Source organism: Diospyros lotus, chromosome 2 (assembly GCF_014633365.1).
Source record: "Diospyros lotus cultivar Yz01 chromosome 2, ASM1463336v1, whole genome shotgun sequence".
Classification (NCBI taxonomy): domain Eukaryota; kingdom Viridiplantae; phylum Streptophyta; class Magnoliopsida; order Ericales; family Ebenaceae; genus Diospyros; species Diospyros lotus.
Window position 1 is genome coordinate 25684639 of NC_068339.1, and position 71607 is coordinate 25756245.

Below are 71607 nucleotides of genomic sequence, written 5' to 3' on the forward strand. Positions count from 1 at the left end.
TCTTCTTAATTATTTCTCTCTCCACAAATCCTAATTTCCGACAGTTGTTAAAGTTTTCCTTAACAGCATGTTTCTTTCCTTAACTCTCATTAAATCACTTTGCAAATAACTAATTAATTCCCAATTTCTATCAATGTGAAAAGTTTTGTACATATATATATATATATATATATACATATACACGTCTGCATCTCCAACAAAGACAAATAGAGGCATCGAAAGAGGGCACTGTTTTGACATTCCTTTCAGTGCAATGCCTCGCTTCTTCCTTCCCTCGGCTGTGTTGATGATACATTGTTTCATTGGCACAATGTCGTTTGACCAACGAGCTGATGCCCCAAATAGCTTCTGGGCGGTCCATGTCACTAACAACATCCCCGCTGACCAAGTGAAAGTTCGCTGCAAAACCAAAGATGATGATTTTGGCCTCAAGGGCAACCAAACACTACTGCCCGGATATGAACTATGGTGGAGATTCAGTAACAACGGGTTATCACAGAACACTGTTTTCTTCTGCAACTTTTATTGGGGGTCCAAGGATCAAGTCTTCAATGTCTTCGACAGTGACATATCCCGCCACTGCACAAGTAAACATGCAGTAGATGATAGTTGTTACTGGTCTATCAGACGGGATGGTTTCTATTTTAGTGGTACCAATGAGACTGGTAGTTACGAGAAGTGGCATGATTGGAAGTATAATCATTGATTCTTACACTACAAAGTATATCGGACGTCTATGTATATGTTTGGGAATTAATGAAGTTCATCGACAATAAGTTTACCTGGAATATATGTTGGTCCCAGTAGAATTTTCTCATTTATTTTTGTTCAGAGAAGGGAAGGGGTATGAACAAGAATGACGGATAATAAACAGCAACTTTCTTCCTTTCCTAAATCGTTGGTTTGTTTGTTTGTTATATGTTAAAAAATATAGGATATATATTTGTTGACATTATGGGTAAATTTTTTAAAGAAAAATAAAAATGAATATTTTGAATATGTTGTTGTCGAAATACAAAGATAATTTTGTAATCACGGGAGAGTGTTCATTTTGAATCTCTGATCTCCAAGAAATGTGTAAAAGAGAAAATAGTCAAAGAGGTGGTTATTTGCCAAATAGGTCATCTAATGCTTAACTTAGTATTCACAAAAAAGCATGTAAGAGTAAAAAAAAAAATATAGTTTCAATAAAGATTTGATCATATTTCGATCAAAAAAATCACTCATTTTATCTATAGAGGCTTACATGTCAAAGAATATTTATATCTTTTACAATCATCTATTCTAAATTTTCAAGCAAAAATCTCGAATTAAAATGAATTGACATATTCTTAGACTCAAGAGTAGTATTTGAGAGGGTCTACCAGGGATTATTCTTTTAGGAAGGTTTCCCACTCTTTCCTCCTTAGGCTTATTCCTCTTAGACTTATTTTCATTTTAGGTCTACTTTCTTAGATAGAGCAGAATAAAATATAAATTCTAAATTCATTTTCTTCTACTTACCAATATGATTTATTTATACTTGAAAAGGCAAAGTAATTAATGTTAAAAATCCTTAAAGATTCTTACAATTATTCAGAATATATTCTTGTATATATATATATATAGTACGTTTGGAATTAATTCCAATGAATTTCATAGTTCTAATGATTCCTACAAAATTGAATTTTTAATCATTTGGTTTGGAACGAAAAACTAATTAAAAATTAGAATTGAATTAATTACAACCCTTTGAGTTTTTTTTACATATATATATATTAAGTGATGTTGTCGTGAAATAGCGTATTATTATTCGTGTTAGTTCCACGTATCCAATCTATTACTTTCCAAGCTCATAGAATTGGACATGTTCAGGTATGTTGCATCAGTAATAAAATCTTAAATTATTTTTGCTGAATTAGTCCAAATACATATTTTTGCTCATGTATTTGTACGGTTTTTCCATTTAGATACTCGAATTTTTCATCATTTTAATTACATCCCTGAATTATGTAATTTCGAGTCAATTTAACTCTTGTATTTCGACATTTTTTCATATAGACACTCGAATTTTTTGTTATTTCAATTATACTCTAAAATTATACATTTTCAAGTCCATTTAACTCATTCTCAAGAATAATATTCTATGTAATTAGTGTATCTAACACTTATACTAATTAATACACAACAAAATACACAAATACAAAAGTGTTGCTTTAAAGTGTTAAAGTAACACAAAAAAATTGCCATCAGGATTACCTGCAATATTTAAATTAGTATAGTTTCATAAAAAATTATATAATTAGGTGCAAATAAACAGTAAGTTCTTAAATCCTATAAAAGAAAAACAAATCGATCTTTGAGTGGTGTCGAACCTCAAGAATTGTCCTTGGGGTTATCCTATAAGGCACTCTAATGCTTAAGTTACTATAGTTTAATGAGAGAATAATAAATTTAATTGAAAACAAATAAATAATTGACTATTAAATTCAGTGAGACTTGATGTCATCTTAAAACCTTCGTTTCAAAATCTTATGTTGTCTTGAGACCTTCATCCCAAGACTACAAGAGATAAAATAATCAAAGGGTACAAGAAAGTATCCACACAAACACTTTGATACTTGAATCAAATACTGAAAATGCTAAAAATTATAAAGCGAAATTCACACCAGTATCAGAGACATACTTTTTGTGAAATGAAACCCTACTTATTTACAGAAGAGAAAGGCATAATCTAAATTCCCTTAGTTTGGTTTTTTTTATAGATGATGTTTATCCTAATATTCTAATATCTTATCAAAATTAGGATTTTTAATAGATAATATTTATCTTTTTTATACCAAGATTTTATTAGGATTCCTAAAGAATAATATCTATCTTTTTTTATGAGATTCTCAAGGGAATTTGCAGATATTGAACTTATCCAGTTTGAGCATTGCGTAGGACCCCTCTCCTCCCAATTAAAAGGAAATTTACACATTTTTAATCCAAAATATTATTTTGGACTTTTAAGATTTGTTGGTCTTTTAATAGATTTTTGCCTATGACACAATGTTTAGCTTTTCTTTATATTCTAGATAGAATCTCATTACTTCATTTTTTATTGTGTTTCTTAAAAATCTTTTAGTTGTGGGGGTGTAGTGCATGTGAACAATACCATTTGAGCATTTCATTTTCGCAAATAAAACCAAGCATTCTATCTTAATTATCAACTTTGATAAACTAGATTTTGTTTCAAGTTTATGTTTCTTAACATGTTTGAGCATGTGTCTGATCCCTACTCTTAATTGACATGCATAGTCATTTTTACAAAATTTGCATAATACATGTTAGGCTTTTTATCAGTTATATATTAATAATCTCGAATTTGCTCTAGACATTATTGGTTCTCCCGTGCTTGGACTTACATTTCAAGGTAGATGGCTCCTCAGTTGATGGGGGGTTGGAGAAGTTGTAGTTGCTCATTTGGCAAGGGTGAAGACTATCAAACATTAGTTGGTTTTATCTTTATGGGGCGTTGTGTTTCATGGGATTAGGCCCTTTCATGGGCGGCCCACACACCCAATCCCCAACGGAGAGTGCTGAGGTAAATCACGAAATCCAACAGTACTCAGTTTCGATCCCGAGATAATGACTAAACCATAACAGAGCAGGCCCCTACGTGAATTGCTAGAACCGTTAGACTGTGCCCTTTGGGGGGGAGGGGGGGTTGTGTTTCTAATACTATAAAATTCAGTTATGCATTTGTCCACCTCTACTCAATGCCAGGTTGAGGGGGTTAGGGAATTGGATTTGATATATTGGCATGAGGATTATCTACTCGATTACAAGAAGTATTTTTGCGAGTAGTCTAAGGATCAACGAAGATTAAACATGATGACAAATAAATATTTTGTTAATGAAAATATATTAATTAAATAATTAAGATTTTTGAACTTGAGAATAAGAAAAAAATATAAAATATAGAGCACTTAAAGATAATCAAAAGTAACAAGACACTAACTAGATTGCAGAATTAGAAAGAAAGCAAGATTGCAAAATAATGATATCAAAAGAGATATAGTAATATATTGAATAAAATGAATAGAGACCCTCTGTATGCTTACAATTATCCGTGCAAAATTGAATAGTGAAAGGGAATGATTGTGTTGCATATAATTTAACTATTCAATTTATTGCGAATTAATTGAGGAAGAAAATGAAAATGATCGTGTTGTATATAATTTAAATTGGTGGTTGGTAAGTTTGTAGGGGGAATCCCGACAATTGAACTGTTGTGCCCTATTCAATTTATTTTGTATTTGAAAGAATTGAAGAAATTAAGAAATGAAAATGATTGTATTTTTGTATATAATTTGAATTTGTTATAGGTTTGGGAGGATTTGTTATGGGGAATTCTTGCAATTCAATAGTGAATTGAAGAAAAGAAATAGAAGTTGACAAGAATTAATTTTTTGTTATTCTTCCTCAACAAAAAAAAAAAAAATACAAATTGATGTATATAGAAATATATTATTTATTTATTAGATAAATGATAGTAATAAGTTAATTAAAGATCATCTTGAATTTAAAGAATTAGTTAAAACATATTGTGTTTGGCATATTTGATATATGAGTTAGTCTTATCACTTACTTGAACTTCTTTTCATTAAATTTATAAATTAGATTCATAATTGAGTTTACATAACTTTAATTGTTTTTAAGCCCTTAAATTAGATCCATTATTGAGCTAAACCCACATAAATTTATATATATATATATACACACACACGTGTGTATGAATCTCACTCATATTTTGTTTTATGACAAATGATGTACACATACCTCCCAAATTAATTTCAGATATTAGATAAAGTTATATCCAATGAAATCAATTGGGATATAATTGTCAAAATAAAAATATTTAGATAAATTTATAAATTCGTAAAAAAGTTTAAACTTTTATTTTGCTATTTGCCCTTAATTGTAATACTACTAGTGAAATTAGTGCATGATACATAATGACTAAATAATTAAATATTGAATATAATATTAACATGAGAACATAAATTATTGTAAAGATTCTTTGATTTATATATTTTTTTTAAATTTTATATTTTTTAAAAAAATTATCTTCAAACAAGCCAAATGAGTTTATGCTAGGTTGTGCCACAGGCTGGCTGGCCTGTGGACGAGCTATGCCAAAATTATATGAGTCATGTCCGCCAGGTTGCAGGTCACATGCCCCTGGCTAATACAACCCTATATCCTTGGGTTAGGTTAGCATGACCTCTTTCCTTTAATAATGAGTTGTGTCACGCTGAGCTAAAAAGTAGGCAAGGCAAGCCAACTCACAAGCGATCCAACTTATTTGACACACGCCTCTGCGCCGTTATGTTTGCGTGAACACACTCGAGATTGAAATCGAGGGCTGTTCGATTTCTTAATTTACACTTCTCAATTGGGTGTAGGTGAAATTCTTCACCTTAAAGGTCTCTCACATATTGTCTCATGTACGTGAGATAAATTAATTACAATACACGATAGCACATCAGATAGGAAACACATTATATGGTGCCCACAAATAATCACCCTCACAGAAGTATGAAACTCTGACACTGCAGTTACTATGATTCAAATCTATATTTTTTAGTGCAATTTGCTACCTAAAAACTAATCATAGTGAATCCGTGGGCTACATCATTTCTTCACTTGTTGAGCTTGGGGGGGGGGGGGGGGGAGAGGTTGATTGGAAAGTATCCCATTCCAACTCATCTGTCACCTCGACTTCAACCCCAAATTGCAATAGATGATAGATTGGGGTTGACAAAATAAAAAATATCTTATTTGACAGATAATGAAAGTTGACCAATATCATCTGGGTGTTGAAAAAGGAGGAAGGGCGAGGATAGAGAGAAAAGAAAAAAAGAAGAGTATTTTAAATAATTTACAAAGTTTAATGCGTTCATTAGCAGGAAGGGTAAACTCTTACAACATTTTAAACCTTAGAAGAACCCAATGTTATTTTTGAAAAAAAGAAGATGGTCCTATAATTAGTCCTTGCCAAATGGGTTAGAAAAAAAAATATAGGAATAATTTACTTAAAAATTCTAAATTATAGGTAATTATTCAAAATATTATATAATTAGTATGTATTATATTATAATATAAATATAATATCTACCTAAAAAATATTGTAGCAAAAAAATTAATGACAAAATTTTTAGCCTTTTGTAAAATGTGTATAAAATAAACTATATAAATTATAATTATTCAAACATTTGACTTCTGGGTTGACTTTTTTTATATATATATATATATAAACCTTAAAGCATTATGAATATATTATTATTACCACTCGTTATGTGTTTCCGGATATTCAGGATTTTGAATTGATAAGTTGTGATATATTATATAAGATTATGTGATATATTATATGAGATTTTGAATTAGACTACCATTATTTCATATTAAATTATAAGATTATGAATTTAAATTTTACTACACCCTTTAATATATTAATATAATAGTCAACTATTCCATTTTGTTACACAGACATTATAAGAGTTGTTATGTTACCTGACGCAAATAAAATGAGAGACAAAGGCATGGGGCTCATTGGGAGGTGTGTGGGCACAAGTAAAATGAGAGGCAAAGGGCATGGGCCTCATTGAGAGGTGTGTGGGACCCACACACCCACATCTGTATTTTACATCAGGCAACATAAGAGTTGCGACAAAACTCAAGGCTAGCTCTAGGCATGGGTTGTCTATAGAGCCACCTAGGGCTCTCCATTCATCTAACTACTTTTAATTTTTTTTTTATAATTTTAGGAAAGTACATGAATTAATATTTAAATTATTTTATCAATTATCATAATCTTAAATTATTTTATTTAATAGTAAAATGTTTCAACAAAGAAAAAATCAAAAATAGTGGTGGGAAATGCCCACCTCTTTCCCTTGGCTAAATCTCCAAAGTTTAAAGTCTAAATCCCTATTGCCTTTATCTCCCTCTCGCATACTCCATTTTTCGTCGTCTCCAATCAACCGATCATCGCTACTCGCCAGTTGCCATTAGCGAAAAACCACTATTTTGTTTAAATGTGCATTGTTCTCCAATTTACTATTCAGACTTGAAAATTTTGTTTGGCTTTTCTTTCTTCTATTTTTCACAGTTGTATTCTTCTGTTAATTTGTTTTGCCTATTTTAATTCAAATATCAAATTTAACCAGATTATATTGTTCCTTAATTATATTTGAATTTGATATTGTATTGATTTTTGTATTTGAATTAATTTACTATATCTATTAGAAAATATTTTTTATTTTTTATTTTAAAATATTATAAGAGTAAATTTAAAGTAAAATATTATGAATTTTAAATTATTATTGCAGTGATTATAAATGTTTTTATATAATAATAAAAAATTTTATTTATATTTGTAATTTTATTTTTAAATATAAAGAGTCCCGCATTTCACTTAGGACCCCCTGACACAACCGTAATAGTCAATTAGTTATGGATCATGCTAGATGTACAACAAATTTGTACATCTTGGGCTACATCAAGGGGTATAAAGATTAAAATATCCTGCGCCTCACATGCGTCTCATGAGGGACTTTTTTATCATTAATACATCTTTGTGTAGCTCAAAATGTACACAAAGGTGTACCAATAGCATTATCCATTCATTATAGTGAGCCGTCAGTGGAGTTGGTAGTAATATGGTTTCAATATGAGAACTGAAATTGAATTTTGTTAATCTTCTGCATGAAAACCAAGTGATAGTGATCGCCGTTGTTATCTAGAATCACTGAGCCTAACGAATTAGAATCCCAAATTTGATCACAATTGGGAATCCTTCAAACAAAGCTAGCTGTTTGCTTGCTAGGGTTTCCATTATATTAATGTTTCCAAGTCGCAGTCGTAGGTTGTCGATGTCAGCTGTCACCAAAGCCCACAACGTTCAAACCCAAAGTTTTTCGTTCATCGACCGCCACGCTCTCCTCCTTCGATTACAGCTTCTTCCTGCATTGAATTGCATCGCCGGCGACTATCCTTCTTATTCTTCTGATTCCTCATCGGTGAATCCGCCTCCGCTTCAAAACAAACGCCGCGCATTCTGAGATTTCGAAGCCCAAACACTCTCTTTTTCTATTTTAGGTTTTTGCTCTTCGGTGCGTTGGTCGCAGCAACCGGAAAACGAGAAGAAAGAAGTAACGAAAGATGCTTTGCTCTGTGAAGCAACCGAGGAGCACGTTTACGTGCTCCGATTTGATGCCTAGGAATCGGCTAGGATTAAAGCCTCAAATCTCGTCGTTACCGGCAATTGCGAACAGAAAGCGAGTTTTTCCGAGCAATGTCTTTGTTCGGAGGCCTTTGTTTTTGTCATTGAAAGACCAAAGTCTTCCGGTTGAGTGCCGAGCGTACGAAGCCGACGTTTCCCAGCCGGTTAACGTCGATTTTCCTGCGGAGAAGGCGCCGTCTGAGGCTGCTCAGAGGCTCAAAATCAGTGTTTATTTTGCAACCTGGTGGGCTTTGAATGTCGTGTTCAATATATATAACAAGAAGGTTCTCAATGCCTTTCCTTATCCTTGGCTCACATCCACGCTCTCTCTTGCTGCTGGATCATTGATTATGCTGATTTCATGGGCTACGAGGATGGCCGAGGCTCCGAAGACCGATTTCGAGTTCTGGAAGACTTTGTTTCCGGTCTGGATTTTGAGGGTTTTTGGTTTCTGGTTTGGGGTTTTGGAGTCTTGATTGATTTGAATCTGAATGTTGTGTTTTTGTGGTGTAGGTTGCGGTGGCACACACAATTGGGCATGTGGCTGCAACCGTTAGCATGTCAAAGGTTGCTGTCTCATTCACACACATCATCAAGAGTGGTGAACCTGCTTTCAGTGTGTTGGTGTCGAGGTTTTTGTTGGGGGAATCGTTCCCGATCCCTGTTTACTTGTCACTTGTGCCGATCATCGGTGGTTGCTCGCTTGCAGCCGTCACAGAGCTCAACTTCAACATGATAGGTGAGAAAGAAGTATGAATTTAGATAATGACATGGTTATCTAAGAAGTCTTTGTTCTGTCCATGCTCGGTTTGGCCAAAAGAATCCTATGTTAGAGAAAGTTCCAATTTCACATAACTTGGTTTTTGATTTATGTGTTTGTGGTGTGATTACGATGAATTGATTTCATAGGATAAAGGCTTGATATATTGTTGTTGTTCTTGCTTCAGGATTTATGGGGGCTATGATATCAAATTTGGCTTTTGTGTTTCGTAACATATTCTCGAAGAGAGGAATGAAGGGGAAGTCTATTAGTGGGATGAACTACTACGCATGTTTGTCTATCATGTCTCTCTTGATCCTTGCGCCATTTACATTCGCTGTGGAGGGCCCTCAACTCTGGGCAGCTGGCTGGAAACAAGCTCTAACTCAGATTGGACCAAATTTTATATGGTAACCACCATGCATTGCAGCTCTGTTTATTCTCCTAATGTCATGCACATCTTGTCCTTTATTTCCCTTATTGAATTGTACTTCTCCATTGTTTATTTGTTGCTTTTGATTTCCTGAAAAGTCCTGCAGACGGTCCCATCAGCCCAAAACTGGGTTATCTTCGATATGATTTGTGTTTCTTTCCCAAACTCTGGTTCTTTTAGATGTGTGTTTCTTTTTCGGTCAGAACAAATATCACCCAAATCAGGGGAGAAACTTTCTGAATTAAGTGAAGTTAATAGTAGTTTATCTGAGAAGGAATCTTAGCCAAAGCAAAAGGTTCTGATCACTTTTGACCAACGTATGTTAGCCTAAAATTTGAGGATGTTCTTTGTTGTTTTTATTGCTCGCTTTTATTGCACTTTTGTCGATGCTGATGAGATGATTTTCATCATATGGCAGCATAGATGTGTTGTTTATACTCAAGTTCATGTTCTATTTGATTGCATATGCTTATGAGATGGTTGTGTGGCTGTGATTCGTGTAGGTGGGTGGTGGCCCAGAGTGTCTTCTACCACTTGTATAATCAAGTGTCCTACATGTCTTTGGATCAGATCTCTCCCTTGACATTTAGCGTAGGAAACACAATGAAGCGGATATCTGTCATTGTCTCCTCCATCATCATCTTCCACACGCCTGTCCAACCCGTCAATGCGCTTGGAGCTGCCATCGCCATCCTTGGAACCTTCCTATATTCACAGGTAAGTTCAACTCTCTCTAAACATTGGCTTTTTATTAGTTCACAGTTTCCTTTGGATTCCTATGGGGATGGAATTACTATTTTACATTGCTATTTAAGCCCCTTGTTCTATGGTGAAAAAGCAACAGCAAAATAAGGAAATCTTATCTTTGGGCCATTGTGTTAGAGAAAATGTCACTCTTCGTGTGCCCACGGGCAAAGGAAATCCAAGCTCTATTGTCATCTAAATTTTGTGCGACCTAAAATGAAGTGGTAAATTAATGAAACAACACCATACATTAACAAAATAAATTTAGCCCTCATATGAAGCTCTAGGTTCTTTTTTGGCCTTTTACTATTTTCCTTCTGATAGACATCTCATGATTTATCTTCTAATTCATCAACATCTGGCTCCTTCACATGCACCATATCAAAAGTGCACGAAACCCAGCATTTTAGATTTGCAGGGCTGTTCTTATGCCTTGTAGCATTCTCCTTCCTCCAATATGGACAATGATTCTTGATCTGAAGCCTGAAACTTTAGCAGCACAAGAATTTGACATTTCATACAAAACAAAATAAGTTCTTGTTTTGTATAAACTAGGGTGTAAAAAGAAAGGCAAGAGTAAGGCTGCAATACAAATGACCTTTTCCTGATCCCCATGAAACGGGAAACCTTGTACTGAGGATCCCATTTTAACATATTTCCAGTGAATTTTACGATGAATTATGTCCTGATATTTGGCTTCATTGTGGAGCAGGCAAAGCAGTGAGACTCTGACAGCAAAAGTACCCAGATTGTGCAAGACAAGGAGAGAGTGATGCACACAGTATTAGCTGCTTTGGCAGAGGAGTTTTTTAACACGTTAATGAGGAAGGCCTGGAGGGAGGAGGGGTCACAATAATAATAAATGTTTTATAGTAATATAGTTGCAGAGGATCCGCATCCTCTGGTTTTCAATTTTTTTTTCCCTTTTTTAGAAAATGAATTCTAGGAAATAAAACACAAAATTGAGGCAAGTTAATGATAGCATTCTCAGCTTGCGATTCATGAATGTTTCTGCTGCACGGATAGATTTATGTTAAATCAGCACTCACTCCTGCACATGGAATTCTATTAACTTTCAGACTTTAAAAGGGGCAATTTAGTAATATACATATATATATATATATACTCAATTTGGTTAACATTCAAAACTGTAGTATTTGTATATGGTTTTTATACAAATACTACATTTTTTCAGTTTGTATATTTCACTGTGCTACCACCCTTACAATTATACCTTTGTGGCTTTTGTATTTGTCCTTTTTATCTTTTTAAGATTAAAACGTTAAAAGACTCCCTTTGGTTTAAAGTAAAAAGGTTTTCATGTAAAAACTCGCCTTATAGAAATAATCAAATTGATCTTTTATACTAAAATAATTGATTTTAATTGTAAAAGCGAACACTTTATATATGAAATAAGAGATAAATTACATACAAATAAAACCCTCTCCCGAATTTATATTGAAGGTGCCCTTTTTTCTATAACATTCCAAATATTGGAAAATAATTGTATAAAAAATTTTATATAGAAATTATTTTTATAATGTAGAATATTTTAGATTGAAACAAATGCAGCCTTAAAAAAAATAAAAAAAAATGAAAAAAGGGTAGTAGAAAAGAAAAGCACATACTCCCAATCAAAGCTGACTTAAATACTGCAAATGAGAGTAGAGGGAAATAAGAAGAGTAGTTCTTGCAATGCTGATATTCCTACAGAACAATATTTGCTATGCCCTTAAAATGTATGTGGTGATTCCATAACCTAACCAATCTTGCTACATTACTTTCTAATACTAGAAATGAGAAAAAATCATCTCCCCCAACGTAACAAGAAATCCAAAAGGCAAAGTAACTGGAAAAGCTTGCTCCTTTACCCATGGTGTTCCTGAGCCATCTGAACCGGGATCAGTTTCTATGGCTGCATCCCATTACCCGGCAAGTTCAGGTTAGAGTCAAACCAGACTTTCTTCTGCTAAATCAAATGAATGTGCAGCCTGCAGGTCTGGATCCGTCTGTTCTCGAGTTCTGATGATGACGCACTTACTCGGCGTGGTTCATGGTGAAGAGAAACAACTGGTCTAGGGAGAGCCCTGTATATCCAAGGTAGAGAGCCGGCCGGCCAGCCAGCCCGCCCTATCTCCACCAGGGAGATCCAGCCTCATAGAAATGCTCTCCATCGGTATCATCCCATGAAATTTGGCATGCTTGAAGGCCAATGGCAACACTAGGTTCCTTCCCGTGATGAGCAATCCATTCCTGTGTGGCCATTTCTTTGCCATTCTCACTTTCGTATTCTATCTTGTACTTGCCAAAAGGATTAAGCCCGGGATGGCTTGCCTCAGCAATGGCGGCAGGCATGTACATCGAGTCACCCACTAGCGGTGCGCCACAGGCAGCCAATTGTGCTCGAATCTGCATTGCATGACAAAATGTTGTCATAGTGATGCTAGTCCATGCAGTCATAATAAATCGTAGTTATAAAAGGAAGGATAGTTGTGAAAAGTGAGTAAATGCCTCAGTGGGTGAAACAATGTACCGGGCACTTGGCATGCCTTTTACACCCTAGGCGCTTGAGGCATACGCCCAATAAACTATCCAAAGTTTAATGGATTTTTTTTATTCTTTTATAATTGTTAAGACACTTTGACCTTGATTAGAAAACTTATGGTAAGAAAAAGAAAAGAAAAGAACAAATCAACGTAGAACCCTAAGAGATTCAAATGAATTGATTAAACTTATTTTATTTGACTAATATGATTTATTAGTACCACGAGTTACTAATCATTAAATTATTAACTTTTTATATGATCACATTGATAGTGAATCACTCTTATTCGCTATTTTGTTGTAGGTAACAACATTAGGTTACAAAGGGGCTTCACATATTAGTACTTATGCATTCATTTTATGCATCTCTAGTGTTTCTTTTTTCTATTTATTGTGTCCAAGAAAGTGAGCCCAAGCCAAAGATAGGCCCAAGAGGAAGAAGACTAAGGAGGGAAGCTCGGGAGACCTTCCCAACAAAATAGTTCAAAGACTCTCTCGGAGGCCACTCTCAAAGGCCTCCAGGAAGGGGACTCTCCCAAGTACCTCTAGGAGACTCTCCTAGGGGCCTCTCTAGAGTTCAAGAATACGTCAACTCACCTTCAATATCTCTACTTGAAAATCCGGAACAAATGATTCTGAGAGATATGAATACTCTTCCACCTGTCAACTTCAGCCTCTATAAGTAAGGAGCAATTCCTTCGATCGAGGTATGACTAGAACATTACTCAAACTATACTTCTCTTGATCTAATATACTCTTTCGAGGAGACTAACTTAACCATCAAAGAGCCCCACGCAAGAGACACCTTGTGCCCTTGATCGCCTTCTGTTTTATAGGTCTCTCGGAGATTAAGGGCTAGAGACGAACACTCTCACAATTACAAATTTATTGTTATATTTTGGCAACAACACTATCTTTGTGTTTTAGTCTTCTAGTGATTTTTCTATATTTTGTACTATAATATATATTTTTATTTTCTTAAATATTAAAAATCCAAATTTTCTGGGGCTTATGCCTAGTGCCTTAGGGCATACTCTTTTTAAAACACTAGTAAGTCTTGCAATTTCCTATTTTCCTTGGCAGGAAAGCCGTCTTCAGCATGATCCTTTAGAGCTCCACAATAATTTTTTTTTTCTCCCCTCAATTTCAATGAAAGCTCGTTCATTTTCTAAGTTGATTTCTGCAACCAATTTTCTAATTTCACCACCCCAAAAACTGAAGACAAAAAATGACATCACAAACACATGCTGAAACTCTATGATATTGCAAAAGATGAAGAGAACAGTAACAAATAAACCAAAGGAAGCAAATAAAATACCTGATGCGTCCGACCTGTCAAAAGGTTTACTTTACACTCGTATGCAAAATCTTTTGAAGACCACCCACAGTCCTCAACGTAATACTTATCTTCAGTTTCAGAGCTTGGCCATGGAATCTTCTTGCATTCCAAAACTTCAAGTTGGCACAAGTACCATCCTTTTGTGAAATCTGCATCACATGATAATTTCAAGTTCAACTGAGTCAGAAAAAGGATGCAGATACTAGATAGGTGGGTTTTGGCACTATCATGTATTTCTATCACTGGAATGTCACATTTCTCATCAAATCATAATGAAACATGAGAAACTTTAAAGCTTCCCTTCTTTGTCTTGGGGATAATTGAGGAAGAATACAACTCAAGAACATTTACATAAGGCATTAGTTTCTTTCTCAATCTCCTATTAGGTCACTAACAACTGGAGGGTAAGTCCAAAATGAAGCTCCTAAATGAATCCATAGGGAACAAAATATGGTTGATCAAAGCTGACTAAAACACGGCCCCCTGTTTTGCCATGAACAGGGGAAAGTCATAAATCTATATGCAACATTTATCTCACTTTTCTACAAAGAAGCTGTTTCCACTACTCAAACCCATGACCTTCAATTCACAAAGGAGCAACCATACTATTGCTACGAAAACTAATTAAGATGTAATGGCCAGTGTTTAAAAAAGCTTGCTTTAAGCGCAAAGCGCTTGGGGCTTTTTCTGTGTGAAGCTCAGCAACTTTAGCTAAGCATGATTAAAGCGCACTTAAGTTGCACTTTTACTTGAGCTCCAAAGCAATAAAGCATGCTTTAGAATTATACTTTTTTTTATCAAACAATATAAATGGTGTAAATTAGGGGTTGCTAATTTATTCCTAATTGCTGTAAATTGGGAATTGATGATTGATTCTAGATTGCTGTAAATTAGAGATTGATGATTGATAAATTAGTGGCTGTTGATTGATTGCAAATTAGGGATTGATTGTTGAGGATTGCTAGATATTAAGGGTTGATTAATTGAGAATTGTTGTAAATTAGGGATTTTTTTTTTTTTTTTGACTTATTCTTCTATCCAATCATCTATAAAAACGGTGTGAATGAAATAGAATGGGTTTTTCGGTCAAACTTTTACAAAAAAACGAAAGAAGACTCAACAAAATAAAAAAAAAAAATCAAAAATAAAAAAAGAAGCCTTAGAATATTCAAATCCTGTTATATGCCCTCTATTTGTTTTTGCTATGGTTGCATGAACTTGTAAACTAGTACAAAATCTAAATGAAAAATGGTATCTCATATTTTGTTAAATTTGCGGCCTTCATTCTTATTTAGTTTTTAGTTTTTTTTTTTAACGATTGTTTTTTTAATAATTTGTATTTTTTATACTTATAAAAGTTTCCACTTTTTATTTTATTTACATGCAATTCACTTTGCTTAAGCATGCACCTTGCTTCGCACTTAAGCTCCATAGGCCCTCTACGCGTAAGCACGCGTAGCACTTTTCAAAACACTGGTAAGGGCATAAACACCTGTATATCTATTTTAATATGAACAAATAACTGGAACTGTTCACTGAAAGTTTTAAGCTCTTTCAATCGCAACAACCACAGCAAAGTCTCTAATGAGAAAGCAATTATATGATATTAAGGTTCTGTGGCCTATCCCATGGAAACATTTGATGCCTCACAACTACACAAGTAAATAATGATATTTCTTATATATGTCAAAACTTAGCCAAGACTACAGTCCCATACTTGATACTTCCCCTCAGGTCAATAAAAAACTAGAAAATTTGAACTGTCCATTTATTTGAAAAGATCACGTGGTTAGTTAAAAGTTGAGGACAAATATATGGAACAGGACTACCCACTGTGCTTTACAGAGTTGGTTACCTTCAGAAATAAGTCTTGGAGCCATATTGATTGGCCTCATGTAGTGGGTGATTACTCCAACTGGCACAGGAGCCGCAGCAAGAGCAAGATAAAGCTTCCTCACCTTTTTCTCCTAAACGTAGAAAGATACATAGCTTCAAAACCAAAGGCATAAAGTAGACAAGCTTTGAAAAGGACAGGAAACCTCGTAAATAACATAATTAAAATAAATTAAGTTTTACATACTCACAAAGGACATGCCACCTAAGACACTATACTGTATCGTAAAAATAAAAGAGGGGGAGGGGGAATTAAGGAACTTACTCTGATTTTTCCGTGAAAAACTGAACAATACTCCTTCGATCTAGCTAATACAACACTGCATAAACCAGAAGCAATTTATTTATAACTAAAAATCAATAGCCAAACCACACAACCCTAAACCCAGTTCATACACCATACCAGCCTTCTGTGCAATTATCAATCTGATGGGTGGTCTTCAGTGGCTCCGAAAATCCCAAGGCACGAGTTGCAAATGTAGCACAGCTTTCTTCAATATTGTCTGTAGTACCTCCAACCTAAACACAATTCAAGTACATAGAAAACCAAGTGTAAACATATTGTGGTAAAGTGGCAGTAAATAAAAGCATAAATCCTTGAAATGATAATGGTTACCAACTGAGAAATTTATGCATCCTGGTCATTAAAGCAGTGTTTACACTCTTCGGGAATAGATGTAAAGGGAAATTTATTGAGCTTCTCTCTACTAGAATAGATCAAAACATCAACTACCATTATTGTGTGAGTTTTGATTAATTGGTTGATACATATATACATACATATATGCATGTACATTTACATACAAAGCTAAGTGACAAGCTGAAACAAAGGCAGTTAACAGACAATCAAGATTCAAGGATAAAATGTAGTTTGCTTCCATTCCAGGGGCATATCATGTGAAAAATTTCAAGACAGAAAGTTACTAGAATCCAGTTCTTCAAATGAAATACTAAAAAACAACTTTAATAGATTCAAGTTCAGACCAATCAAAGGTTTATTCTTGTTGTGTTGTTACGAACCCAAGAATTAAAAAGGGGAAATGGAAAGAGAACTCCAGAAAGGGGAAAAGAATCGGGTCAGCTGAGGACAAAAGACCTGATGTCAGGTCAAGGAAGGTGAAAATAAAATAAAATTGAACAAAGTGTTTTTCACAATATATCATAAGTTATACTGTTATAACCTTCACCAAAACAGGAAACCTACCCAGCACAAAGTATTTACTATTTACAACTAGAAGTGTTTCCTCATAAGGTCACTACATACAGAACTCCCAATTTTGCTAACAAACATTAAAAACATTAATTGACATGGGAATTTTACATACAGATGTACCAGCTGGTTTATCTAGAACCACGTAGGATTCAGATACAGCAATAATCCTTGATCTCCAGTCAATTTCATAGCACCTGAGTACGATACAAATGTCAAGAGACACCATAGTGGGCAATAACATAGCAAGTAATGGTAAAGAATTCAGAAAATCTACTACCTAGGAAAGCGTTTCGGGTGTACATGTACCCTCAAGTAAGTCCCAGCTTCAACATACTCATTGACATGAGTTATGCGGTAAGTTTTTTGAGCTTCTCGTACAGTTTTTCCTTTAATGGAAGGTCTCTTTCTCAAAATTGATGGATCTGTAGCTTCCTTATATGTCCTAATTTCCTCTGGTGTTGCAGTTGGAGGCGGCACCGGACATACAAGGGCATAATATACAGCTCCAAAATGGATGAGATCTGCAACATATCTTGAATAGAAAAATTTACATATAGAAAAATTTACATTCAGTGAATAGAGCAGGTGAATGGCATGCCAGAATCAACCAAATAACCAGTCTTAATCCCACTAAATGGCCTGCCAGAATCAATTGAACATAATTAGAAAAAAAAAAAGGTAGCACTTACAGAGGTGGAAGATCCAAAACTTTGCTAATATATTCAAGTACAGGCCCTCCTGTTGAAACAACTAAGTGCTCAACTCTTGGTGGACAATTTTCTGAGGGGCATGGAAGCAAGCGATGATATTCTGGGTAACTGAATCACATGAAGTCTAATGTCAGCAAATTAAAAGAAAAAGCTCTATGTAGTAAAATAAACAGTTTATGAATTCCTTATCAAAACTCAGATAAAGCAGGGAATGTATAAATGAACATTGGTAGTTGTACATCCACTTCACATGTGAACTGATCCCAAATGGCATATAGTAACTTTCACATCAGCAAACTGGAAGACTATTTTTAGTTTTCAAAATTAGGAATTTTTATGATAAATCCAAAAGACTCCAAGACACTGAATAAGTGGCACATGAAAGAACTACTGTTTGTTTTACCTAACCAAAAAAAAAAAAAAGTTATAGTCCCATCAAGGATGCTTCTATATACATGTACTGTCTTGTTCAATCAGCAGCTTACAAGATGGACTTAGAAAAACCTACATTATTCTAAGGCAAAAATGGCGAGCAAAACATTTCATACAAATGTTTCTATTCTTTCATGGTTACATTAGGGAAACACAAGCCAATTGGAAGAGAACAACTCGGAGAATAATTTGTATCTAAAAAAATGAAGTCAAGATGGGTGAGTGGCAAGACAAGAAATGAATGAAACAGTCTTTTTAGGGTTTTTTTTCTGAATAGACCAAGAGAAATCTAGGGAAGGCATGGTAGACTCTAAGCTGACATGATGCCCATGGAGTAGCGCTCTTCACCAAATTTACAATGTGGAGAACATTGGCATTGAGCTGATTGAGTAAAGCTTCTCCAGCATATGGTAGAAGTCAAGCACACAATTGTGGAGGTAGTGATGGTAGTGGCACCACGTCTTCAAATGTGTGAGACAGGGTGTTGTACAACACAAACCACATTATAATTGAATGATCTTCTTGTAAATGGTCAAGACCAAATTCACTCAAGGTAAGAAAGCCATTGACAAACCCATAGCATTAGTCTCTAACACGTGAGCACCTAGAAGTCTTGTGTGGAGGGAAACTTGAACCCTACTTCAGCCTATGTTGTCAAAGTTGGAGATCAATGGATAAATCCAAATCACAAAGGCAATATAATTGGAGATGTCAACTCCACATGTTGGGGAATGCATGATTATCGGATCACTCAAGCTAGTGAGTTCCATTGGTGAGCCATGGAGGCACGGCAGTCACGCTCAATGGAGATCACCCTCAGGAGAAACGCAAGCTGATGTAGATTTTGCTGGGCAGGTCCACCAGCCAAACCAATGATGTAGATTTTGCAGTCGTGCTCAATGAAGTCTATTGAACCTAATGCTACTGCTAGCCAAGACCTACCATCCGTGAACGAAGATTTGGAAGAAGTTCTGGAGCCTCGGGCCATTATAGATAAGAGAGTTATCTACCAAGGCATAGTTCCCTTGACTCAAGTGTTGGTAAGATGGTCACACATGCATCCTGACCACACAACTTGGGAATACCTACCCGAGTTGCTCAAACAATTCCCCCAAGCTACTAGCCTGCTCTAAATTCTTGATAACAAGAATAATTTCAAGGGGTGGGGAATGTCACGACCTAAGGGCAATTTTGAAATTTTATTGTAAAGGCAGTAGCCACTTGTATTAGTTAGTTGTTGCTTTGTTGATTGACTTCCCCACGGTTATGCTGTTAAGCCAGTGGGAAGAGCCTATATAAGGCTAAGATGTTAGAGGATGGGGATTCATGTTGTGAATAACAGAATTCTTTCCCCCCTATTTCCCTTCCCTCTCAATTCTCTCTTTCAAATTCTCCCTCCAAAACTCTCTTTTCTCTCTCGATCTTCCCCTAATCTCTGTTCTGCTCGAGTCTCATCTCAGAGACTTGGCAAGTCCACCAGCCAAACCAATGATGCCTTCAAGTGTCCTTCCAAACAAGAATGTAATTAGAGCACTGGGTAGAGAGTTCCGTTACAACAATTGACTACAGGCAGGGAACCATGTGTGCTACCTCTCCTAGTCGAGTCTCGATTTCGAATGGAGACATTTCTACAAGCATCTCCATCTTCTGGTTAAACTTAACTCAAAAGAGCTAGACCATCATGAAGTTTAGAAATCCCTTCGAAGAAACTACAATCCGGTTCTTCTTCCATCTTGATAAAATCAAGACCCGTTACGCCCACCACCAAATTCCAGAAGTCAGTAACACACCTTTGCAAGTTTTCACACAGAATTAGCAGGACTCTTACATATGGAACCCAAAAAAAGAGGGAAAACCCATCAAAATTCTTGGTAAAAAAAGGGGGAAATCATGCAATAATCAAGCCATGAACAGAAAAGGAATAGACGGAGTAATGTGAACATAAACATACGAGCTGCGGTAAGAAGTGGGGGTCGAAGGGGCAACATCTGATACGGCAGAGGACGATCCACAAGCGAAACCGAAGGTTGTCCTTTTGGGGAGAGATTTTCGGTTCCGGGAAACCCAAAAAGTCTCGGAAATTCGGTGAGTCTTGACGGAGGTGAAAGAGGATAACGTGCGCACCAGAGACAACCTCAGGTTGACGACGACTGAAGTGAAGCTGGCGGGAGCTGCCGCCGCTGCTCCAATCGCCATTTGCGCGTTGGGTTATCGGGTTTGCGCAGACAAGAGGGGCGATACTGGCGATACTATATTCATACCCGACTTGGATCCATTTACCCCCGCCCTGTTAGGGATGAGCAGAAGTGCGGTGAGACCGAAATTTCTCAATGGAATCAACAAGTTCAATTAGTTCAATTCAATTTTTTATAGAAAATGGTTCGGTTCAATTATATTTTCTCTTCAAAATCAGTTTTGTTATATAAATAAGTTTTTTTATCAATTATATTTGTGATTTTTAAAACCCATTTATTTTTAATACTCTTACTACGATCTTTTGGAAGGTCAACCAATATCTAAATTTGATTTGATTTCATTGAGTTAATTTTTTCTTTCATTGTTTTTTGCCATTTGTTTTTAACAAATCCAAAATGAGTCTCTTGGACAAAATTAAGCTCATGCTCATCTTGTGAGACAATTAAAAAATCTTCACCTCTAATATCAAAATGATGCCGAGGTATATGTCCACGTCTATTTTTTCTAATTTGAGGTTCACATGAAATAAATTCAAGAATTCTCGTCTCGCTCCTATTTGGATCAAATTTCCTAGATACATTTTTCGATAAATGTATTAAACGATTTTGAACAATGGAATTGTCTTGATCCTCAATTTTATAAAGAGACAAATTTTGATTTATTTCTCTCCTGTTAAGAAATTCATTTTCCAAGAAAAATGCATCACGAGATTCAAACTCAATAACACTCCAACTTGCTTGATCACCAATAAAGACATATCCCTTTGAGTGTATTGAGTATCTTACAAATATACTGCTTTTGCCTCTCAAACCCAACTTTCCATGTTTGTAAGAATGATCATGAACATAAGCTGCATATCCCTAGGGTTCAAATGACTTAGATCAAGTTTTCTTTTAGTTCATAACTCATATGGGATAGAAGGTACAAATTTGGAGGGTATTAAATTGAGTAGATAGGCAGTTGTCAACAATGCATCACCCCAATAGGTGATTAACAACTTTGCCCCGTCATCATTAACTTAACCATTTCTAAAAGAGTTATATTTCTTCTTTCTACAACACCATTTTGTTGTGGAGTATGTGAAATGGTCAATTGTCTCTTAATTCCCTTTTCATCACACAACAATTTAAATTGTTCAGACAAATACTCGCGACCTCTATCGATTCTTAATACTTTAACTTTTCTATCTAATTAATTTTCAACCAAGTTCAAATATCTTTTGAAGCACTTTAAAGCTTCTGACTTATGAGAAATCAAATAGAAAAAGCCAAATCAAGTATAGTCATTAATGAAAGTGATGAAATAAATACCTCCATGCCTAGCCTTAACATTCATTTGACCACATATGTTGAAGTGAATTAATTGCAATGGATTTTCAACTCTAATCGCTTTGCCAAATGGTTTTCTTGCCATTTTTCCTACTAGATAACTTTCACAAATTGGTAGATTCACTTTTGCAACTTGGCTCAATAAACCTTCTTTTGCTAATCTATTAAATCTATGTTATCCTATATGGTCTAATCTCACATGCCATATATTCTCTTCTTCATGCAAATTTCTAGAAGAAGTAATGAGGGAAGAACTGGTACTTTATAATTTACTACATAAAGCATAATCTATATCACGTACTATTAAACCATTTTGCAAATTATTACATTCATAACAAATCCACAACTAAGAAGAACAGGAACAGAGACAAGATTTCGTCGAATTTCTAAAGCAAATAATACATTAAGTAAAAATAAGGTTTGACCACCATGCATGTAATACCCCGTTTCGGCATAAGATTGCCAGGCAAGTTAGATGAGTTTAAAATACCGAAAAGTGGGTTGATAGTAAAATAAGTTGCTGAATCAATTGAAGGGAATGCCCTAGAACTTAGATTCAAAGGAAAATGATACAGTATCAAATTGCGTCTCGAGACATGATTTTTAGCATCGAAAGAAATTGGATCGGAAATTGTTTCCGGAACAGCTAAAATACAATTTCGATTCAGGCTGAAAAACCAAATCGTCGTAGAAGACTCCCAAAAAATAAATGAAACCTTGAGAGGGCTCTGATTTTTCGTAAAGATCAACCCTAGCGTGATTTCAGGACGAATCAAATGTTCGAGGATGGCGCAAGAATGAAATTGTCCTTATCAAGTAAATTTGAAATTATTAATTTTGGATTTTTGACATCGTAACGCAAATTTATTAGATGTTTTAGGGTGTATTTGCAAATTAAGAAATTCCCAAAGATAACAAGGATGAAATATGAGGATTAAATATGTATTTTCTTATAAGTATATTAGTGTAATATATATAAGTATATAATGGATGGCAGACACTGAGAATGACATTCACGTGTGAAATTTGCTATAATTGAGAGACAACCAATTAGGGCATTGGGATGAGATATTGGATATAAGGATAAGGATTAAAGATTGGCTATAATTATTTGATTATGTAATGTAAATATATATATATATAGATATACATGTATTTGCTGGGTGTACGTGTGTGTGTGCATGGAATTGAACAGAGGCCATTTTCTGAAATCAGAGAAGCAAGGGAGAGACCAAGAGCTGTGTGAGAGAGAGCATGATCGAGGGAGAGAGGGTAGGATCGAGGGAGAAAGGGCAGGATCGAGAGAGAGAGATTGGGGCCATGGAGATGGTCGAGGGAAGCAGCTGCGACCAACGGCTATGGTAGCAACAACCGCAACCTGAAGCAACCGCGATGGTGGCTGTGGTGGACCAACAGGTGTAGCTGGCAGTCGCGATAGTGGCAGAGCAGCTGGAGGCCGATCATGGTCAGCTGGAGGCGGCCATGGTAGCACGCGGGAGCTGCGAGCAGCAAGTAGGGGCGGCCGAAAGTGGCGCTCGGCAACGCGCAGAAGCTGGGCAGCAGCGAGCGCGCGATGAGGAGGCAACGCGGGGGCGACCGGCGATGGCGGCATGCGGCAGCTAGGCATGGTGGGCAGCTCGGTTGCAAGTAGTTCGCACAGAAGAAAAAGAAGAAGAAGAAAGAAAGAAAGAACAGAAAATAAAAAAATAAGAGAAAAATAATAGGAAACTCACAAAAATTCTAGGAAAATAGGAAATAGTATGGTATTAATATTCCGGAGATTTTGGCCAAAAAAATTGACCGGGAACCCATTTCGAGGTCAAAACACGCATATCAAGAAAGTCTGAGAGGCTAAGTTAAGGTGAGTAAAATTTATTAAAAAATTTTAAAAATTTAAAAATATTATTTTATGAATTTTTATAGTGAAATATTTTGGAAAATATTTTAGAAATATTTAGTTTGGATTTATTGAGGAAATATAAGAAGAAATAGAGAAAAAAATAAAGAAAATGTAAGAAATTATGGAAAAATAGGTGTTAATTTTTATTTAAATAAATATGATGATTAGGGTGCTTTAAGGGTTAAGTTGAAGTGGCTTGTGCAAATTTTAAGGTTGACATGCAAATCGAGGCAATGCACGTATTTCGAGGCAATCGTGTGAGTATCGAGCTAGTCCGATAAACTTGAGAAGGTAAGTGGTACTCCCAACTGGATTTAATTTTATGAAAATACTTGGTTTGTAAATGGTTCGATCCAAAACCTGATTTTACGTAAATAATTTTATCATATTGTCATGCCTTAATGTGAGTATGTCATGTAGATTGTATTTACATGTTTGATTTATGAAATATGCATATGAGCATGATAAGATTCACGGTTATACGTTGCATGGGTTTGGGATTAGGTACTGACTCCGTTACTTTGCCAAGGGTGCACCCATACACCCCCGTCTGGTAGGGAGACTAAAAAAATAGCGGGTAATCTTAAGGTGCAGTTGACCCAAATGTGAGAGTTATGATGTTATGTGCATTGCATACATACATGAGCATTGAATGTTTTGTTCCCTTACTTAGATGATTCATTATCTAACTTGGGCTTTGCCCCTGGAATATTCAAACGTTCCAGATGGAGATTGTAGTAGAAACGAGGATGAATGAGGTATGAAATGGCACTTAGCAAAGTGTATGATGAGTTGTATGATCAGTTAAATGTATGTTATGTAGTTCATGTATTTAAGTTCTGCTACTTCGAATTCTAAATGTTTTGAGGAATGATGATGTAAAACCTTATTTAGGGTTAATGTTAGTTGAGAACTTATGTTATGTATTAAGTCATGATGAGAAATTTATGTTCCCATGATGTAAGAGCTGATTTATGATTAATGTTATGATATTGGGTTCGATTCTAGCATCCGCATTTAATGTTTATGATAATTCTCCTTGGAGATAAATGAATGAAAATTTTGGGATAGATAAGAGCAATGATATGGTATAGTCTTAGTTTTAGTAGTATAAAAAAAAAATTATCCCAGAATTGTCCTGAGTTTTAACGCACTCGAAAAACAGGGCGTTACAATGCATGCACAACTTGCAGGTGTCAATGCCTTTAACTTCAACTCTTGTATTGTTTCCCACATAGATCCACTTAGTTTCACATGGTATTCGACGATATTCCATGAAGGAACTTCTGTCTCTTACATGGCTTATGGCTCTTGAATCAACAATCCACGAAGAATTAGATTTCATTAAGAGTACTGAACTCAAAACATAAATTGCATTTGAAAATACATTTAGGGTCCTCTTGCTACATGGTTTGTACATTTCTTGGTTCATTACAGTTACATGCAAAGTGCCCTTTATTGCCACAATTATAACATTTCACATTCGTTGCGTTCTTCTTTTTCAAGGGATTACGAGCTGGTCCCTTACCCTTGCCATGATGATTCTCAGATTTTTCAAAATGAGTACTTTTACCTTTCTTTGGGATATAATTCTCTTTCTTTCATTTGTGAGAAAATTTACGTTTAAACTTAGGAGCGTCTTTGGAGCTAGATGCCATCATATAAATGTCACCATTAGGTTTAGAGACCTCAATACGATCCTCCTCTAACTCCAAATGGTGTGAAGTATCGATCATTGTCTTTATGTTCACATTATGAGTAAGATAAATTTTTATATGCTCCCAGTTATGGGGTAGAGATCTGATGGCAGCTTGTACTTGTTGTTCAGTAGTAAGGTTTACACTAGCATCATTAAGTTCATTGACCATATTGGTTATCTCTCGAAGATGTTGCCTCGTGTTGTGGTTTGGGCACTTTTTATATGTATCAAACTTAACAGTTAGTTGCTTTACCTTTGCAACTGACGTCGCCCCAAATTGCTCTTTAAGAGCATTCCACATTTCATGAGTCAACTCATACTTCTTGAATTCTCGCATAATGTCATTCTCCATACTGTTGAGTAACGTAATGCGAGTAATGGAGTTCTTTTTCTTCCAAACATTGTAAACCTTTCTATCCCTCCTATGTTGTGCAGTGGTTCCTTCAGCAGATTTCACCATTGTTTGATTTAGAGATTCTATTGACTCTTGTTCCTCAAGAACATACTAGATTTTCATACTCCAAATTTCATAATTATCCCCATTTAATTTTTTGCCTCTTATCAAATCAGCAATTATGTTCTTTAAAGAAGCCATTCTCATGAATAATCTACTCAAGATTTATTTCATTAATGTCATACATTTCACACATTTATCAAATAAAATTAACAATAAATATTCAACTTGATACAGGGTCAAAAGTTCACTATGTTTCCAATCATTTCTTATATTCCAATTGTCTAAATATTATAAATTATATTTTTCCTTACCTCGAAAACAAATTTTGAGAACATCTTAATCCCATTTAATAAACAATTAATCACAAAGATTAAATAACAAATAATAAATATGCATATTTAATCACAAAGATTAAATAATTAATCATAATTCATTTCATAATATGAAATAATAAACACATAGATTAGAAATTTGCTACAAAAGTAAAATAGACTAGATACATGAATTGAGCAATACATTACTCAATAAGTCTAGTCATACGAGGAATTGCATGAATGACATCATGGAAAATGACTCTAGGAGTCCTATGAGCAATATAACTAACAATATCTATTGGCAAGCTACTTAGATATAAGGTCATTACAATTTTTCTTCTTCTGTATGCATTTAAGAAGAAACATAATATCCAACAAAAATTTGGATGACCAAATTCCCAGACACTAGCCATTAACACTTTATCATGTGGCAACAACGTGGTAAACAAAAATTGATATTGTGTTTTATCAGTCCATAATCCTCTATAATCTGCAAATATAAGTTCTCGTATCATATTACACACAGTAATGATGTGCTTATGTATATTTTGTCATTCCATCATCCGACAATCATTTAGCTGCATTTTCATTTCCATAACTTGGGTTCTATGGGCAGCAGTTCGGATGATTCTTGAGATTCGCACTCATGTCATTTTCTTAAAAATAAATTAAAGAAAAAATGACAGAGTAAAAATTTGACAAACAAATTCTTTAGACAATTTTGTACAAAATAAAAATGTATGTTATGGACACATCCACTTATGGTTAACTAATAATCTCAAAATATGCTACAGTAAAATATTTATTATTAACTAATAATAATAGTTATTTTATTTTATTGTTAACTAATCACAATATTTATTTTTTGAATTAAATTATCATAAAAAAATAATTCATAATTTTTTATTTAATAGATAGGCCAAACAAACCTTAGGCCAAAAATATTTTTTAAATTTAAAGATAGCCAAACAAGGCCTTAAATCACAAACCCACTCTTGAAATTGAAATTGAATCCAAACCACAGGGCACTTCAATTGGATTTCAATTTTGAATTAATAAGCTGACAAACATGGCCTTAAATTGAAAAGATGAGTTTGATAAAATGGAGAAACCCTAAGCCATTTCAATTTCAATTTGCTTTTAACTTCTTACGTTTCAACTTACATTTTCTCTTTTACATCTGCAGACAAATATGGGCAGAGAAAATACTTTATAAACATTCAAGAACACTTTTTCTTATGTATTTATGAACGGTAGAAAACTCAAAACAAAAAAACCATTTTCTATGCAAGCTTAATTTCTTGCTCATTGCACTACCACTACCAGCAACACATCTGATCATCTTCATCATTGTCTTTACCATTTGCAGACACGAAGTCGCATAGAGAAGACGAAAAAAGCCAAGCTATTGGCAGTCGTTGCAGTCGCCAGAAAAGATAGACGTTGCGACGATCATCCTTACAAAGAGAATGGTCGACAAACTCTCTTCACCAGATATCTGGTATTTCTTCTCTCTGATTTGGTTTACACATTTTGTGTGTATACATAAAAACAACATTGTGTGTATGCATATATTATATATATGCTTTATTCAACAAGAAATATACACCAATTTCTTAACCAGAAAACAACCTTAGATACTCTGATGCTAATGTTGGAAAAATAAACCAAATAAGACATTAAATCAAACCAAACTTACCTGGTTATATAGCGGAGATATGATCAAATGGTTGAGTTACTGGTGTAAACGAAATCATAGTGGATGTCATTTGTACTCACAACGTAAGAGTCACACACATACAGAGTTAATTTGTAATTCTTGAGAGTATCTCTTAAAAAAATGGGTATACGAGAGGCTTCTAGAAGAAGAAAACCATCTACCCATTTCCTTCATGAAATGGAGGAAGTGGCTTTCAACTGCCATTAGCAGTTGTTTCTTCTGCAACCACACACAAGGGTTGTAGATCCAGATTCGGGTCTGGATCTAGATCTGGCACTAGATTCGAAACCTGTTAGGGGCAGATCTACCTAGGTATACAACCCGAATTTACTTCAATAGTATCGCTCTCCCCATCGATCTCTCTATTTCTTGCTTCATTATCTGTATCGCTCCCAACAGTAACAGTAGCATCGCTCTCCAGCCTCTCACTCCTCGTTGTCGTTTTATTCACAACCATCGCCTCCACTAGTCGTCGCCACTATTGGTGGTTCTTCTTCGCCCGATTCAGCATTTTCCATGTCTGGCAACTATCGAATTTGGTTGTTGTTGATGGCTTTGGGGGGGGAGATATGGTGATAAGGGCTGTTGTGATTCTCGTTCAATAAGTGTAGTGAGCATTTTGAAGTTGAACAAATTTTTGGCGAGCAACAAGACATTTAAGGAGCACTGTTGGAGTAAAAACCTGACATTTGGTCCCGAATGTCCAAATCTAAGTATGTATAGATTATGACCATATCTAAATTTAACCAGATGGTGCATTAGAAGGGAAATGTCACCCATCTCTAGGAATTAGTTGGACAAAGTTTAAATACTCCATGTGAATTAAAAAAAAAAATAGTGCTTAAGAGTAAAAAACAAAAAGTGAACCTTAGGCATGAACCCACATGGCTTAAGGTTCCCCAATAAGTCAAATATGGGCTCGACATGGAATCTTTGTTGGGCTTTAGTTGAGCTTTACACTAGGCCTAAGTTAGGCTAAAATCTTTCAATTGTATCAAATTCGTGTATATGTATTTGAACATATTTTTAGAGGAAAAAAAAAAGGAACAAAGCACAAACAATTCATTTGGTATTTGATTAAATAGTAATGGGATAAAAAATAATAGAATTAAATAATGTTGTCTCGTGTTTGGTAAAAAACATATAACTTGGAGTAATATCAATCCCATGTTTGGTATGTCAAATTGTGAATAACATATTTTGTGAATTAATTGTCAAAAGACCAATTGGTCCTTTTATCCAAATAGATTATAATTATAAAATTTTATTGCGAATCAAATTATTTTTAAGTTACATAAAATATATTTTAATTACAACTATATGTAAATAATATATGAGAATCTAAAAATTAAAAAAAAAATGAATTTGAGAAGATAAAGAATGTTTATACAATTAGGGAAAAAATATCCATACAATCCAAATATTTAATCTAAACATGTCAAAACAGGTCAGATTAGCCCTACTTAGCCCAATCTTGACTCGTCCATTAGCTCTAAACAGAAGAGCCAATCTATCAACAAAACACCCCAGCTTGACCCATGAGCTTGTCTAGGGCAAGTCGAGCTCTCTTGTTAGCAATTTATCAAATTATTCGGGTATTATACGCGAATTATTTTATTTTTTTATCAAAAGTATTATACTTGCATATTTTTAAAATATTTGGATTAATTTGCGCATTTTAAATTTAAGAAGTATAAAACACCTATCTCCATAAGATTTGTTGCCTACTGACAGGGCATGTGCAACAAACTGACAATAAGATTTTTTATTATTATTATAACTAATGGCTCATGATAGTTTTATTATTTAATATATTTATAATCACCACTAAAGAAACATGTCTCATTCTTTTTAATTTCTCACTTTCTAATTCCACCCACATCTCCATTAATTATTTTTAAATATTAATAAATATTATTATTCATTTCTCGCATACATGTCTCTCATGTCTCTATCGTATCTTAACAATTCTTATTTTGTAATATTGGTAAAAATATAAAATTATATTTTTATGTTTAATGAGTTGTTCTTTTATTTATTAGGAATATGTTTGTATATATATATATATAAATATGTCGAATTTTTATTATCGAATTTATTTAGTTAAAACGCATTAAACAAGAATTAAGTTTTTACCGAATATTTTTTGAATGATGAATTTTTGACCGTATTTAAAATATATCAAGTCGAATAATATTCGTACTTTTACCGTTATGAATATTTCTCGTTTGTCGAATTGCTAGCAAAGGTCGAGCTTAGGCTCACAAGCCTGAATAGGCCTAGTTCAAAAGAAGGTTGACAAGCTAGTTTGTTTTTTATACAGTTTTTAAATTACTTTCAAAAAATTATTTTTATTTATTTAATGAATAAGATATATAAATATTTTTAAAAATACAAATTCTACTTAATAAAAACTTAGAATTTAAATGTTAGTAATTAAAAGTTAAAAGTTTGAAAATTAAAATTTTTACCTTTTAATAATTTCTATTTTCTAGTTTTCTAATGATTCAATTACTCTTAAAACTATTTTAAAATTTATAAATATTTAAAAATTATAAAAAGTCCAACCATTCGTGGTCCAATGTTACTCATTTAAAAAATATACGTTTAGCATTTGTTTAAGATGATTATGACTTTTTGTGTATGAGATATAAATTTTTTTAGGCCGTCAATTTTAAGATATAATTTTTTATTTTCTACTTTTTAATTGGTACTAATTTTTTTATTTTAAAAAATAAATTTAAGATGATTCTAACGAGCCAAGCTCAAAGAGCGGACTCTTGAGCTACCAAGCCTGAGTTGTGTCAAGCTTTTTTTTGAATTGGTTGTGGGTCCAATCATGATGGGACTCATCTCGATTTTATCTAAAAAAACAAGCAAACAAGCCAGATGAGTTTACAAGTCGCTCAACTTGTTTAACATACATAGTTTAATATTATTAAGATGGGTTTATAAAAAAATAACAATTTCTTAGATCTTATCTAAACTTGTAGTGTTTGTTTTATATTAAAACTCGATATCAATTGTGATATTATGATGTTAAAAAATAGAACCATATTTTAAAACTCCTACAAAAACGAACTGAAAGTGTAATTTGATCAATTATAGCATTGAGACCAATGAAATGAATAATCCCTCTGTTATCTTAGGGTTCACAAAGGAATCATAGGCAAATAAGCAAAACAAACATGGCAATACATTAAGGGCCACAGAAATTAAAGCATAGCATATTTAGCTCAACATTAATGATCACAGGCTACTTTGAATTTATTAAATGCCAAATTAAACCAATCACTCATTAATTGATTCTAATAATTATTTTTCCTAACCAAACATATATTCTATTTGAAATATTTAGCATATATATATATATATACACTAATATGAATTGTGCATCAATCTCTTGAAATTATTGTCCTTGCATGATCTTTCACCACTAGTGTCTTTGATTTTGACAGAGAAAATAAATCACAGTAGACCTTTAGCTCTCGTCTAGATCAAATATTGAACTCGTGATCTACTAATATTAAGTCTAACGTATCACTTGTTTGTTACTTAATTTATGTCTTAAATATAACTTACGATGAGTTTCTTTATCTTTGCTTTATTGGAGTTGTTGAAGGACACATCACATTTCTAGCTCATGACTATCGTTGTTAACAATTCACAATCAAAACCCTATACTCCCATCTCTGATGTCTGCCCATTCAAACATTCAATAAATGAAATCATACTTTATATATAACAGCTAGCTGTATAACATATATTTTTAGAATAATCATATTTTAATGATTTTATTTTTTTTTGGCTTAGTGGGTAAAGTTAGTTTAGTTTTAATATTAAGAAAAATATTATGTATTATATGTAAAAGCTTTGTACAAAATGTATTTTTCTAATATAATAAAAAAATAACATTACTATAAATTGAAATCACTCATATGAAGGAAAGCACGACCTTGCTCTTCCTCACTGTCTCTATCTATCCATCTTATCTTTGAACCTCTCTCCAATGGAGTTCATAGAGCTTGTTATTCTTTGCTTGGCCGCTCTGTTTCTTCGTTCATGGTGGAGATACTGGTGCCGCACCGGCGGCGAAGCCAAGAATCTGCCGCCGGGGCCGCCGGGCTGGCCCATAGTGGGCAACTTGAAGCAAGTCTTTCTCCGTCGCAAGGCCTTCATTTTCATATTGCGTGATTTACGTGAAAAATATGGCCCCATCTTCACCATGCAAATGGGCCAACGAACTTTCATCATCGTAACAAGCCCCGATCTCATCCACGAAGCCCTTGTCCAGAAGGGCCCTCTCTTCGCAAGCCGCCCGCCGGAGTCCCCCATCCGCCTCCTCTTTAGTCTCGGAAAATGTTCAGTTAACGCCGCCGAGTACGGCCCTCTCTGGCGATATCTGCGCCGGAACTTCGTCGCCCAATTGGTAATGTTAGAAGAAATACTTTACTCAAAACAATCATAGAAAGAAAAGTTAGTGTTGGTTAGCCATTCGGCAAAATCGTCGTTTTGTCCCCGTAGACCTTGCCTACTAACTGGCTAATTGAGAACAACAAAATCAGTTTCTATATAAGGTACCTGGAAGTTGAACTCATGTTTAGAAGAACCAGGTAAATCAATTTATTATAATTCAAATTTGATATTATTCTGATCTTAATAGGTGAACCCAGCAAAAATCCGACAATGCAGTTGGATCCGAAGCTGGGCGATCGAAAACCATCTGAAGAGACTTGTAAACGAGGCTTCGGAGAAGGGATTTGTTGAAGTGATGAGCAACTGCAGGCTAACAGTTTTCAGCATTCTGTTCTGTTTATGCTTCGGCGCAAGAATCTCGGACGATCGGGTCAGGGAAATCGAAGCCGTCCAAAGAGACGTGATCAAGATCGGAACTCCGACGTTGCCAGACTTCTTGCCGTCGCTCATGCCACTGTTTCGCCGCCAGTTCGAAGAGGCGAAAGAGATAAGGAGGAAGCAAATGGAATGCTTCGTTCCACTGGTGAGGAAGAGGAAGGCGTTCGTGGAGAGAAATGGAAACCCTAGCTCGGAGATGGCGAGCCCCATTGGCGAGGCTTATGTTGATTCTCTGTTTCATCTTGAGCCGCCGGGGCGTGGCCGGTTGGGCGACGGCGAACTCGTGACGCTCTGCTCCGAAGTGATCAATGCCGGAACGGATACCACGGCAGCAACGCTGGAATGGGCCATGCTTGAGTTGGTGTTGAACCAAGACATCCAAGAAAAGCTTTACAAGGAAATAATGGATTTTGCCGGAAAAGATGGAATTGTCAAAGAAGAAGATGTGGAAAGGATGCCTTATTTGGGGGCGGTGGTGAAGGAGACATTCCGGCGGCGCCCTCCGAGCCACTTGCTCTTGTCCCACTCCGCCATGGAAGAGGCGGAGCTCGGCGGCTACAGGATTCCGGCGGGGGCGAACGTGGAGTTCTACATTGCGTGGGCGACCCAGGACCCGGGTTTGTGGGAGGACCCGGATGAGTTCCGGCCGGAGAGGTTCCTGAGCGGCGACGGGGTGGACGTGGATTTGACGGGGGCGCGAGGGGTGAGGGTGGTGCCGTTCGGGGCCGGGCGGAGGATTTGCCCGGCAATGAGTCTGGGGATTTTGCATGTGAGCTTGTTGGTTGCCAGGATGGTGCAGGCGTTCAAGTGGGTTGCGGTTCCGGGTGCCCCGCCCGACCCGACGGAGGAGTCAACTTTCACTGTTGTGATGAAAGACCATCTCAAGGCAATGATCCTGCCGAGGTGTAGTAGTACTTGAGGCTTGGGATGCTATCAGCTTGGCTATTGTAGTGGTTGGCTTCAATCACATATATATATATATATATATATTGATAGAAGAAAATTCCTCTAAATTGTGTTGATAATAATGTCTTTACAAGATTATATACAAGTAATATAAAAAAAAAAAACTAAAGCTTTGTACAAAAATATAAAAGAAATCCTAACTAGAAAACTATCTTAAAAATTGTGGATCATACTAATTATGCCAACACTCATGTTATAAATGCAACTTGGAATGGATGATACGAAATTATAGAGCTTTAAGGGACTTGATGAAAATATTGACAACTTGTTAGCTGATGAAATTTTGGTAGAATAATTAATATGTTAGTGAAAATTTTTCCGAATAAGTGATAATCAATCTCAATGTGTTTCATGTGTTCATGAAAGACAAGATTGGTAGTAATATGCAAAATAACTTGATTATCACAAAATAATGGTGTGGGAGATAGAAATTGAACACCAAAATCACAGAAAATATAATAAAGCCAAATAATCTCACACGTGGTAGCAGTCATAGCATGAATATTCAAACTGAGTAGAAGAACGAGACACAATACTTTATTTCTTGATTTTCCATAAAATGGGGCTATTGCTTAAAAAACACATAAGCCATTGATGGAATGACATGTCATAGGATAACTAACCCAATTAAAATCACAATAAGTAGAACTAGAGTCAACCGAGAAGACATCAAAATCCCTTGATTAGGAGTGGACTTTAGATATTGGATTAGACGTTGAGCTGTAAGTAAATAAGGCTATCTAGGCCAATGCATAAACTGACTAAGAATATTGACAGTGTAAACAATGTTCGGGCGAGTAACAGTCAAGTAAATAAGGCAACCAACAAGTCGTTGATAGACAGATGGATCTTTAAAAGGTGCTCCATCGAATGGTGAGAGCTTCAGATTTTTCTCTATGGGAAAATCAGAGGTATGATAGCCTGTAACACTAGAATCTTGTAAAAGATCAAAGGTGTAGTTATGCTGGGATTGAAAAATACATCAATTCCAAGGAAATATTTGAGAGGTCTCATATCCTTGATGTGGAATTGCTAGATTAAATAAGTTTTGACATGAGCAAGAATAATGGAGTCAGAACCGATAATAATAATGTCATCAATATAAACAATGAAAACAAAAGCAACACCACAATGAATAGCAAAGAGACTGTGATCAGCTTGAGATTAAATGAACCCATGGTTAATAAAGTGGTGTAGAGAATTTGGATAACCATTGTGTAGATGGTTGTTTGAGTCCATAAAGTGATTTATAGAGATGATATATGAGGGAGTACTCCTCCTTACGTCTATAGCTAGGAGGCGAAGACATGTACACTTCTTCATTTAACTCACCATGAAGAAAGGCATTATGAACATCTAATTGGTGTGGGGACTAGTAAGCTTAGCAATTCAAGTAGATGTATCATGATAGTCAATGCCTCCAACATATGTGTATCCTTTGACAACCACGTGCATCCTTAAGAAATGTAGGTTGTTTAGACTAACCTGTTGTTTGCGTAGGGTTAGTATTTGGGGATAGGGAAGTGTTGGAGATGGTGGGTGGAATGGATGGGCTTGAAGGAAAAAGATCATCTGGCAAGACTGGATGTATAGGTATAGTTATGGATGGAGAGGACCAAAGTCATAGACTCAAAGGGAAAAACAAACTCTTGAAAAATAATATCATGACTTAGAAAAATCTTTTTAGACTTTAAATTGTATATTTTGTAACCTTTTTGACAAGGTGGGCATGCTAAAAAAACATTCGGAGAGGAACAGGTGCCAAACTTGTGGAAAAGATTGAGGTTTTTAGCATAACAAAGATAGCCAAACACACGGAGATGATTATAAATTGGTTGTTTAGAAAAACAAAAGTTCATGTGGAGTTTTACCACATAAAATAGTAATGGGTAAATGATTAATAAGATATGCAGCATGTAAAATACATCCACCCAAAAAAATGTAAAGAAATATTAGATTGAAAACAAATAGCATGGGCAACATTGAAAAAATGTTAATGTTTCCACACGAGAACCCCCATTTTGTTAGGGTGTACCAACACGACTTGATTGTTGAAAACCCCTAATTGTTGAAAAAACGAGTGGATAAAACCATTGCAAGATTCTCTAGCATTATTTAATCTAATTTGTTTAATATTTTTATCAAATTGTGTCAATCATACGGGAAATAAGTGTAATACCTAAAAATTTGTGTATTTGAGTGTAATTTTTCAAAGTTATAGGGGCTAAAGTAATTTTTTTTTGAAATTGAAGGACCTGAGGGCAAAGGGTCAAAGTGAAAGAAGGAAGAAGTGGAGGAACTAAAGTGCAAAGTAGGTGTGAAACGTGCAAACCACTAGCAGTCATACTGTGGCCGCTAGTTGGGACGTCAAATTGATGTTCAGAAGGCCGATTAGGGCCATTATGACCTAAGAGGGAAGGTCCAAGGTAAGGAAGCCGCCTGATTGGCCAAAGAAATGGCTAGAAATGCCTATAAATAGCTAAGTTTTTAGCCGAAGGCTTCATTGATTTTCAGTTGAAAAATCCAAGCATTTGGGGAGAAATTGAGGGATATTGATAGAGAGGTTTTGATCTCCAAGGGAAGAAGAAGATTTCTAAAAAGTTCTAGAGATTTTGGTGTTGGTTTGAAAGGGTTTCGAGCATGGTCGGAAAATTGGAAGACCCACTGAAGACGCACTATAATTAGCGAATTTGGGGGTGTTTAGTCTACTTTTTGAGCCACCGATGAGCTTATCGTGTTCGGAATGAATAATAGAGCAAAATGAAGGAAGAAAATAAGGGATTCGAGGCAAACCAGTGGCTGCCCAGCCAAAGGGAGATTGGAGAAAATGATCGACTTTGGGCAAGTGGGTGTGGGCGTGTAAGGTAAGAAAAAGAAAGGGAAAAAAAAAAGAAAAATAGGAAAAAAATTGTGAAAAATAAATAATTAAATTTTATTAATTTTTCCTAAAATTTTGGTCAGGAAAAATATCAAGGCACGAGTCTTAAGGCAAGGCAAGAATTTCGAGAGCTTAAACAACTAGAACAAGGTGAGTAGTCTTCCCCCAAAAATTTATGTGATATGTTTTGCCTAAATAAGCATGAAATTCGAGGCTTCGTGGCAATCTCCCCCTTTTGTTAAATTTGACCCCATTTAGTAATTGCCACGTGTCAGCACTAGCCATCCTTGAGAATCATGCCCTATAAATACCCAGCTACAAGATATTAAAGGGGACTCCGAATTTCGATAAAATCTTTGACACTTTGACTGCACTTTCACTGTTTTTGTGAATAGTTACCTGGATCTGGTACTGACTTAAGCATCGGATGGTCGTCATGGGCAAGGATTCTCGCGAGCCTTCTGACCCATTTTTGAGTATCAACAGGGCCAAAACCTTGCGGCGAGACTTAGAGGCAAAGCCAAAACCTTGTGGTAGAGGTAAAAGTTTGCGGTGAGACCTTGTAGCGAAGTCAAAACCTTGTGGCGAGTCCTTGTGGCGAAGACAAAAACCTTATGGCAAGACCTAGCGATGAAGCCAAGACCTTGCTGCGAGACCTAGCGACAAAGGCAAAATCTTGCGGCAAGACCTAACGGCGAAGGCAAAACCTTACGATGAGACCTTGTGGCGGAGTTAAAGCCTTGCGGTAAGACCTTGTGGTGAAAACCAAAGCTTATGGCAAATGAGCTTGTGGAGAAAGAGCTTATAGTAAAGACCTTGTGACGAAAGAGCTTGTGGCAAAAAAGCTTGTGGTGAAGCCTTGTGGATAAGATCTTGTGGCGAAGGAAGATCTTTGTGACAAAGAAGCTTGTGGCGAAATCTTTGCGGCGGGCATCCTTACGGCAAACTCCCTTGAGACGGCTTCTCTTACGACAACCTCACTTCACCCAACATCGAGCTCGTGTGGACCTTACACCATAAATTTTAATTGTTGTATTTTTGGCAATACCAGTAATAGATGACCTAGAATTAGATTATGATGAAATATGGTTAACACTCACAGGAAAGAAAGAAACTTTCCTAGCTATATAAACCACTTAGGCTCTCATCAGTTCTTAGACCCAGAACATAGGGTCCTTCACCACTTTATCACCATATCCATAAATATTAGGGGTGGGTCTTTTCATTTTGTCATCTATTCAGACCTAGAACTTATGTGATGTGCCATAAACAATACTCAATTCAACCTTCCTTGTTTCCTATTCTCTAGAATGAATGATTTTGTAATTGCTAAATCATCTAGCAAGCTTCCATTTGGGGTGTTTGTCACTCTTAAATTTCAAACCATCCATGGTCTTTTGCATGGAAGGTCTATCCCTCACTCTTCTTTTGATATTTACTCGAGCCAAACCCTAAAAAGAATGAGAATTAAGTGTGAAAATGGAGTCTAGAATATGCCTTCTATAGAAACCACCCAGAACACCATGAGTAGAATCCTCTTCCCACTCAAAAGGCTAGACCTTCACGATCTACTCCTCGTCTAGCTCAAGCCACCTTTTCCAATCCTCCAAATCCTCAAACTTCTGGTCCCACTCCTTAAAATATGACCAGAATACCCTTAGGAGAGTTCCTAATAAGTTCCATCAACACAATCATAAGCAACCAAGAGGGAATGATATAGAGACTTGAAAGATGGGAGCAAAGGCAGGTCAAAGTGGAATGAGGGCTAGCTAAATTCAAGTCAGCTATGCAATCCACTAGCAGAGTCAAGACCACTGCCTAAAGGACAACTAGAACAATGGTGGAAGAGGAAGCAAGCAATGAAAGCCAACCTCCTATAGAATAGGATTGTTTTGTAATTTCTTTTTTTGTGTTTCATTCTTTCTTTTTGGAAGAGGAAGTAAGTGATGAAAGCCAACTAGAACAATGGTGGAAGAGGAAAACACGACATATGATTGCATCATCCTAGCCATGGAGTAACACTGGGGACTCATAATTTTGGATGTGATCATGGGGATCTCTTTTTCCAAAATAAGTGACCAATTGGGGCATCTTAAAATTTGACAAAAAAGATTTTTCCATAATCTCCAGGGTGAAAGGTATTTTTCTCCTTTGTTGGTTCTTTCCGATTGGTACCAACCTTTTTTGCTCTAGTATCTTTTCAATCATCTTCTTCACGTCTGATGTTTCTCGGGCACTAAATATGGACTAATTCCTAACCTTATGGGTTCTTCTAAGCTGATTTTTCAAAGGATCCTAATCTTTTTCGACAATCATGCTCTCAATAATCTTCGGGTATTTCTTCTTTCTAGGAGGTTCTCTCACAACCCTATCCCTTTTGGTCAACACATCTTCTTCCTGACATCGAGATAGCTATGGGAGAGTCTCCCAAGTGCTTTCCTCCTAAGAAGCTTCTAGGAGCAGAAGACTTTCTCAGGTGACAAAAGCGTGTTCAAGTTGTCTCCTTGCCACAAAGTTCTACAGAGTTTATGGAAGTGGAGTATGGGGAATGATATGCTATAGGAAGCTTACCATTTCTTAAAGAGTTTGAGCACTTTCGTCATGTTGTCTTTATAGTGCCTCATACTCTTCGAAATGGACAATCGAAAGAGCCGCTTGGGGGTTCTTAGAGCTCTCACTAGGAGAGTCGTTTGCGATCTTTGGAGGTTTTCGAGAGATTGAACATTATGTTCCTCACTACTTCGTCAGTTTTCAACAATCTGAGATTTAGTGTATGCCATTTGTCTTTTTCTAAGCTTTTTGATTGGGTTCTCATAGACAATGTTAATTGTTGTTGTTTGAATATGACAATAAATTTACATGTTGAGAAATCATTTTCAAGTCATCAAGGTACTGCAAAAAAGAAGTTGATTAAAGGGGTATTCCCAATGCAAACCATCCTATACTTAAGTCAGATTTATTGGAAATTAGAAAAATTTGGAGAGAATTATGTGTAGCATCTTTCGCATACCTAGAGAGTGAGATTGACCTCCTATTTAAAGAGGTGGTGGGCGATAAGTGACAAAGTATCCAACCATCTTAGGATTAGTTATTCAGACTTTCAAAAAAAAAAATCGTAGAGATAATAATTTACACATTTGCCTTTGGAATACTCCACGAGAAAAGAAAAGTCTAAAGAGGGGTGAATTTTTGAATTCCAACCGAATAGGTCTCCAAAGAGAGTTTATCTTCTAGGCTTATTGCTAAGAAGGTCTCTCGAAGACCTTTATGTCTCCTAGGTTGTTTGTTTGTGGCTTTCTCTCTTAATTTTCTTCATTGTCTTTAAACCTCTTTTTCAAAAATAGGCCTTACTTTAATCGTGGCCTGAACCCATTACACGCCTGTTTGGGCCTTTGCGTATTTGGTCCTTCCAGCCTAAGTCTCTCATAAGACTTTTTTTACCTGAAGGTGGCATGAAGAGCTATAATTCTTGAATTTATATAAGAAATTAAATAATATTAATAAATAAAATAAGTTATAAAAAAAAAATATGAAACGTTACTGGTGTTTTGAAATTCAATTTTACAATTTAATTTGTTTAATAGAGAGACTTAATTTATTATTTAGTTTCAATTGTAAATTATTATTTATTATTGTCATTATTTACTGTTACGAGTTATATGATCATATTCAAATTTATATTGTTTAAATTGTTTAATAAGGATACTTATTTTACTATTTAGTTTCAATTGGAAATTATTATTTATTATTGTCACTATTAACTGTTACGTGACAAGCTATGTCATATTTAATTTACCAAATTAAATATAATCCCTAATTACAAGGCATTATCAAACCATGAATTCAACCTTCTTTTAAGGAATAAAATTAAAAAACCACCATGTTCATTAGTTTATATCATACAAGAGCTCAGTGGAAGGACATAATAGTTCAAACATATATATAATTAATAATTATATATAGCTAGGGTAGTCATTATAGACTCACAATATATATGTATATATATGTGCTATTACTAATTTATGAGCAAGCATCTATGAAAACAGTACCACAGTCCACAGACTTCAAGTCCTTCACCTACTCAGAATGACCGCTTTGAGAGGGTTCTTCATCACCACAGTGAATGCGAAAGTCTCAGTCGGGTCGGGCGGGGCACCCGGAACCGGGACCCACTTGAAAGCATGCACCATCCTCGCAAGCAGCAAGTTCACATGCAACGTCCCCAGAGTCATCGCCGGGCAGATTCTCCGGCCTGCGCCGAACGGCGCCATCTTCACCCCTCTCGTCCCCGTCACGTCGACGTCCACGCCGTCGCCGTCAAGGAACCTCTCTGGCCTGAACTCCTCCGGGTCCTCCCACAATCCCGGGTCCTGCGTCACCCACGCAGTGTAGAACTCCACGCTCACGTCCGCCGGAATCTTGTAGCCGCCGAGCTCCGTCTCAGTCGTGGCAGCGTGAGACAAGACGAAGTGGCTAGGAGGGTGGCGGCGGAAAGTCTCCTTCACCACCGCTCCCAAATACGGCATCTTCTCCACGTCTTCTTCGGTGACGGTGCCGTCTTTTCCCACGCAAGCAACGATTTCTTTGTACAGCTTGTCTTGAATCTCTTGGTCCAGCACTAAATGAAGCAAAGCCCACTCCACTGTCGTCGCGCTGGTATCCGTTCCGGCGTTTATAGCCTCCGAGCAAAGCGTGACGAGTTCCTCTTCGCCCAACTCGCCCCGGCCGGGTGGAACCAGTTTAAAGAGCGAGTCGATGTAAGCCGCTCCACTCGGGCTCTGTCAAAATGAGACAAAAAAAAACAAATTTGAATTAAATTAATAGTCAATCGCAGAAATTCAAGAATTGGGTTATGGCAAATTTACAATTTCACTTTTACTTGCATTTCATTGTTGAAAACCTAAGTAGAGCCAATTAAAGTTGTAATTTTTTTGCCCTTCAGCCCTCGAGTTAAAAGCCCCATTTAGTGAAACTAGACCGAATATCTGAACTAAAATCCTAAATACTAAACCCTCACACTCACCACCATCTCCGAAAAGCTTCTGCCAGGTTTTCCTCCACTCTCAAGAAACCTTTTTCTGTTCCTCAACAGAGGAACCAGACATTCCATTTGCTTCTTCCTCAGCTCCTTGGCATCCTTCAGCTGCCGGCTGAACAGCGGCATGAGCACGGGCAAGAAGTCCGGCAGCTTCGGTGTGGTCATGAGCATGACATCTTTCAGCACCGTCTCTATTTCCTTAATCCGATCTTCCGAGATTTTCGCCCCGAAACACAGACATATGAGAATGCTGCAGATAGTGAGCCTGCAGGTGCTCATCACCTCGACGGATCCCTTGCGGCGAGCCACGGCCTCGAGCTGCCGCATATGGTTCTCGATGGCCCACTTCCGGATCCAGCTGCATTGCCGGATCCTGGCGGGGTTGATCAGTTCCGTCACGAAGTTCCGCCGCAAAGAGCGCCAGAGCGGGCCGTACTCGGCGGAGTTAATGGCGCACTTTCCAACGCTAAACAGGAGGCGGATGGGAGAGTCCGGTGGCCGGCTGGCGAAGAGAGGGCCTCTCTCCACCAAGGCTTCGTGGATGAGCTCGGAGCTGGTCACGATAACGAGAGTTCGCTGCCCCATATGCATGGTGAAGATGGGGCCATACTTTTGACGTAAATCTCGCACTATGAAGATGAACGGTCGGCGTTGGAGGATGACTTGCACTAAGTTGCCCACTATCGGCCACCCCGGCGGTCCCGGCGGGAGGTTCTTCCTTCCACCGCCGGTAGCCGACCAGTATCGCCACCATAGACGAATAAACAGAGCTGCGAAGCAGAGAATAGCAATGTCTACCAACTCCATATCTCAGAGACAGAAAGAGAGAGAGAGAGAGGGGTGTAAATGTAATGCAATGAAAGAGAGACGAGGAGGCCAGAGCTGCCATGGTTGAGGTAGATATAGAGGGCATGAAAAAAATTTACCTACACGGCCGGGTGTTGAGGTGAATTTATATATCCATCCATCAATAAATAAATGCATTTGATCAGAGATGATCGATGTTAATTAAATTTTGATTAAGAATGGAATTAAGTATAAAATTTAATGTATATCATTAAATTATATATTTTCTTAACAAAAAGGGTTAAGATTAAATCCTAATCCTCCATTCTGAATAATCAAAGGATTAGAATTTAATTAACACTAACTCTTGATTCATTTTTTTTTTTTATCATTGCGATTACAAACCAACGATTCAAGAGTTAAATTGTATTAACTAAGGTTCGAATCTTAAATCTATTATGTTTATAAGTTGATTCAAATTTATTATGACAATAACATCTATTACTTAAATGGAATGTTATGAAACAAGAAAGAAATCTCAACATTAAATGAACAAAAGATCCATATTATCTATAAAACAAGAAGGAAGCATGCATATGATCACCATTAATTTCCTTAACATCCAAATAAATTTCCTCCTCAACAAAACAAAACCAAACCAAACCAAACCAATCTTTTAAAGGAGGAGGAGGAGGAGGAGGGTGAAGAAAATATATAATAATTGACATGGTCAACATGGATGGATGGAAAGAGGGGGCCGGGAGGCGGTGGGTGATACCAGTGAATGAGATTTTTTATGATATTTAACTACCCCACTGATTCCAAATTGAATAACCTCATCAGACGTACATTTACTCTGTACGTACGGACGCATCCACCTGATCCTATATACCACTCCTCACTTTTATATATATATATATATATATATTATTCCTTATACAAAACTATTATTTAAATACCAAAAATTTAATTAATTTGCTCTCGCACTTAATATATTATTATTATTACTATTGATAATTATTATTGATTTTTTTGTTATCAATTATATCCAAAGTTAAAATAGCAATTCTCAATATATTACCATATTGCCTGAGTTGAGATTATCAAGCGATCGAGCTTTTTAAGTACTCCTATATATGGCAGTGGCAGACAGATGGCCACCGCTGCTAATTATAGAATGTTTCACCTTCAAAGGTTAATGATATCTTTACAAATTTGTAAAGGCAAAATGATTTTCTTCTTCGGGTTTTTTATTTTGTACCAACAAATTATGTTAGGAAACTTTTAAAATCTATATATTAGATTGTATGAAAATAAAATAAAAAAAAAATACGATACAAAATAGAACAAAAACAGAGAAATAATATTTTTCAAAAAATAAGATATCCATCACTACCCATTAGTCTACGATGATGGAAATCGATCTATGATAATTTTCACGTCATAAAGTATAATATATTATATGTAAATTTTATTTTTATATTTTGCATGACACTTAAAAATAAATATATAATGCAATGTCACACAAATGCTAATAAATTCATGGACCCAATCTCCTGAAGGGGATGAAATCTCAATTTTATGGATTAATATTGAATATTCATTATTTATCCTCAATAGCTGTAAGCAACAACAATTGGTGGTGCAGCTGCTTAGCCTGCTTTGTAGTTCAAATGTGACCTTGGTCGTCCAGGTATAACACAAGTGGTACAGTTTTTAAATTTTTTTTAAAAATATCGACAGATCAACTTTTAATAAAGATAAAAATATCTCATTTATTAGGAATTGATCGCATGTTCGTTTAAGAGTATATAAATTTATGATCGCATCTGATTTATTCAGAGATCAAATTAAAAAGGAAAATTGATCTTCTCTAAAATTAGAGAGATATAATTATTAAAAAAGAAAATAAAAATGTGACCTTAGTCAACAAGTCGTGCCAAAAAAGGCATGCGCTCGTCACGCTGACCTATTAAATTATTGAGACATTTTGGGCGAATAATGTTGCAACCATTGGTACTGAAAGCGTGTGTCCCAAATTGAAGAAATCATCACAAATAATTGTACGCACTCTCTTCTGATTACACAACACAGGACGACCACGCACGAAATGAATCCAGGAGCTTCCGGTAGGTTTATTGACAAAGGTTTGTGAATGCTCCCCTCCCACTAAGTTTACTCATGAACCCGGGAGGGACCGCTTCTATTTAGGCCTGTATGTAATCAGTTTGGATTCCATCAGATTTGCTCCACATTTGTTAGCACTAATGGATCATCCAGATCCATTTATATCTGAACTGGACGGCATAGATTTGAATCCTAACAAATCTGGAGCTCACGGATTTTGGACTAGATCCATGTCCATTATATTATTATTATCCTGTGATTTGTGCGAATATTTCTATATTGATTAGAGCTTGAATTTTTTATAGGTTTCCTTTGCAAAAAAATCAAATTTGTTGCAAAAATATGTTTGTCAACAACATATGCGTATATTTTGCCCCCAAATACGTCATTTTTGTTAAATTGTCACACAATGATATTTGTTTACAAAAATATAGTCACTAACATTCTTTTGAGAATCGGACTACTAAACACATTGGAATATTTGAAAAAATAATATTTTTTATTATTTGAACACCATATATTATTTTTTTAATATATAGATTTTTTTTTAATTTTTTTATTTATTATTTATATATTTGATTTGAGTTTTATTTTACTTTTATCATAAATTTGTGTTGATATTGTTATATAATTTTTTTTAAGGGTACCATAATTAATGTTACTTAATATACTTTTAATCTATTAATCCTTATATGATAAATTTTATTTTTTTAAATTTTTATAGCATATTCATCAAAAAAGAGAGTAAAATGCACCAGAACCCTTATGGTTTGGGTTATTGGCCAAATCACCCCTCGTGGTTTGAAAATATTTTTATTAGCCCTTATGGTTTTTTTTTTTTTTTAATGAAAATGGCCCCACATTACTAATTTCGTTAGATTTACTTAAATTATTTTAATTAAGTTAAAAAATTCTTAATTAAATCAAAATAAAAATTAAATGTTATTGATTATTTTAATTAAAAATTATTTTAATTAAATGTTAATAATAATTCTTCCTTTTTTTTTTTTTAATTTGATACCCTAATTTAGGTCTGAAATCACTTGTAACTCATCAATAGATATTTTCTCACAAAACAACACGTCACTAAAAAGAATTTACGTGATTAGGATTTGTCGCTAAAAACATAAAGTTGCATAACCAATTTTTCACAAAAAAAGCATTGGCCATGGATTACTTACTACAACATTTATGACCACAGACATAAATTGGTTTTGCCACTTCATGTTTTTTTGTGACAACATTTAAAATAGAAGGGTAAGAAACCAGTAAAATTAGTAGCATAAAAAGCCAGAATACCCAACAAAATTACTACTGCCAATAACTCCCCATCGCCAAAAATGTGCCCCCCCCCCCCCCCCCCCCCCCCAAAAAAAAAAAAAAAAAAAAATTACTGAAGCTTGTCACTCGTTGGTAATGGAGTTGATTTAATTAACAACTAAGCATAAGAATTTATATTCTTATGTATGCTAATGCTTAATGTCATCAAATGTAAATATAAAAGTTATTAATTATTTATAATAGAATTGATATATTATCCGCGCCAGACAATCTTATGTTGCTCGATGTAAGCATCACCCCCCCCTAATCTCAACACTCATCCCCTATTACGCATATTTCCTCACCTCTCTTGCACCCCATCTCATGAAACAACTCTTTCCTTCTGTGGGGTTTGCGTCAAGTAATATAAGATTGCCCGATACGGACAAGAGATCAATTCTCTTATTTGTAAGAAGGGGAGTTGATTTCTAATGATATATCCAAAGAACGTTATAAAATAACAATCACCTCCCAATAAATATATATATATATAATCATGGAGTAGTAACAAACAATCAACAAGCTAGTTGGAGAACTTCATAAGTGTCAAGAAGCACATTTACAATTCTAGGTAACTTAGGGTAGATCTAGGGAGGGGCAAGCACGGGCTATAGTTGGTGCAAGCCTTAGCCTTCTTCTAAATTTACCCTGTAAAAATGACCCATTTGAAGAGAAGGGGGCTAAAATATACCTTATAGATCTAGGGCAGTCTTCCCCTAACTTTGTTTCAATACATAACGTAGTTTAAGTTCAATTTCAATAGCATAATAGTAACGTATAGGGAGAATTCGTATTAGTAGATGGATTATGGCTTATATAATTATTTTTAAAATATAATAATTTAATATAAACTTAAATTTAAAAATAAAATAAACTTATTTGACAATTTATAATAAATGAGCAATCTGAATCACAGATATTTTCTTTACCACTTTAACACCAGTCTTACTTTGGCAATTACTGGGCAAAAGAACCAAAATAGCAATTTTGGATCCAAGAAAAGAATTTGAAAGCAAGAGGTGGTTAGGTGGACTCATTTAATTGGTGTCCTCCACCCAGACACGACAGCCTTGAAAATAATCGCTCGTCCGTACGCTGCAGCCCTGTCAGAACTCTGATCGCTTATTTAAGGTACCTTGACATACATACATATATACATATATATATATATAGCTTCTAGTTTTTCGTTTTTATTTTTTGTGCTCAAATTTTGTTTTTATTTAAAAATTAAAGTGAGAACTTGGCAAAAAGAAATTAAAGAGTTAAATACCGAATTAATTTGTGTATATGAATTCGAGGCTAAAATGGTTTTCGTGCTTTTGGAATGACAGAGAAATCTTTTTATTTTCAGACTCAAGATTAGATTAAATGATTAAATCAAAAATGATAGAGAAATCATTTATAAAGCACCAAATTAAACAACCACATGTCAATGCATCTAAATTGTCACAACTATCAAGACTTAATGGTTGGAATGATTTTTTTGATGAATTTCAATTAGAGTATATGAGTGATCAATTTTATAGGTCGGGTTATTGAATTATAAAGCTAAAACTAACACCAATTGTTATCATCATTGTCGCCGTCTTTACCAAATCATCATCTTTGTCTTACCATTTAGATTTTCAAATCAATTTAGATTTGGAAAGATTATCCAAATTTAAAATGACGATAATCTAGATTTATTACAGATGAAGGATAAAAAAAAACTTATAGTTATTGTCTCTACTAAATTGTGGCCTATTATTTTATTTTTTAGAATTTCAAATCATTCTAGATCTAAAATAAGTGTCTAAATCTAAAAGGATAATGAACCCATACCAAATTTGGGTTTATGGTAGAGAAAAAAAGAGAAAGACTTATTTTTGTCCTCATTTTTACTAAACTATTGTCACTTTATCTATTAAATAGTTGTCGTTATTTAAAACGTTCTAGATTTAAAATTTGAAATGATTATTAACATGATAAAAGCTTAAAGAAGAAGATGAATGTTATTGTTGTCACTGCCACCATTGTTAATTGTCGAGAAAAAAATGAAGGGGAGATTTGAGAAGAGAAAGAAATAAAAATAAAAAATAAGTGAAAGATTTTTAAAAATAAGGATATTTTAGTCATTTTTAATATTTAATGGAATAGCTAATTGTACGAGAAATTGTAACATAACATTAAATTGTGAAGATACTTATTGTATTTTTTTAAGAGTAATTTTTATAATATTTTCAAATATCAAAGACTACGCGTGAAATTTTTCCTTATTTCTAATTATGTTTCTATATTTTCGACGTCAAATACCTTACTTAAATTAAAATAAAAAAATGATATTTTGTATTTTAAAAGTTGATGCACAATTTTTTATTTTTAAATCAAAGTAAAACTTGACTTAAAGTCCGTATTTTACATGCCATTTAACTCATAAAATATTTAAATACTACCTCCGTAATTAATTAATCTGATATTGATCCCCAACCTATCTTAAAAAATAAAAAAGAAAAAAACTTAGTCCCAAACATAGGGGTTCATTTCAGTTTGCACCCTGAACTTGCAAAATTTGCGAATGTATGGCTTGACCCTGATCCATAAGAGTCAGTGGGTAGCTTCACAGTGCATACCCTAGGCTGTTGTGCTGGCAGACGGTGGACGTCGGAGTATGGAGAAACAGAGAGAGATGGATTGGTGTGTCTCTATGCCAAAGATTGAACTTCATGCCCACCTCAATGGTTCCATCAGAGGCTCCACTCTTCTGTATGATCTCTCTCTGCAATTTATACATTCATACTACATATATGCATTCACATGTGTATGGGTATCTAGTATTTCAGTTGTTAGCACCCAAAAAGGTCAAGAAAGTTGAAGGCATTTTCAGTTGTAAATTGATTCGTTCATATATTCTTGTATTGGAATATCAATTCTAATAGTACCCAGAAAGGTAAAAATGCTGAAAACATTTCAGTGCCGAGTTTCAAGTGGTTGAATCATTTAGTTTTGATGTACAGAAGCCTTGGTATTTGTATGGTTGAAAGGGTCATATAATTTTGGAAGAAAGGACATCAATTGGTTCCTACCTCATAGAAGGGCAAAAAGTTGCAGTTTTTTCCTTGCTAGAGATTTTGTACTTCAAGTTCAAGTTTCTGACTTTTTGATGCCTTAAATGATTGGGCTTTGTTCTACAGAGAGCTTGCTAGAGGTTTGGGTGAAAAGGGTACCATAGTTTTCTCAGAAGTAGAGCATGCTATCCTAAACAGTGAGTTCATTTTTTCTAGTTGTAATTCACTATTATCACTGTAGTGTTTCTTAGAATGTTTGCTTAAAAGAAAACCTGTCTCTAATGTAGGTGACCGTTCACTTCATGAAGTGTTCAAGTTGTTTGACCTAATCCACATTGTTACCACTGACCACACAATCGTTACAAGAATTACTAGAGAGGTATGAAAATTTCACCCTTCCATGTTGTCCAAGAATTACTTGGGTTTTAAAGTTGTTCAAGAATTACTAATTTAAATGATCACTAACTTATTTATTATCTTTTTTATGAAGTAGGTTGTTGAAGACTTTGCTGCTGACAATGTTGTCTACTTGGAGTTGAGGACAACTCCAAAGGTATTTGCTTAAAGAGGAATTGAGTTCCCACTAATAACGTGTTAAATATTTCTCCTAGATGAAATTAACTATGATGCTTGTGGTAATTGTTAGTTATTCAAATTTTAGTTGTCTACTTTTTCTGAAGTTAGTAGAGATGTGTTAATCCCATGACTTGAGGAAATGGTGTGTTATCTTCCTTACAGAGGAATGATTTGAAAGGGATGACCAAGCAATCTTATATAGAAGCGGTACTGAAGGGCCTAAGCGATGTGGCTACTGTAGATGTTGATCTTGCTTGTCAGGATTTGAGCACGAAAAATTCTGTTGATTCTTGTGCCATCAGCAATTTATGTGATGGAACTACAAGAAAGAAGATATATGTCAGACTTCTTCTAAGTATCGACCGTCGTGAGAGTACTGAATCTGCAATGGAAACTGTATGTTAGTGCAATATGACCTACAAATATGTCTCTATTTTATTTGTACTCTGATGGCTAAGGTTTTATTTTTAATCTTACCCTGCTTGCTTTCTGAAGGTTAAGCTTGCACTGGCAATGAGACATTTGGGTGTAGCGGGTATTGACCTTTCAGGCAATCCCATCGTTGGTAAATGGTACTTGTTTGCTACCAAAAGAAAAAAAAAGAAAAAGAAACTCTTGTCCATTGGCATTATTTTTTACTTGCTGTAGAGCTGTTGCATCTCTTTTTCTTCTTCACATTTGCGACAGGGAAACTTTTTTACCAGCTTTAAAATTTGCTAGGGAGGAAGATCTTCCGATAACTCTTCATTGTGGCGAGGTGCGTCTATCTTCATATTGCTGATTCCAGTCCTTTTGTTCTTAGTAACTCCCTTGACTGGTTTATTTTTGTAACTTAGTGCTTGTAGGTACCCAATCCAGTGGAAATCCAAGCAATGCTAGATTTCCTTCCCAGGAGAATTGGCCACGCTTGTTGCTTCGGAGAAGAAGAATGGAGAATGTTGAAATCTTACAAGATACCGGTTTGATATAATTCTCTATTGTTCTGTGTCTTGAGGATATAGGACAAACACTTTTTGTAACTGAATGTTGGATTTGGGGCAAGCCAATGTATGACTTGCCTGATTAATTTACTAATTCCATTTTCCAGTCTTAATCTTCTTTTTCTTCATCATCAGACAAAAATATCTATAGCATTAGTGTTTCATATATACATATTACTTTTGTCATTTTTCCTCTTTTACCATGCAGGTTGAGATTTGCTTGACATCCAACATCCGAACTGAAACAATCTCTTCCCTTGATGTTCATCATTTTGGTAAAGTCCTCTGCTTCTATTTGTATATTAATATATACAGAATCCAACTTGAATTAAATATATCATGCTCCCAATGTACGCCTTATAACATTACAACACCACATGTTCAAAAGAAACATGCTAGGCCAATTTGCTTCAAATATCACTCTTAATCTATTGCTGAAAATCTTCATAAACATCCATAAACAATTTAATAATGCTAAATAGTAAAGTCTAAAATACAATCAATCCTCTTATAAACATTTATTTAAATATCCAAAGTTATAAATTTCTAGTTTCTCTCCAAATGAAAGAAATATTTTAACAACCTTACAATCTGCCAGTAGTGCATATGAAATGTTGGGAAACAAAAGGAATGAGTACCAAAGACAGTAAGTGATATATCACCTTACCAGCTGGATCAAGTATGCAATATGATTAATTCAATCAGTATTTAAGAATTTTTTATACTGAAAATTATATATAATAATGATATAAGAACAACATTAAAAATAATACACCAACTTGCATGTTTACAAAATTAACCTGTTCATGTACAATAATTAAATATTGACTACAACCACAATGCCTTCATGGCAAGACCTAGAACACCACATGTCCTGTAGCAAGGATCTGGAAATAACCATGTATGTATGCCAATGTATTTATCCCCAAAGGCTGGGTCCACATTGCAGCCATCCATTAATCAATCAGTCCTTTCAATCTATATGAAGATGTTAAATGAATTGTGTAGCAATCATACGGTCATGTATAAGAGTGCATATTTGACCATATTTTTTTGTACAGTTAAATACTTATTAATAGTTATACTGAATAGTTTTAACAACTAACTAATATGGTGAAAAACCACTAATAAAATGGGCAACATCAACTGTAATTCCAATGAAATTGCCTGCATATAAAATATTTCAATTAGTACTTCACCAGTACTATGTTGCATTTGTAAGTAGTGGGCAATGTCTAAGCCTTTTGATCACAGTGAATTGAATAAGCCCTTCAGCCCTTATGGAGAGAGAGCAATAAAAAGAACTAAAAGAAAACTTAGAGCCTTAAATGAATTTTCTTAATTTATTAATGTCTTTATAAACTCATCAGATTTCCCAAAATTTTCCAAGCATCATTCTCCCACTATCAGATTTTGAAAATAAACATTTTCTAAACTTCCAAACACATTGCTGCAAATCACTGCATCCATATATTAAAAGATTTTCCCCCTCCCCAGGTTGTGCCACTCTTGATTTCTTATAAAAAATATAATTTCTTTCCTTACCTTTTCCACAAGCTGCTACACTGCATCAGATTTCATATAACAAAATATTTTCTTTTTCCTATTCGAATGCTACTCTGCAAAGCATCAGATTTCATAAACATAAATTTTCTCTATCAAACACATGGCAGCAGCAATTGCAGAATCTATTAATTGCCTGCCACTAATTTTGATTTCTTCGATCTTTTTATATTCTATTCCATTCTTTCATTACTTTCAGTACCTGGTCCAATTTCTTTTTATTGGTAACCACCTTTGCCAATTTGCTTTATTATTTTTTTATTTCCTTAACGCACATTCTTTTTCCACCTTCACTATTTATGTAACTTGTAACAACCTTTGTACTATAATATTTTCTAATCATGTTTAAAGATTATGATATAATGAAAAGAAACCCTTCAAGCTTCTGTAGACATTTAAAGTGGAAATCGCTTCTTAATTACATCTCTTTCCCCTTAACAAATGTTTAGTCCTCTAAATTTTAAGTACCACAACTTTCAAAATGTTGTCTTTTTTTTTGGGGGGGGGGTGTAGGTTATTTAAGTATTCTTGTACTTGCAAAGAAATGTGGTTTATCACATGACTAAGATTTGGCGCATACTGTCTAAACATTGACATATGGAACATTTTGTGTACTCCTGCCAATGACGGTTGCAATGCCAGCCTATACGCGACCTCTTCAACCCTTTTCTAAATCTCAAATTATGTATTTAGTTATCCACTTAACTCTTTTGTTTACTCTGAGCCACACAAAATTGCTCGAATCAACTTACTTCAATTACCAAATCTCATTACTCCTGTAGAGATATTGAAGAATACATGGTTACCCACCTGAAGCTCAAGTTATGTATTTAGTCATCCGCATAACTCTTTTGTTTACAATGAGCTACAAAAATATGCTCTCTGTTTAAATTTACTTTGCCCTCCATAAATAGTATCTCCTTTGGACCCAGCAATCTCTTTTCACCTACCTTATCCCATTTAACAGGGGATCTACATCTCCTTCTATATAAAGGCTCATATGGTGTCATTTTAATGCTAGCTTGATAACTCCACTATTGACAATCATGCATTCATAGAGAGGCGTTAAATTACAATTTTTCAATATGTCTTCAAGAATATGAATTGTTCTTTTTGGTTCATCATTGGTTTTGGGGTGAAAGGCTATGCTAAACTGCAGTTAATCCTCAGAGCTTTATGGAAGTTGCCAAAATTGGATGCAAAATGGCTGTCCTTGTTTGAAGTTATGGCTATGGGAATATGATGCAACATAATGACTTCCTTAATGTATACAAATTTGCTAGTTTGCTTAGGAAAGTACTTCTATTAGGAAGAAATGAACAGATTTTGTCAATTTATCAATGATAAACTCAAATTGTATCATTGCCCCTTGAAGTTTTTGGTAATTCTGACATGAAATCTATAGTGATGTGATCCCATTTCTACTTAGGATAGGGAGAGGCCATAACTGCCCAACTAGTTCTGATGCTATGCCTTCACCTGTTAACATGCTAACCATTTTTGGGCAACAGAATCTGCAATTCCCTTAGTATATTATTTCCTAGAAGTTTGCTCTCAAGTCTTTGTACATTTTTAGTTCTCTCAGGGTGTACTGTATTTAGCCAAAGAGGTAGAGTTAGATCAAGAAAAATTTGGTAAGAGACCCTTAAACATGATGAGCTATATGGGCTTTACAGAAGATAGTCATGGATAGAGATGACTGTCGAGCTAAAATTCATCTAGCCAACCGCATATTGTGGGATTAAGACTTGATATTTTGTTCTCCTCGTTGGGATGTAACATATATTATGCTTCCTTTAGTATATCCCATCTATTACCTGAATCTTTAGGAACACATAACCTGTTAACAATCTCAAAGCCCCATGTTCATCAAGTGACTACTCTTATCAGTTTGCACCTGACCCTTGATTCTCTGCAATTTGGAGTCATTACTTTGCATGCTTTTAATTTTTTCATGAAGGTACTTGGTGCACTCAACCCCACCTCAATCTGTAACCTCCAAAACTCCTTGAGAATATGCTTTTGATTGATAAGCAAAGTAGCTAAGTTGGCTTTAGGCTTTTGACTCAATTTCAACTCATCCCCCACTACATTAGCCTTATTGGGATGGTAGTCGTTAAATTATTTCATTGAGAAGTACTATCTTCTCTACTCCTTATTCAGCTTCTTTTGATTAATAAATTCTTTAAACTCTCAGGATTAGTAAAAATCTCACATCACCCCCATATAAATAATACCTTCATTTTTTCTAAGTAATGACCTTTATAATGCTAATTGCCAGATGCATGCAGGGTGGTTACACCAAGTATGCAATCATTTGTCTAGAAGCATAACCAATCACTTGGTCTTCCTTCCTGAGCTCCTGCCTGAGACCTAAGCCTTTTTTGGAAGTATCAATATTCACTATAGATAGTAAAACCACCGCCACGAGATGGCATCATGAATATTGAAGCTGAAACCACTCCTTTCGCTCTTGAGAACTTTGCAGACACTATTCGTCCTACTTGAATTTAATTCCCCTTTGGGTTGAACAAGAAAAATCCTCGATAAACTTGTTGTAGTAACTAGTCAAACCCAAAAACCTACAAACTTTATTGATGCTAGTTGGTCTAATCCAGTCAATCATTACTTAAAATTTTGGATTTGCCAACTCCCCATTTTTGACAGTCTATGGCCAAATTTCTCATGTCTTTAACTTGGCAAACAATTTCCTCTAGTACTTGATTCAGATGCTCCTCATGTTGTTCCTTTCTTTTAGAATAAAAAAATGTCATTAATAAAAATCACAATAAACTGATCCAGAAATGGTCTAAATACTATATTCATTAAATCCATAAACATTGCTGGTGCATTAGTTAACCCAGAGGGCTTTGGAATGAAATTATATTAGGCATACCTTGTTCTAAAAGTGGTTTTAGGAATGTTATCTGCCTTGATCTTCAGTTGGTGATAACCGAAATGCAGATTAATCTGGGAGAAGTATTGAGCTCCATATAACTGACCAAATAAATCATCAACCCTAGGTGGAGGATATTTATTTTTTATTGTCACCTTATTTAGCTTCCTATAATCCATGCAAAGGCACATATTTCATCTTTTTTCTTCAACAAAGAGAATTGGCCCACCTTAAGGTGATGCAATAGGTCTAATAAAACCCAGTCTAGCAACTCTTGCAATTGCTTTTTAACACTGTTGTTAGAATCGTATGATTCACGATTCGAATAGTACGATTCGGCTCGATTCATACAGAATCAAAAATCCCTTAGAATCGACCATGAATCGGATGAATCGATCATGAATTGCACGATTCATCCGAGTTCATCTACATGTGTGCTTTAATCAAATATTCATCTGATTTGGCTGTTTGAAGACAAAGAAGATGATGATGCTCTTGAACTTGAAGATTAAGATGATTGATAACTAGTGAAGATTATGTATAATGGAGTTTATTAGTAGCCTAATAGTTGTAGTTTTTTTTTTTTTTAGCTTGTTATTTTGAAAGTAGTTTGGTTTGGTGCAATTTGAATTTAAAGGCAACATGAATATATTTTTGTCTTTTGTTATAATTTTAAACTTAGCAAATATATTTAGAAGTATTATTTATCTATTTATATTTAAAAGAATTGATCATGGTGGGCACCTTATTTATTTTCTATGAATATATATTATTTATTGTTGAAATTGAGAATGTGTACCGAATCTTACGATTCAATTCGATTCTCGATTCATGATTCATAAAATAAGGATTTTGATTCTCGATTCGAACCTTGATTTAACAACCATGCTTTTTAACTGTTTTAATGGGGCCTGTACTAGCACTATTTCAATAGCAAATTTTATCTCCATATTTGGTGGGAGTCCTAACAGATCCTTTAGAACACATCTGGGAATTTGCATGCTACAGGGATATCATTAATATCCTGTATATCTTGACTAATCCCTTCCACACTAGCCAAGTAAGAAATAACCCTTCTTCACTAGTTGTTCAGCACATGTAGTAGAAATAGCCTGTGGAAGAATGCCTTTCACTAATCATCATCATCAACTACACCTTATCCTTGACCAAGTTAGAATCGGTGGCATGACATTCGTTATGTCAATTGACTTCTAAAAGTCATATTAACTATACAAATCCATATGAAAGAACAATGTGGCAAAATTTTATGCAGGATGCTCTTCTTGACCCAACCCTCTAGCAAGGGAATGAAGAGATAAATTTTTGACACCTTCATATCAAAAAGTTTCATGAGAGGAGAGTGGTGAATTAATAAATTCAGGTATATCAAAATTTGAAATATTGTCCTTTTTGCTCGTCATCCAACCGAAGCATAATGGTTAGGATTATCTACAGTTCCTGCCCTACATAATATCAAAGTCTTGCACTCAAATACAATCAAGTCTGCTAGAGATTCTTTGTCATTTAACCAATCAAACAAGATATGCATGAGTGGCAATGACAACACCACTACTGGAGTTTCTGCAGTTAGTTTTGTTGTATTAGGAACAATCATTCATGTCTCATAAAAAAAGTAGTAGAAGTAAAAGAATGGATAGCACTAGAGTAACATAAAATAAAATATAAGCAGATACATATGAAACAGAAAGAATATTTGAGACAATGCATTAGATTCCTCAACATCCTGATGGGTGAGTCGTGCATATGCCATAGCATGTGCATTAGGCTTTTCCATCATCTCTTCTGATCAACTGTCATTTGGCTTGCTTCCTAATCTGTCTGTGTTGTCTGTTTGTACCAGGCATTTGTTGCTTTTGTCTTACTGGACAATTTGCAATTTTGTTGTCCCCATCGGCCACAAGCTAATATCTCAGTGATGTTCATCTTTGGAATAGTACTTCTTACACTACACCTGTGACACCTCTTTGTAAGCACCAATTAAAAATTCCATTGATCAACCACCACTAATTTCTATTTTTCCCACGTCTTTATATTATATTCAATTTTCCATTACTTACGAAATCTGCTCAGCAAGAACCTTTATATTACAAAACTTTCTAATCATGTTTAAAGATTATGATATAACATAAAGGAATCATAAGTACCGATTTGTTGTTATAATCTATAAGCATGAATGGCTGTATAGAGTTATTGGAAAATAGGCTTAACTCAAGATCTCCATTGTACTTGATTGGTAACTATCACTCTTCTCATTCTCCAGTGACGACTTTGGGCCTTTAAAGTTTCTTTAGGTATTGGAGCGGTAAAAGAATCATTTTTGTTAAAATAGCTACATTAGGGTTCCTTAGGAATTTACTAACATGCCCCTTAAAAATGAAAACTAATTATGAAACCCAAAATAGTAACAGTAATATCTTCTTCTTTTTTCAATAATAAAATAGTAACAGTAATATCCCTTGTTATTAATTAATATATGTAATATTTTGGGGTACTACAAAATATAAGGCAGGGTATGATAAAAGAAGTGTTGATGTACACTCGGCAATTAGTTGGTAACTTGTATTTTCGGAAGATTTGCTGGCTAAAGCAGTAAATAAACTGATTGTGTTGGCTTTGCAGCTGATCTGTATAATGCAGAACACCCTATAGTCCTGTGCACCGATGATTCTGGGGTATTTTCTACCAGTCTTTCTGGCGAGTACAGCCTTGCTTCGTCCACATTTGGTAGGTCCTACCCTCCTCCCTGTGCAATGAATGAAATATAGATGGACGATGAATGCTATCCCAAGCCCCCTCTTAGATGGATTACTTTCTCGTTACTGACTCTTATCTCATTGGTAAATAACCAAGGTCTTGGAAGGATTGAAATGTTTCGGCTTGCACAGAAGGCCATTGAATTTGTTTTTGCTGATGATGCGGTCAAGGGGGAGCTCAGACAGATGTTTGATTCTGCTGCAAGGAAGCTGAATTTATGATAAATGTCGTTTCTAGAGCGGGAGGCCCTCTTTCGGTATGGCTTTAGTTAGCATAGGTTCATTGAGAGAGGTTGGCTGAACAGCCTGAACTCAAAACTACAGGAAACAGGCTGTAAGAGTTAATTCTTTTCACCTCAAATGTTAGACACTGTAGTTGGTATTTCCATTGAAAATGCAGGGAATAAGCACCTTGAGCTGCTATCTAGTCATCTTAACTTGGATAGTTAGCTTGGACCAGTTGAGTAATTGCATTGCATTACCTTCAATGTTTTCGAGCTGTCTCAGCTTTGGCTAATATACATATTATATTATATATATAGTATACAAATATAAGGTGAGGGCTAGTCTTTTTATGTATGATTTGATGTGGTTTCAAATATAAAGTGAAAGTAAATGTGTAAAATGTATTCCATAGAACGAAATCTTTTTCATACATTTTGTGAGGGAATGCCCATGCTCTTGTACTCAAAGGGAATGAGCCATTCCTTAGTACTGACCAAATACACTTTTAAGGTTTATGTTTTTATTCTATTAGTTCCAACTTTATTCAACTAAACACGCCTTAATTATTGATTGGATCGTGCTACATGTATTGATAAAATATATAAATTCGATGATCGAATTGAATTTCATAAATGAATTTCATCGTCAATCGTTGGGTTTCATGATTGATGAAGCTTGATCGTGTTTTATCCAAATCCGACAACGACAAATTAGGCGAAGGCATTTTTTGAATTTTGACACTTTCGATTATCTATTTGGCAACTCAGTTGTTGTACAAGTAGCATTTTTTTTTTATTAATTGCTTAATGCAATTTGTTTCTTTTATTCAAACTTAGGGTCAATTCTAAATAAAATTTTATAAATAGAGTTAGTTGTGACATGTTAGCAAAATAAATCTAACGTATTTTTTTTACACTTATTGTTGATTATCTAATATAACATCTGTTCTTTATCCGAACTTGGGTCCATTGAGAAAGAGCACAGGTAGTCAGCAAGGTCATCAAATTATATTAAACACAATAACAAAGACTAAACTAAATGTTTAATATGTATGCATGTACGTGTATTGTTGGAGAATTAATCAAGATTGATTCGGTCCAATCAATCTCCTGATTGTGGGTTGGCCGAATAATCTTTTCATGTTTATTGTTTTGACTTTTTTTTGGGTACAGATTTGATTATATTTCATTTTTTCATAATTTTCTTCTTGTAATTTTTCCTACATTGTTATTCGCTATATGTATATATAAGATGATTGACCCTTAGGTTACACGGAAATGAAAATATAAAACATTTTCGATAAGAAACATAGGGTTGCAATCGAGTCAAGCTGAGCTCGAGCTCGCCACCACTAAAAGAGAAAGTTGTACAGTGGTAGCAACAAGGGAGAGGAGTGCATTGGCATTGAGAGGTGCTGGATAGGGAGGATGTAGCGACGATCGGTGGCGAGAAGCGAGGTGACAGCAAGAGGAAGGCGACGAAGGAAAGAGAAACAAGCAAATGTATATTGCTGGAGAAGAAGAGGAATATGCGGCCAAGGGAAAGGAAGAGAGAAGAAAGAAAGGAACAAGCAAAAATGGGTTTTTTGGAGAGAGAAACCCACTTAATAAATGATATTATGTATATGTATGTATGTGTATTAAATAATATATTTATAAAATTACGAATAAATTTATTAATGTACTTATATACGAGTTTATTTTCACGAGTTAATTGCGAAGTTTTAATCGGGCCTACTCACGAGCCTCTAATTGAGCCAGCTTGCGAGTTAATGATTCGAATTTTACTGAGTTCAAAGTTGGCTCGTTTGCCTTAACGAATAAATTCGAATGATCTTTTATCAATTTGAACACCGAACAACTCACGAACAGCTCAACTCATTTGCGACCCTAACGCAACAAAAAAAAAGAAAGAAAAACAACATTTTTCAAGACAATATTAAATGGAAATGTGGGGTAAAAGCGTAAATAAAAAAAATATAAGAGTTTTTTTTCGTAAATATAATTTTTAATATAAAAAATAGTTATTCAATTTAAAAGTAAACATAAACTCCTTCCATAATGCATTCAAATAAATGTAAACAAATTTTATAATGCATTGCATTCAAACAACACATAAATGTAAAATTCATAATACATTCAAATAAACATAAATATAAATGTTATAATACATTCAAACAAATATAAACATAAAGTCCACAATGTACTCAAACAAATATAAACATAAGTTCTATCATTGTTTAACGTGACTTAATAATTAAAAACGAACAATAAATTTTTAAAAAAATAATCAACCATAACATAATTTATAAAAATTCATTCACTTCATCATTCTCTTTCTTTATGAACTCATTAGCATCTTCATCAAAAAGTACATACTTTAACTCTAGTTCATCTAAAGAAAGGTTAGTAAATTCAAGAACACCCACATCTTTCATACTCCCATATTCATCTCCATCTACATCATATATCTTTGTCTTCTCGTCATAATATTGGGACGTATTCCTTGATAAAAGACGAAAATTATTTTGAATGAAGACCAAATCATTTGCACGTTTTAGAGTTAATTTGCTCATTCTAAATGAATAAACGAAGGAATAAGTATTCCAATTTCTTTCATAACAAAAGAAAGAAGTAGGTTGTCCTAGCACTTTAAAAGCTAATCATTGAAGCAAATGTGAGGACATGAACCATAACATGCCCACCATTTCTTAGGTTTTGTGTCATACCTGCTCATGATAGAATTTGAATCTTCAAATGGCTCACTTTTGAGAAAAAAATTAGCAAACTCATTATTAGTAGTAACACGGTCATTTTTATTAGAAAAAAGTCTCCTAAAGCATTTAATTTTTTCTTTAGAGAAATTTTTATTCATATGTGGAGGCATTTTACCTTCTTTCTCTTGAAGCCATTAATCACTATAATATATTCAGAAGACAAAATTTAAAAAATAAAAAATAAGTAATACATAGAGTATTAAATTAAAAATAAATGGGGATTGAATTTGAAAATTATCTTAGGTTCAATGAATGAGCTACACAATGTAATTGAGTGATATTTTTTGTCAAACGAGCAAGAATAATATGATAAATGACATGATAAAATGATGAAAAATCACTCAGTAGCTTTCCTTCATTATTATAAATAATCTTCTTCACCTTGAAAATCATATAATCCCACATCTCGTAAACCAAATAAACGCATGACATTTTTGTATTACAAACTCTAATCATGTCATAAATAAGTGATGTGAGAGTAAGAATATAATCAATTTTTTCCCACCAATCCTCATTCACCACCAATTCATGAACAAATTGAGTTTTTCCTTGGTCATCATCTCGATATTGTGTCTGTTGATCACTAATAACCATTGCTTCAAGCACACGTCTAAGAAGCTTAAACCTTTTAAGAAAAACAACAGTAGAAGTAAATTGAGTGTCAACAATTGCAAGCAACTTCCAAGAACTAAACTAATTGGACATGATTAATCTTGTTGAATGATTCATTATAAAATTTTTGGTGACCAAAGTATCTCCATGCATTTTAGTGATTTAATAAGACTCATCATATGTCTCTTGATTACTTTCTACATTCCTAGTTGCACCCATATTTTTCAAAGAAAAATTGAGTGTATGGATAACACAAAGAGTCTAATAAATATGTGAAAACATACCTTCGATGACTTTCCTAGCTCCCTTACAATTAGGGTGCTTTTGATTGCAAGCATGAAATTTGTATGGAAAGAAAATATTTTCTAGCTAGGCAATTGAATTGCCTAGAATTAAATTTTAGGGAAAATGTCAATTAAAGGTGTTTGATTGACTTAATTTTCTACCTAAAAATTGTAATATTTTTTTAATTTTTGGTGTTTGATTGCTATTGAATTCTATGGAATTACCTAAAAATAAATCAAATATACATACGAAATATTTAAAAAATAAATCAAATATACATACACCCAGCAAGAGGATGAAGGAGCCGCCATCATTGGTCGCCGCTACCGCCATCGCCGTTCATTCCTCGGCTGCTCACCGTCGCTCTCACTCGCCCTCTCTCTCACTCAATCTGTCGCTGCCATCATTGGCCGCGGTTACCATCGTTGCTACCATGGCCGTTCATTCCTCGACCGCTCACCATCATTTTCGCTCGCCCTCTTTCTTGCTCAGTCCATCGTTGCCTCTCGTTCCTTGCGACCACCAACTGCACTTCCCTTTCTCGCGACCGCTAGTCGCGTTTCTCTTCAGCTTCGTGTACAGCTGACTGACCTTCTTCTCCTTCGCGCTTCCTCTCAGTTTCGCGAGTCTTCGAATGATTTGTAGGGAGGAGATGGAGACGTGGGCTTTCTAATTCCCTGGAAAATTTGTTCCAACCCCTCCCTGAGAATTTATTTTCCAACAAAAGTGAGAAAAGACCATCAGGCGACCAAAAGTTAGAATTTAATTTACTTAGAAAATTTAGCTAATCAAACACTTCAAAAGCTAGAATTTGGGTGGAAAATGGTCATTTTCCATAGAAAATGTGGCCAATCAAATAGGCCTTTAGTAGCATTATCATTAATAATATGTACAACTTTTTGATGATTAACTTCATCTATTATCTCTTTCATTAAATTAGCAATAAATTGTTTATCCTTTACATCACCTGAACAATTCACAACTTTAACAAACATAGGACCATTTTTAGAAACAACCATAAAATTAATCAAGGGTCTTTTTTATGGGTCACTCCAACCATCAATAACAATGTTAACATCCTTTTCCAACCAAGTGCTTTTAATATGTTTCAACAACAACTTTTCAACATTTTCCTTTTCTTGCTAAAGTAATGTGGTTCTCAACTTATTATAACTCAAAGACACATAACCACCCAATGGATGCGTAGCAACATATGAATAAGAACTCAAATAATATGAGTTTCTTGCAAGATTAAAAGACAAACATTCTAGCAATTTTAGCATTTAATTGTGCTCTAATTTGCATGTCAAAAGCTCTAGCAATATGTGAATCAATAGTTTTTCTCTTATTTAACTTTTCTAATATTATTCATGTAAAGACAAAGAAGGTTCCAAAAAAGCATTACTAATCGGTAAAGGCATTTACTTAGGTTGTAAATTTGACATTCTGATTGCAATTTCTCCTTCAACTTTTTTTATTTCAGCCATAATTTCAGGGCTCACTTTTTGACCCCCCCTCCCCCCCAAAAAAAAAAAAATCCCTTTCCCATTGATATTTAATAGATGAACCCTAACTCTTGTGTATGTGCCAAATTTTTGTAAACCACAAAAGTTACATGTCCACTTTCAACTTACCCCTCATTCCCTCATTTTCTCAATTCTAGTCATATATTTGCATAAGAGACTATTTTCTTCATCCCTATTTTTTGATGCAATACTGCTACTAGATCTTGAACTTGAAGTTGAATGAGCCATATGACCTATGTAAGGGAGAGGGAAGGGAACATAGGCAATTTTAAATCAACAACCCTAAGTAAGAAAAACCAACACTATGAATGAAAGATTATAACAAGTAACAACACAATTAAAATATCACAATATTACAATGAAAGCAAAAGCATTAGCTTACGGATAGGAATCACCCAATTAGAGTGAGCAATCAACAGTGACACCGAGGATAAATTTGTGAATCAAGTTGTGTAGGACGAAAATGATAGCATTGAGCACAAAAAACCTCGGTTTGTATCACTGATAGTTTGATGCAACATATCGTGCAATCAAGTAATCGATGGTGCAGAGTTGGAAACGTGACCTTATGAGCAATTGAACACCGAGCAATCGAGCAATCAAAGTTGTGAATTGATGGCAGCACCAAGCAGCTAGTTGGTAGGGGGAACGATGACAAAGGAATGGTCGGTCAGAGAGTTGAGAGTCGAGAGGATTGAATCGAGAGATGATTAAGAGGAATTAGGGTTAGGGTGTGAGATGAGAAGAAATGCAAAATTGATAATATATATGTTGGTTAGTGTTCATCATTGAAAATGCATTTCCAACAGTTTGAGTTATTACGAAACGGACCCTAAAACATTTCTGACATTATAAAAACGGCTCAAAAATGCTTTTAGACATTTTTAAAGTTTTCAAAATGGAAAATGTCTCAAAAACATCGAAACAGTGTCTCTGAGCTGTTTTTGTGCATCAGAGATTGGCCCTACTGTATAAATATGATAAATGGTTACAACTTTTCACATGGTATCAGCGCATTTTGTTTCCTAGGGCGTCTCATTTCTCCAACCTTCATTACCTTGGACCTGATTGCACTCTCACCCTGCAATTAAAACACAAAACAAAACACAATAAAAATTTTATATTTTTCTTTTCTTTATTTTGGTGAGAGGTTTATACTCATCAGTGTACGAGTGCAGTTATAGTCTAAATTTAAATTTATATTTTCTGGATGAGTCCATGTCGTCTACTGAGAGATTTATTTATGGTAAAAGAAAAAGAATATCACACACACGCACACGCATTTGGACAAATTGGCAACAAGGGTTTTTTTTATGATTTTTTAGACAACATAAAGCAAGGCAGAAATTGAAATAAATACTGAACGTGAGAATATGAAATTGGATAGTACTTGGGTTAAAACAATTTCAGCGCCAACCCGTTGATTCCCAAATTTTATCAGAAAAGATCAGCAACATTAATTTAATTTCAGATATGAGGGTTTGTTATTAAATGCAATTAGAGATGATGATAGTTCTAGTTTAAGCAATCCCCATACATGATATGTAGGATTCTAATTTAAGCAACTACCATAAATTCAATTGCAATTAATACACAAAATAACTAAATTAATCATTCGGGTTTGGGTATGATAGCGTTTCTAGTTCCAGTAACTCTCATGCATGACATGAAAGTTCTAAGTTAGGCTTACGCTCCAATCCAAACCTAGTGATTTCTTAATAATTAAGACACACTAATACTGAAATTTAAATTAATGTTACTAATTTAAATTGCAGCTTGCTTTGAGAATCATTAGCGTTGGACACTGTTCTTGCCTTAACCCAAGATTAGATTTAGCTACTCATCTCCATTTGAAAGTTAATTGACGGAATTTAAATGACGTAATTTAAATAACAGAATTTAAATGACAGGAATTAAAATAGTAGAAATTAACCGGCCATTTAGGCGGTGAACAATTAAATGACAAGAATTAAAATTACAGAAATTTAAAGACATAAATTAATCGGCCATTTAGGCAGTGAATAATAAAGTAACAATAAATAACATAAGAATTTAAAAGAAGAAAGAAAGGAAGTAAGATCACAAGAGAAAACAATAGAGAAAATAAGAAAGAACAAAAGCAATTCTCAAATAGAGAATTCTAAGGAAACAACTAAACTTTGATTCAAGAATAATAATAACATTTACAAATGCATTCAAGTGAGTTATTTATAACCCACAAGATGCAATACAAACCACACAATTTCAATTATTCAACTAGACATAATTATATCTAATGAGCACTCACACACTTAAAGTTAAATGGATTTTAGTTATAATACACACATAATATTAAATAGATTTTAACTAAAATACACACCTAATAAAGCACTCATAAAGTTAAATGAATTTTAGCTATAATACACACCTAATAGTTAAATGGATTTTAGCTAAAAACACACACCTAATAAAGCAATCACAAAACAAATATTTAAAAATAAAAAAAAATAAATTTATATAATTAGGTTTTTGATCTCATTAGGATTAAAAATAATGCTTGGGCTTTCTCCAAATAATATTTTTCATGGGTTGCTCAAGTTGGGCCTTAATTCTTCATTTAATTCTTCATAGACTTCAATTTTTCATGGACTTTAATTCTTCATGAACTTTAATTCTTCATGGATTTTAATTCTTCATTCTTCAATCCAATTTGATTCTTCAAGCCCACCTTCTTCATGCCTACAAAAAAAATAATAATTTAATGTTATTAATAAATTATATATTATATATATGTATTACACATGGCACATATATATTAGATTATATTATATATATATATATTACATGCACGCATGTAATGATGTATATGTATTATATATATTATTTTTATTATTTTTAAATTTTACTTTAGAACTTCATTTAATTTATTTTTCAATTTAAACTTACATATAACCATAAAATATATATTAATATCTAATTTAAACCATTTTTAGATCAAAAGAAGGGTGTAATTATAACAAAAAATTTTACAAAATTAACCACTAATCAGGACCTCTTTGACTCCCTGGCCTTCATAGCCATTTTTCTGGTATTCATTGTTGCTATTACTTACTTGTTGTTCTTCCACTATAGGAAAAATGGAGTTTTGAGATGAAAATTTCTGTCACTAAATCTTGAAATTCTGTTGCTAGAGGAGTTTAGTAACGGAACTTTTTGGTTGCTATTTGATTTAGAGACATAATCATATTCCATCGCTATTGAGTGATAAAACTGCTACTCCGTTGCTAGACAAAACTTGAGTTAATGATGGAAAATAAAATCTGTTGCAAAATTTGACGATGGAACATATTTCGTACTAGATCTTTTGCAAATGTTAAAAATTTTGTCCTCATAGCTACAAATTAGCTATATATTAGTATTCCATCGCTAATATGTTACAAATTTGTCTCAATCCTTTATATTACTAATTCGTTGTTATTTCATTGATAAATAGCGATGACATTGTTTTCATTGCTAAAATCTATCACTAAACTTCATTTTTCCTGTAGTATTCTTTCATCTTTGTTAGGGTTTTTTCCCTGTCATCCTTAATAGCCGCTATTATTATTCTGCCATTGTCACTATATTGCAAAGGTCTTTATCACCGACATTCCTTCCTCATAACATCTCCAGTGTCCATCGTCACTAACCTAGATCGAGAAAGTGAAACTACTACTGATGTTGTTTCTAGTGTTCGTCGTCGCTGCTTCATCTTCTTTAGCTTCGCATCTCCATTGCTCAGACTTCCTTACCCCTATTGTTTGCCCTGACTCCCTACTCCAGCGAGTCAACTGCTACTATTTTCGGAGTTGAGACATCCTTGCTTTGGTGAGTTGTTGTGATCTTATTGTGAATTAGTTTTCAGATTTGGTTGGTATCAATTTGTTTGTTGACCCATCATTTCCAATTTCTGTAAGATGTATTCTATTGAATTTGTTGTTAGAATATTTTGATGATGACTGTTTTATGTCAAAACTTTAATGTCCTTGTATGTTAATATGTTTTATATATCTGTGATTAAGCTTGTTTTATGCCTTATCTGTTAATATACTTGCTTTATCTATAAAGATGTTCTAGGATTTCAAGGGATATTCTAAATATCCATAATGCATGAGTATTATGTGGAGCTTATGGTATTTTGAGTGTTCAAAATATGTGGTAGCATTTCTTGAGAAGTAATCTGTCTCACATATCTATATTCTTAATGTTTGTGGTTTGATGCATAGATCTTAGATTGCCTATTTGATATTTAATATCAATTCTTAAAGTTCTCAAGTCTTGAAATTCAAGAAGGAACTCTTGAATAACTTGTAAAGTTGAATTTTTATTTTTTGATAAGAAAAACCATCCAAGTATTTGAAAGAATTTAGAGCTTATTGAATTCAATAGTTTTTAATCAAGCTATTGTGATTTCTTAAGGTATCAATCAAGTGATGCTAATTTTTTTACTCGAACAAAATTGTCAAATGCTTTCAAGTGAAAATGTTTTGGATTATCTATCTTTTAAAATGTTACTTGAAATATGCAATATTAATATATGTGTAGGATGCATTTGAGAGATCAAATATATTCTATTTCAGTTGAATGATAGGTAAGCCATTCGACTTATGTGTGTTTTTATTTTGGTAAATATGAATTAAATATCATGATACTCAAGTTGCTGCATTTTTGTGTTATATGGTATGATTTGATGAATGATCTTAGTAGAATGATTTTTATTTGAATCTATAAAATGAAATCTTCTAGTTGAGTAACAAGTGTTGTACTCGACTTATTATCATTAAGAAAAATTCTATAAATATCTTATATTTATGCTTTAGTAGAGCTCTCTAAGTAGTCAAGTGAATGTGATTAGAAATATGCTTTTAACCCTCTTTCACAATAGCACTTGAGTAATCATATGTTAGTATTTTGATGGATAAATGTTTGAGCCCTTATGCATGATTCAAGTGAACCTAGAATTCATAGCTACTTGAGTAGGCACTTTATGAGTATTCGAGTAAATGGAGTTTGGAATACTGATTTAATCATCTTTCACACTACCACTCTTGTGAACTCTTGTTAGGTATCAAGTAGAACATATTTGGGCTTACATAATCGAGTAGATTAAGTTCCAGTCGAATACTTAAAACAAAACATAGAGTAGGGTTTTGTATCTTATTATCAAATCAACTACCTAGGATTGATATACTGGAGTAATAACATGAAAATTGAATACTGAAAATTAGTCAATTGAGTGTTCCTTCTATAGCTATCTAAAAATCGATTGAAGGCTAATAGGTGTTCGAGTAGTGTTATTCAATCAATCGAGTATCTAGTATCACCTAATCAAATGAATTAGAACTAACAGAGAATGACTCTCTACAATCTATAAAGTTATCAACTAAGAGGATATAATTAGAGTGAACTTGAGTTTAATCGACTCAAGTAAAATATTGTTCGCATAATATGCTAATTCACTTGAATACTTCATTTCATTAGTTGAGTGGCGGCAAGCTGAAATTGAATTTTATAGCTGTTAACTAGTCATTACTCAGAGATGTCAAAGAGGACAAATTCGACCATTTAAGCTTTATTTCATTATTTTATGAGGTCTGATTATGTTCTCTTATAATAGAATAATAAATATGCTTATGTATTGTGTGAAAAATGATATATCTTAATAATATGCACATTTGTCTTAACTAATTTGACTCTTATTTGTTAAATCAAATAAACTATAAGTATGTGTAGATTACAAATGCTTAATTCAAACCTCAAACTTCTATATAAGGCTATGGAATGCTCGAGATGCTGATGCTAACTTTTTAGCCATTTCCTTGATGATGTTGAGCTTAAAGGTGATGAAGTCCAGCCATGCCAAATCTATTCTTAAGCCATATCATTACTTGAGTGTTGCCTTCACAATCATATACTTCTCCCAACTCAAGGGAAGTTTGGTTGCAATTTATGAAGCTTATCTTTACCAGCAAAGATCAAGAAAAGTAGAGTGCTTAATTCCTATTCCTTTCACTCATTCTTATATTTACCCTCATGAGCTTTGTTTCATATTCTTTTGAGGGAATCCTTGTTGTGAGCTTCCCTTGTAACTTTTCCTTCCAACAAATGATTTTAAGGGTTTTACCCCATCTCTTGAAAAGGTATGTTAGTTTCTATTTTTTCCATAAAAATAGAGGTTATGCCTCATCCTTGAAAGGTAGTGGTCATGCCTAAGCCTATTGAAAAAGGTGAGGTTTCTACTTTGCCCATGAAAAATAGAGGTTACAACTATTCTTGTAAAAACTAGGGTTCCTACTTAGTTTGTGAAAAGTGAAGGTTTCAGTTGAGTATGTAAAACTTGAGTATGGGTTGTAGTTGATCTCTTAAAAGGTAATCCCTTAGTGGATGTTTTAAATCCTTAATAAGGAGTTAAGGTAGTGGAGTATGTTGTTTAACCGAACCACTATAAATTGTTGTGTCTTGAGGATACTTCTTGTGTTTTGATGATGTTAATTTTCACTTGCTGTGCATTGGTTTATATATCTTAAAAATAGTTCTTTTGTTTTAAGCACAACAATTTTCAATTTTCGTTGCAAGCATAAAAGTTTATTTTAAGCATCACAATTTTTATGATTTCATCTCAAGTGCAAATGGTTTTCTCATGAAATTAGACGTTTCAATGCATAAAAGTTGTTCAATAAAATACTTACTTACTGCATGGAGTTCAAACTTAGTTTTCTTTTCCTTAGCATAATTGTGTCTGATTTTTCATCTCAAAATTTAACTATTTTCTTATATTTATTTTGTATCTTAAAATCATCAAGATTGATCTTTATGTTAATTGCATGAATGCATAAAGTTTCTATCTACATATTGTTGTATGTTTAAAATTATATCAATATAAACAAACCTTGATGCTATGTTCATTAAAAAATAGAAAATTTTCAATACACCAAATTCAGCCACCTTTTGGGTGTTCTTTCATCTTCAATCTCTATAATTAGCAACTCTCACTCCACCTCGGCTGATCCTAATACTGGTATGTTGTTTGAAGCCAATAACAACAATGTAGCAAGTGACCTCCAAAATCTCAACCATCTTACCAATTACATGGAAGAAACTATCTGTAGTGGTCTCAAGTGGTGAGAACGTTCTTGAAAGGAAAAAGAAAACTTAGTCATCTTGATGGGACGGGACTACAATAAGACGACTCAAGATTTGTAGCTTGGGACGAGGAGGACTTGACAATCATGTCTTGGCTACAGAACTTTATGCAGCCTAAATTCAACTGCAACTGCATGTTTCTATCCACTTCCAAGGAGGTATGGGAAACTGTTCGGAAAATATACTTGAAAATGGAGGATGTTTCCTTAATGTTTAAGATTAAAACCAAAATCACATTTACGAAACAAACAAGTTTTTTCTGTGACTGAATATTATAATACACTAAATGGTCTGTGGTTAGAACTTGATCACTATCAAAATATGAAGATGAAAAACAGCGAGGATGCCCAAGCCTTGAAGGAATTTATTGAAAGAGATTGTGTATTTGAGTTTCTAGTAGGTTTAAACCAAGAGTTTGACCATGTTCGTGTTCAAATCCTTAGGAGAGAAAAGCTGCCACCTTTGGGTGAAGTCTTTTCTACTGTTCGGGCTCAAAAAAAGCATACGCTTAGTCATGTTGGAGTCTCTGCAAACCAAGGATCTGCCAGGTATCAAGGAAGACTAATGGAAGAAAAACAACCATGGGAGGACAGATTGATTGCATCAAGCCATCCAATAAAGATTGTCTTTAGTGCACATTTTGTAAGAAGCCATGCCACAGATAGAAAACTAATTCAAGCTTCATTGAAAAGTACTTAGTTAGAATAGTGGATTTAAGGGACAAGCACAATAGTCAGTGAACATTCCTAGAATGATAGATTAGTCCCAAGATAGCTTCATTAATAGTGACGAACTTGGTGGACTGAGTAAGGAAGAAATTCAGAAGTTGAGAAGTTTTATCCATTCCTTTTCTAGCTCTAATTCTGCATACTCTTTAGCCACTTTTGCTTATTCCTTTAATGCTTATGAAAGTCCACATCTTACTTCATGGATTATTAACTCCGGAGCAATCAACCACATGACATCGTGTCCCACATTTTTTTAGAACTTATAAACCTCTTTTGGGAAATAAGGGGATTGTTTTTGCGAATGGCTCTCATATTTCTATTGTTGGTCATGGCAACATCAATCTCGTCCCAAATATTTTGTTAACCAATGTTCTTCATGTTCCCAACCTATCCACCAACCTTTGTCCATCAGGCAAATTACTAAATCTTTGAACTACATTGTTTTCTTTTTACACACATTGTATTTTTCGAGACCAGACTTCAAGGAGGAGGATTGGACTTACTAAGGTTAAGGATGGACTCTACTACTATCTTGAGGCAACGAGCACTTCTAATGCATCAA

At 34.6% G+C, this 71607-nt stretch overlaps 7 protein-coding genes across 9 annotated transcripts; 4 read left to right on the top strand and 3 right to left on the bottom strand.

Moving 5' to 3' along the window:
- The first annotated feature begins 310 nt into the window (after positions 1-310).
- On the top strand, positions 311-706 carry LOC127794745 (S-protein homolog 5-like). Its single transcript, XM_052325992.1, has one exon. The coding sequence runs from the start codon at positions 311-313 to the stop codon at positions 704-706; it is 396 nt and encodes a 131-aa protein (XP_052181952.1).
- A 7074-nt stretch (positions 707-7780) lies between these two features.
- Positions 7781-11263, top strand: LOC127794023 (glucose-6-phosphate/phosphate translocator 2, chloroplastic-like). The gene is made up of 5 exons (XM_052324882.1): positions 7781-8673; positions 8762-8987; positions 9196-9418; positions 9945-10158; positions 10898-11263. Exons 1-5 carry the CDS (start codon positions 8188-8190, stop codon positions 10907-10909), a joined length of 1161 nt encoding a protein of 386 aa, XP_052180842.1. The 5' UTR covers positions 7781-8187; the 3' UTR covers positions 10910-11263.
- Positions 11264-11850: 587 nt separating this feature from the next.
- Positions 11851-20584, bottom strand: LOC127795949 (RNA pseudouridine synthase 6, chloroplastic). Its single transcript, XM_052327934.1, has 9 exons — positions 20268-20584; positions 17864-17992; positions 17452-17706; positions 17287-17368; positions 16365-16480; positions 16227-16281; positions 15924-16035; positions 14048-14217; positions 11851-12594 (listed from the first exon to the last, which is right to left on the bottom strand). Exons 1-9 carry the CDS (start codon positions 20510-20512, stop codon positions 12316-12318), a joined length of 1443 nt encoding a protein of 480 aa, XP_052183894.1. The 5' UTR covers positions 20513-20584; the 3' UTR covers positions 11851-12315.
- Positions 20585-25341: 4757 nt separating this feature from the next.
- LOC127794746 (uncharacterized) lies at positions 25342-25899 on the bottom strand. The gene has a single exon (XM_052325993.1). It carries the CDS (start codon positions 25897-25899, stop codon positions 25342-25344), a length of 558 nt encoding a protein of 185 aa, XP_052181953.1.
- Positions 25900-31904: 6005 nt separating this feature from the next.
- On the top strand, positions 31905-33766 carry LOC127795632 (cytochrome P450 77A2-like). The gene is made up of 2 exons (XM_052327427.1): positions 31905-32359; positions 32594-33766. Exons 1-2 carry the CDS (start codon positions 31940-31942, stop codon positions 33701-33703), a joined length of 1530 nt encoding a protein of 509 aa, XP_052183387.1. The 5' UTR covers positions 31905-31939; the 3' UTR covers positions 33704-33766.
- Positions 33767-40482: 6716 nt separating this feature from the next.
- Positions 40483-42584, bottom strand: LOC127794018 (cytochrome P450 77A2-like). The gene is made up of 2 exons (XM_052324877.1): positions 41652-42584; positions 40483-41406 (listed from the first exon to the last, which is right to left on the bottom strand). The coding sequence occupies exons 1-2, from the start codon at positions 42471-42473 to the stop codon at positions 40702-40704; spliced, it is 1527 nt and encodes a 508-aa protein (XP_052180837.1). The 5' UTR covers positions 42474-42584; the 3' UTR covers positions 40483-40701.
- Positions 42585-48443: 5859 nt separating this feature from the next.
- LOC127795763 (N6-mAMP deaminase) lies at positions 48444-58291 on the top strand. Of its 3 annotated transcripts, none has more exons than XM_052327638.1 (11): positions 48446-48641; positions 49070-49140; positions 49231-49322; positions 49437-49496; positions 49682-49915; positions 50015-50091; positions 50240-50276; positions 50365-50478; positions 50708-50774; positions 57599-57703; positions 57830-58291. In XM_052327638.1, exons 1-11 carry the CDS (start codon positions 48547-48549, stop codon positions 57952-57954), a joined length of 1077 nt encoding a protein of 358 aa, XP_052183598.1. In that variant the 5' UTR covers positions 48446-48546; the 3' UTR covers positions 57955-58291. The 3 variants fall into 3 exon arrangements, with proteins under 3 accessions (XP_052183599.1, XP_052183598.1, XP_052183596.1); XM_052327636.1 differs by having other exon boundaries at positions 48447-48641; positions 50207-50276; positions 57830-58288; XM_052327639.1 differs by lacking the exons at positions 57599-57703; positions 57830-58291 and adding an exon at positions 56820-57560 and having other exon boundaries at positions 48444-48641; positions 50207-50276.
- The last annotated feature ends 13316 nt before the right edge of the window (positions 58292-71607 follow it).

What these genes read in the sequence shown, in the direction of transcription:
- LOC127794745 (XM_052325992.1), top strand. Translation starts at nt 311, where the DNA reads ATGTCGTTTGACCAACGAGCTGATGCCCCAAATAGCTTCTGGGCGGTC.
- LOC127794023 (XM_052324882.1), top strand. Translation starts at nt 8,188, where the DNA reads ATGCTTTGCTCTGTGAAGCAACCGAGGAGCACGTTTACGTGCTCCGAT. An exon ending in TCTGGAAGACTTTGTTTCCG is followed by an intron (nt 8,674 to 8,761) that starts GTCTGGATTTTG and finishes TTTGTGGTGTAG; the next exon opens with GTTGCGGTGGCACACACAAT. An exon ending in GCTCAACTTCAACATGATAG is followed by an intron (nt 8,988 to 9,195) that starts GTGAGAAAGAAG and finishes TTCTTGCTTCAG; the next exon opens with GATTTATGGGGGCTATGATA.
- LOC127795949 (XM_052327934.1), bottom strand. Translation starts at nt 20,512, where the DNA reads ATGGCGATTGGAGCAGCGGCGGCAGCTCCCGCCAGCTTCACTTCAGTC. An exon ending in GTTTTGGATCTTCCACCTCT is followed by an intron (nt 17,707 to 17,863) that starts GTAAGTGCTACC and finishes TTTCTATTCAAG; the next exon opens with ATATGTTGCAGATCTCATCC. An exon ending in CACCCGAAACGCTTTCCTAG is followed by an intron (nt 17,369 to 17,451) that starts GTAGTAGATTTT and finishes TATCGTACTCAG; the next exon opens with GTGCTATGAAATTGACTGGA.
- LOC127794746 (XM_052325993.1), bottom strand. Translation starts at nt 25,899, where the DNA reads ATGGTGAAATCTGCTGAAGGAACCACTGCACAACATAGGAGGGATAGA.
- LOC127795632 (XM_052327427.1), top strand. Translation starts at nt 31,940, where the DNA reads ATGGAGTTCATAGAGCTTGTTATTCTTTGCTTGGCCGCTCTGTTTCTT. An exon ending in GGAACTTCGTCGCCCAATTG is followed by an intron (nt 32,360 to 32,593) that starts GTAATGTTAGAA and finishes TGATCTTAATAG; the next exon opens with GTGAACCCAGCAAAAATCCG.
- LOC127794018 (XM_052324877.1), bottom strand. Translation starts at nt 42,473, where the DNA reads ATGGAGTTGGTAGACATTGCTATTCTCTGCTTCGCAGCTCTGTTTATT. An exon ending in GAAGCTTTTCGGAGATGGTG is followed by an intron (nt 41,407 to 41,651) that starts GTGAGTGTGAGG and finishes TCATTTTGACAG; the next exon opens with AGCCCGAGTGGAGCGGCTTA.
- LOC127795763 (XM_052327636.1), top strand. Translation starts at nt 48,547, where the DNA reads ATGGAGAAACAGAGAGAGATGGATTGGTGTGTCTCTATGCCAAAGATT. An exon ending in ATCAGAGGCTCCACTCTTCT is followed by an intron (nt 48,642 to 49,069) that starts GTATGATCTCTC and finishes TTTGTTCTACAG; the next exon opens with AGAGCTTGCTAGAGGTTTGG. An exon ending in TTACAAGAATTACTAGAGAG is followed by an intron (nt 49,323 to 49,436) that starts GTATGAAAATTT and finishes TTTATGAAGTAG; the next exon opens with GTTGTTGAAGACTTTGCTGC.